General features: G+C 43.4%; 1 protein-coding gene across 3 annotated transcripts; it reads right to left on the reverse strand.

Annotated features, from left to right (window-relative positions):
* Positions 1 to 27,964: 27,964 nt before the first annotated feature.
* Positions 27,965 to 57,214, reverse strand: gtf2h5 (general transcription factor IIH, polypeptide 5). Of its 3 annotated transcripts, none has more exons than XM_067989155.1 (3): positions 57,156 to 57,214; positions 51,873 to 52,013; positions 27,965 to 28,356 (listed from the first exon to the last, which is right to left on the reverse strand). In XM_067989155.1, exons 2-3 carry the CDS (start codon positions 51,905 to 51,907, stop codon positions 28,176 to 28,178), a joined length of 216 nt encoding a protein of 71 aa, XP_067845256.1. In that variant the 5' UTR covers positions 51,908 to 52,013; positions 57,156 to 57,214; the 3' UTR covers positions 27,965 to 28,175. The 3 variants fall into 3 exon arrangements, with proteins under 3 accessions (XP_067845256.1, XP_067845257.1, XP_067845254.1); XM_067989156.1 differs by lacking the exon at positions 57,156 to 57,214 and adding an exon at positions 57,014 to 57,149; XM_067989153.1 differs by lacking the exon at positions 57,156 to 57,214 and adding an exon at positions 55,806 to 57,005.
* Positions 57,215 to 60,948: the final 3,734 nt, after the last annotated feature.

A 60,948-nucleotide genomic window follows, 5' to 3' on the forward strand; every position in this document is an offset into this window, starting at 1 on the left:
TTTTTTACGCAGCGAGTAGTTATGATCTGGAATGCGCTGTCAGAAAGGGTGATGGAAGCAGATTCAATCGTGGCTTTCAAAAAGGAATTAGATAAATACATGAAGGGAAAAAAATTGCAGGGCTATGGGTAAAAAGCGGAGGAGTGGGACTAACTGGACTGCTGTTACAAAGAGTCAGCAGGGACTCGATGGGCTGAATGGCCTCCTTCTGTCCTGTAATCATTCTGTGATTCTATGATGAATAAGTAAAATAAGTATTAGAAAGGGCAAGAAAACTAGAGATAGACAGATTATAGATTGCAGCAAGAGATGGCGGTGGTTTTAAAGGGACAATTTCCCTATAGCCTGGCGTTGGCAGGGACCCTCGACTACCTATCTTTTTCATGTTTGCTATGTTATAAATGTTGCTTTATAGATGTAGAATCTCACTGGATGAAGGGAAATGGCCATAAACAGCATTAGGAAGTTATTTGATCAATTTGATTGGTTTGTTCTGTGTTGATTGTTGGTTCAAATTGATGTTTGACAAAAAAATGAGTAATGTGAATGGTTTTGTGGTGCTTGCTCATTGCTGATAGAAGCTTTCCTATCTGTCTAGTGAATGGAAGTAGCTTTTGGTAGGGAGGTACCGGAGTCTGGCAGTATTGGTGGTACTTCTGGGATCTCACCACGGGCAAGGACTCAGAAAAAAACCCTTAAATATCAACAAGACAAACTGTAGGTTAGTCCAACTGTGAGGTAAAAACTGAGCAGTTCATAGTAGACGAGCAGCCGTTAATATTTTAAATGTGAAATTTGCCTGAAATTAACTTTTGGAAATTCAGTCTCCAGTTTATTCTGATGTCTTTCAGAAAAAGAAAAGAAACTCATAAATACTAACAGGAAGATAGGAGGCACCCTTCTACATCTACATCTACATTTTCCCTTCGTTGAGGGTTCTATAACAAGGGGACATAGATTCAAGGTAAAAGGCGGGAGGTTTAGAGGGGATTTGAGAAAGAACTTTTTCACCCAGAGGGTGGTTGGAGTCTGGAACTCACTGCCTGAAAGGGTTGTGGAGGCAGGAACCCTCACAACATTCAAGAAGCATTTGGATGAGCACTTGAAATGCCATAGCATACAAGGCTACGGACCAAATGCTGGAATATGGGATTAGAGTAGACAGGGCTTGATGGCCGGCGCGGACACGATGGGCCGAAGGGCCTCTATCCGTGCTGTATGACTCTATGACTCTATGATCTACTCAGAGAAAGCTACTGATGAATGCTGGGAAATTCCACAAACTGCACAAGCTCAGTACAGTTGCCAACTCTGGTTGGAAGCATTCCTGGAGGTCTGATCATGTGATGTTCCAATCACGTGATGCCTGACCACATGACATCTACAAATGTTATTGCATTCACTGTATGAAGATTGTGTCCCCTGCTGTTGAATATCTTTGCTAGTGGTTTTGTGCCAGCAGCTGTTGTGCGAGAAGTTCAGGAGGTCACCCATGAGCAGGCAAAGAAGGGAAACCAAATGTGGGAGAGCGATTCACAGAGGGGAAACCAGAGGTGGGAGGAACTTTGATTCTACCAATAACTAATAGTAACTCACTGAAATTGCACTGATAACTAATAGTAATACTGGTAACAGATTCTACTCATAACCAACAGTAATACAATAACTCACTGACAGTTTATATATGTAACTGGTAGTAATAGGTGTAATGCCCCGATATCCTACCTGTAATTAGTAGTAATCCTATAACCCGCTGATATTCACCCTGAAACCGTAGCCAGAAATCCCTTACACTGCACAAGGTGTGGTCAGGCTCCCCAGTCTATGCCACTTTTAATCGGCCCAATCGCTCTCCCTATCCGCGGCAAGAAATTTAAAGCAGAAAGATCTCCCGGGCTACTCATAGCGGTGCCCAGGAGACCTATGCCCCATTCCAGGAGACTCCCAAACAATCCGGGAGGGTTGACAACCCAAATACTCAGAATGCACTAATGTGGTTGGTCACTCTCTTTCAGCTGAACTGGAATAAACTATCAAGTTAAAGCCTATGCTTTTGAGATAGGCTGAGACCTTGAAGTAAAAGCTTCAATGAAGATATTAACAGATACCTAGCACAAAGGAAGGTGGGAGTGGTTGTTGGAGGCCAATCATCTCGGCCCCAGGACATCGCTGCAGGAGTTCCTCAGGGCAATGTCCTAGGCCCAACCATCTTCAGCTGCTTCATCAATGACCTTCCCTCCCTCAGAAGGTCAGAAATGGGGAAGTTCTCTGATGATTGCAGTGTTCAGTTCCATTTGCAACCCCTCAGATAATGAAGCAGTCCATGCCCGCATGCAGCAAGACCTGGCCAACATCCTGGCTTGGGCTGATAAGTGGCAAGTAACATTCGCGCCAGACAAGTGCCAGGCAACGGCCATTTCCAACAAGAGAGATTCTAACCACCTCCCCTTGACGTTCAACGGCATTACCATCGCCGAATCCCCCACCATCAACATCCTGGGGGTCACCATTGACCAGAAACTTAACTGGACCAGCCACATAAATACTGTGGCTACAAAAGCAGGTCAGAGGCTGGGTATTCTGCGGTGAGTGACTCATCTCCTGGCTCCCCAAAGCCTTTCCACCAACTACAAGGTACAAGTCAGGAATGTGATGGAATACTCTCCACTTGCCTGGATGAGTGCAGCTCCAACAACACTCAAGAAGCTTGACACCATCCAGGACAAAGCAGCCCGCTTGATTGGCACCCTATCCACCACCATAAACATTCACTCCCTTCACCACCGGCGCACAGTGGCTGCAGTGTGTACCATCCACAGGATGCACTGCAGCAACTCGCCAAGGCTTCTTCGACAACACCTCCCAAACCCGCGACCTCTACCACCTAGAAGGACAAGGGCAGCATGGGAACAACACCACCTGCACGTTCCTCTCCATGTCACTCACCATCCCGACTTGGAAATATATCACCATTCCCTCATCGTCGCTGGATCAAAATCCTGGAACTCCCTACCTAACAGCTCTATGGGAGAACCTTCACCACACGGACTGCAGCAGTTCAAGAAGGCAGCTCACCACGACCTTCTCAAGGGCAATTAGGGATGGACAATAAATGCTGGCCTCGCCAGCGACATCTTATAGGAAGTAGCGTTTATTTTTTAGTGAATCAAGGTCCCTAGTGTAGTTAACATTCTCTAAATTGAGAACAATTTAAAGGAGTAAACTCCTTAAAGGGAGTGGTACGTAGTTTTTCTTTCCTTTTTTTTCTCTTGACATTGCAGTTGTTGTTAAGCTAACTTAAGGGTTAAGTCATGGCAGGAGATCCCAGAGCCGTGTCATGTTCCTCTTGTGAGATGTGGGAATTCAGGGCTCCTTCCTGTATCCCTGATTCCTTCACCTGCGGGAAGTGTGTCCAGCTGCAGCTATTGTTTGACCGCTTGACGGCTCTGGAGCTGCGGATGGACTCACTTTGGAGCATCCGCGATGCTGAGAAAGTCGTGGATCGCACGTTCAGTGAGTTGGTCACACCGCAGATAAAAATTACTGAGGGAGATAGTGAATGGGTGACCAACAGACAGAGGAAGAGTAGGAAGGCAGTGCAGGGGTCCCCTGCGGTCATCTCCCTCCAAAACAGGTATACCGTTTTGGATACTGTTGGGGGAGATGGCTCACCAGGGGAAGGTGGCAGTGGCCAGGTTCATGGCATCGTGGCTGGCTCTGCTGCACAGGAGGGCAGGAAAAAGAGTGGCCGAGCTATAGTGATAGGGGACTCGATTGTAAGGGGAATAGACAGGCGTTTCTGCGGACGCAACCGAGACTCCAGGATGGTATGTTGCCTCCCTGGTGCAAGGGTCAAGGATGTCTCGGAGCGGCTGCAGGACATTCTGGAGGGGGAGGGTGAACAGCCAGTTGTCGTGGTGCATATAGGCACCAACGATATAGGTAAAAAACAGGATGAGGTCCTACAAGCTGAATTTAGGGAGTTAGGAGTTAAACTAAAGAGTAGGACCTCAAAGGTAGTAATCTCAGGATTGCTACCAGTGCCACGGGCAAGTCAGAGTAGGAATGACAGAATAGCTAAGATGAATACGTGGCTTGAGAGATGGTGCAAGAGGGAGGGATTCAAATTCCTGGGCCATTGGAACCGGTTCTGGGGGAGGTGGGACCAGTACAAATTGGACGGTCTGCATCTGGGCAGGACTGGAACCAATGTCCTAGGGGGAGTGTTTGCCAGTGCTGTTGGGGAGGGTTTAAACTAATGTGGCAGGGGGATGGGAACCGATGCAGGAAGTCAGTGGGAAATAAAATGGTGACAGAAACAAAAGGCAGTAAGGGAGAGTGTACAGAACATGACCGGACAGATGGTCTGAGAAAGCAGGGCAAAGACCAAGGGAAGTCTAGATTAAACTGCATTTATTTCAATGCAAGAAGTCTGATGGGCAAGGCAGATGAACTCAGGGCATGGATGGGTACATGGGACTGGGATGTTATAGCTATTACTGAAACATGGATAAGGGAGGGGCAGGACTGGCAGCTCAATGTTCCAGGGTACAGATGCTATAGGAAAGATAGAGCAGGAGGTAAGAGAGGAGGGGGAGTTGCGTTCTTGATTAGGGAGAACATCACGGCAGTAGTGAGAGGGGATATATCCGAGGGTTCGCCCACGGAGTCTATATGGGTAGAACTGAAAAATAAGAAGGGAGTGATCACTTTGATAGGATTGTACTACAGACCCCCAAATAGTCAACGGGAAATTGAGGAGCAAATATGTAAGGAGATTACAGACAGCTGCAAGAAAAATAGGTAATAGTAGGGGACTTTAACTTTCCCAACATTGACTGGGACAGCCATAGCATTAGGGGCTTGGATGGAGAGAAATTTGTTGAGTGTATTCAGGAGGAATTTCTCATTCAGTATGTGGATGGCCCGACTAGAGAGGGGGCAAAACTTGACCTCCTCTTGGGAAATAAGGAAGGACAGGTGACAGAAGTGTTAGTGAGGGATCACTTTGGGACAAGTGATCATAATTCCATTAGTTTTAAGATAGCTATGGAGAAGGATAGGTCTGGCCCAAAAGTTAAAATTCTAAATTGAGGAAAGGCCAATTTTGATGCTATTAGACAGGAACATTCAGAAGTTGATTGGGAGAGTCTGTTGGCAGGCAAAGGGACGTCTGGTAAGTGGGAGGCTTTCAAAAGTGTGTTAACCAGGGTTCAGGGTAAGCACATTCCTTATAAAGTGAAGGGCAAGGCTGGTAGAAGTAGGGAACCTTGGATGACTCGGGAGATTGAGGCACTAGTCAAAAAGAAGAAGGAGGCATATGACATGCATAGGCAGCTGGGATCAAGTGGATCCCTTGAAGAGTATAGAGATTGCCGGAGTAGAGTTAAGAGAGAAATCAGGAGGGCAAAAAGGGGATATGAGATTGCTTTGGCAGATCAGGCAAAGGTGAATCCAAAGAGCTTCTACAAATACATAAAGGGCAAAAGGGTAACTAGGGAGAGAGTAGGGCCTCTTAAGGATCAACAAGGTCATCTATGTGCGGAACCACAAGAAATGGGTGAGATCCTGAATGAATATTTCACATCGGTATTTACGGTTGAGAAAGGCATGGATGTTAGGGAACTTGGGGAAATAAATAGTGATGTCTTGAGGAGTGTATATATTACAGAGAGGGAGGTGCTGGAAGTCTTAACGCGCATCAAGGTAGATAAATCTCCGGGACCTGATGAAATGTATCCCAGGACGTTATGGGAGGTTAGGGAGGAAATTGCGGGTCCCCTAGCAGAGATATTTGAATCATCCACCGCTACAGGTGAGGTGCCTGAAGATTGGAGGGTAACAAATGTTGTGCCTTTGTTTAAGAATGGCGGCAGGGGAAAGCCTGGGAACTACAGACCAGTGAGCCTGACATCTGTAGTGGGTAAGTTGTTAGAGGGTATTCTGAGGGACAGGATCTACAGGCATTTGGAGAGGCAGGGACTGATTAGGAACAGTCAGCATGGTTTTGTGAGAGGAAAATCATGTCTCATGAATTTGATTGAGTTTTTTGAAGGGGTAACCAAGAAGATAGATGAGGGCTGTGCAGTAGACGTGGTCTACATGGACTTCAGCAAAGCATTTGACAAGGTACCGCATGGTAGGTTATTACATAAGGTTAAATCTCATGGGATCCAAGGTGAGGTAGCCAATTGGATACAAAATTGGCTTGACGATAGAAGACAGAGGGTGGTTGTAGAGGGTTGTTTTTCAAACTGGATGCCTGTGTCCAGCGGTGTGCCTCAGGGATCGGTGCTGGGTCCGCTGTTATTTGTTATTTATATTAATGATTTGGATGAGAATTTAGGAGGCATGGTTAGTAAGTTTGCAGATGACACCAAGATTGGTGGCATTGTGGACAGTGAAGAAGGTTATCTGGGATTGCAACGGGATCTTGATCAATTGGGCCAGTGGGCCGATGAATGGCAGATGGAGTTTAATTTAGATAAATGTGAGGTGATGCATTTTGGTAGATCGAATCGGGCCAGGACCTACTCCGTTAATGGTAGGGCGTTGGGGAGAGTTATAGAACAAAGAGATCTAGGAGTACAGATTCACAGCTCCTTGAAAGTGGAGTCACAGGTGGATAGGGTGGTGAAGAAGGCATTCGGCATGCTTGGTTTCATTGGTCAGAACATTGAATGCAGGAGTTGGGATGTCTTGTTGAAGTTGTACAGGGCATTGGTGAGGCCACACTTGGAGTACTGTGTACAGTTCTGGTCACCCTATTATAGAAAGGATATTATTAAACTAGAAAGAGTGCAGAAAAGATTTACTAGGATGCTACCGGGACTTGATGGTTTGACTTACAGGGAGAGGTTAGACAGACTGGGACTTTTTTCCCTGGAGAGTAGGAGGTTAAGGGGCATAGATAAGGTCGATAGTCAAAATCTTTTCCCAAAGGTAGGGGAGTCTATAACGAGGGGGCATAGATTTAAGGTGAGAGGGGAGAGATACAAAAGGGTCCAGAGGGGCAATTTTTTCACTCAAAGGGTGGTGAGTGTCTGGAACGAGCTGCCAGAGGCAGTAGTAGAGGCGGGTACAATTTTGTCTTTTAAAAAGCATTTGGACAGTTACATGGGTAAGATGGGTATAGAGGGATATGGGCCAAGTGCAGGCAATTGGGACTAGCTTAGTGGTATAAACTGGGCGACATGGACATGTTGGGCCGAAGGGCCTGTTTCCATGTTGTAACTTCTATGATTCTATGATTCTATGATCCACATCCCATGAATGAATTTTAAAAATGCAAAAGGTAATTCAATGGGTAAATTTAGCTATGTTATTGTGAAATATGCAATTTTAAAAAAAAATGTTTAAAACCTTATTTTGGACATTCAAGATTTCATTTCGTGAGAAAAAATGGTGGATGGATTAAAAAAAAATTTTTGAGTAATTTAATGAAATAAACCAGCTGAAAGCAAAATCCAGGGAAAGCAGATGGGAAAATGTGAATGATTTTGTTTTAAATATAACATTATGGAGAGTGCCTGCTCTTTGCAATGATTTTTCACAATATAAATTTCCTGGCACAGCCTTTGAAGAGACAGCAAGCTAATCAAATATTAGTTTTATGTCGCAATAAGAGTTAGTTAAGTAATTAGCCGCTCAGTGGTAGCACCCTTGCCTCTGAGTCAGAAGGTTGTGGGTTCAATTCCCACTCCAGACACTTAAGCACAAAATTTAGACTAACATTTCATTGCAGTACTGAAGGAGTGCTGCACTGTTGGAGGTGTTGTCTTTTGGATGAGATGTGAAACCGAGGTCCCATCAGCCCTCTCAGGTGGACTTAAAAGATCCCATGCCACTACTTTGAAGAAGAGTAGGGGAGTTTTCCTCGGTGTCTTGTCCAATATTTATCCCTCAACCAACATCACTGAAACAGATTATGTGGTCATTATCACATTGCTGTTTGTGGGACTTTGCTGTGTGAAAATTGGTGGCCACCTTTCCCACGTTACAACAGTAACTATGCTTCAAAAGTACTTAATTTACTGTAAAGCACTTTGGGACGTCTTGAAGTTGTGAAAGGTGCTATATAAATGCAAGTCCTTTTAAAAAATGAAATAAGGAAAGAACTTGTCTTTATATAACTTTCACACGCTCAGGATGTCTCGATGTACTTTTGAAGTTTAGCTACTTCAATGTAATGTAGGGAAGCGCAGCAGCCGATTTGCACTCAGTAAGGTCCCATAAACACCAATCTGTTTTTGTGATGGTGGTTGAGGGATAAATGTTGTCCAGGGTACCAGGTGAATTCTCCTGCTCTTCTTTGAATAGTACCATGGGATCTTTTAGATGCAAGCAGATAGATGGAGCCTTGGTTTAACATCTCATCTAAGAGACAGCACCTCACTACTACACTAATGTGTCAGCTGGATTATATGCTGATGTCTCTGGAGTGGGGCTTGTATCGACAACTTTCTGACTCAGAGGCAATAGTGCTACCACTGAGCCAAGGCTGGCACTAGATGTGACAACACAATGAGACAGGACACAGGAGCTGTCAATTGGAACATACAGCACAAACCAGCATTAGAACTGTCAAATTAGGGGCATGAAGCACAGGAACCACCAAGACGGGTGCACAATACAAGAAGATGCAAGAACTGTCAAGTTCAAGATGTAGTGTGGAAATGGCACATGAACCATTGAGTTAGGGTGCACAGTGTGAAAGATAAGCCATCGGTCAGAAACAAAGGATATGTGACTTAAATTAATTTTTATTTTCCGAGATTGTCTTGGCCTGTACTCCATTTGGAGGTACAGTTGAAAACTGAGGCAGGCAAAATAGATGGACAGGCACCTTATGTTCTGTTAAGTTGCTGACAGTTCAGCAGCTTGTGATTTTGAGCCATGTTTTTATAACAATTGAAAGAATTTGCAGATTTGTTTTATCTCTCTATTTCCAAAGACTATATAGGAAAGATTGAAATTGTCACAACTCTAAAACATCAGTGATCTATCCTGACTCATTTTGCTTCAGGAGCCAACGATACTAAGCAAGCCTTTGTTGAATTGAGTGCATAGCAGTTAGGATGGTTAAGTCATGCAGCTATGTCCCTTGTGTCAATCACACCATGTCCTTTATTCATTCTGTTTCATCATGAGAAATAAAATCAATAAAATGGTTCATTTTTAATTGTTTCTCGAAATGCATAGAGCTTGAAACAAACCCAGTCTTTAAGCAGAGTAAACGGCCTGAAGCTGCTACTGCTGCTAGTCCAACCCCACCTCCCCACCCACCAACTGTACTTCCTTCCAAATGAAACTAGCAATAACAGCCCTATGATAAGCAGAAAAGGCTTACTGATGGTGATAAGTGTTAAAGAAGTGATCTGGAAGTTGGAAACTCTCCTGGGAAGCTAGACAGCAAAGAGGTCCGATGATCTAATGAGCTGCAGCTCATTGTCCCTTTGAATACAGCTTCAGAGCCTTTGAGAGACGAATCCCGCCAATTTTTATTGGCGGGTCTGGCACTAGGCAGGAATTCCTCGATTTTGAATTAAAATAGTGTCATAGGACCCCGATTTAAATATATTTATGAGGCCCTCACCTGCCTGTGGCAGGCACCTGTCCCGAATGTAAAGACTCCAGTTAAAATGGTGGCGGGTGAGAACGGTTTGGGAACAGAGTGGTAAGTACCCATATGCGATTTTAAGCCCCCACACGCTCCGTTCCCATCGGGTGGACAGGATCAAAAATCAGGCCTTTAGTGTTTGCAATGCTGAGAAAGGGATGATGGAAAATTAGACACATAGAAAGCAATATCCTATAGAAATGAATAGGTTGTCAGTTTTGCAAATATAAACTTAATTTTATTCAATACAGTAAAAAGGATTACACTTTCTCAGATCATGGTACATAATAGAGTTTGTTATTTGCAGATACATATAATGAAATTTTTGCAAATGTCTGTACACTTGAATGACAATACCCGTTCGCAGAGTCAGGTTTCGATCTTAGTGGAGGGCTTGACTAAGGTAAGAAGGCTGATTGGGCATGGGTGGTACATGGTGCCGATAAATGCTTTGGACTAAAAGATGCTGGAGCCTCCCTAGTTGTTGGTTGGATTTGAGCTCCCTATGACTTAGGGAAAAGTATACAGAGGAAAGGGTCTCCCATCTCCTGGTGCATTTTCATTTTCAGGTACTGTTTGTAGATCATTCATTCAGATTTGCCAATAATGCAAATTTGCCTATAAGTTTCCTGATGGGGGAAATGGTGGATTCACCATCTTGCTGCTAGGAGTGCCACCTACAGAAGCCCGTGGGTGGAAGGAATATCATCTTCTGGCAGCAGGCCAAGTAGACAGGGGGTTGGGTTGGGGTGGTAAGGTGTGTCATGGCACCAGTGGTCATTAGGAACATTGTCCGGAGAGACTGGGGAAGGGGGTAGGGGGATAACCAGAACGGGTGTAGTTGCATAACTATTTTTTTTATTTATTCATGGGATGTGGGCATCGCTGGGAAGGCCAGCGTTTATTGCCCATCCCTAATTGCCCTTGAGAAGGTGGTGGTGAGCCCCCTTCTTGAACCGCTGCAATCCCACAGTGCTGTTAGATAGGTAGTTCCAGGATTTCGACCCAGGGACAATGAAGGAATGGCGATATATTTCCAAATCAGGATGGTGTGTGACTTGGAGGAGAACGTGCAGGTGGTGTTGCTCTCAAGTGCATGCTGTCCTTGTCCTTCTAGGTGGTAGATGTCACGGGTTTGGAAGGTGCTGTCGAAGATGCCTTGGTGAGTTGCTGCAGTGCGTCCAGTGGATGGTACACACTGCAGCCACAGTGCGCCGGTGGTGAAGAGAGTGAATGTTTATGGTGGTGAATGGGGTGCAAATCAAGCGGGCTGCTTTGTCCTGGATGGTGTCAAGCTTCTTGAGTGTTGTTGGAGCTGCGCTCATCCAGGCAAGTGGAGGGTATTCTATCACACTCCTGACTTGTGCCCTGTAGATGGTGGAAAGGCTTTGGGAAGTCAGGTGGTGAGTAACTTGCCACAGAATACCCAGCCTCTGACCTGCTCTTATAGCCACAGTATTTATATGGCTGGTCCAGTTAAGTTTCTGGTCAGTGGTGACTCCCAGGATGTTGATGGTAAGGGATTCAGCAATGGTAATGCCGTTGAATGTCAAAGGGAGGTGGTTAGACTCTTGTTGGAGATGGCCATTGCATGGCACCTGTCTGGCGCAAATGTTACTTGCCACTCATCAGCCCAAGCCTGGATATTGTCCAGGTCTTGCTGCATGCGGGCACGGACTGCTTCATTATCTGAGGGGTTGCGAATGGAACTGAACACTGTGCAATCATCAGCGAACATCCCCATTTCTGATCTTATGATGGAGGGAAGGTCATTGATGAAGCAGCTGAAGATGGTTGGGCCAAGGACACTGCCCTGAGGAACTCCTGCAGCAATGTCCTGGGGCTGAGATGATTGGCCTCCAACAACCACTACCATCTTCCTTTGTGTTAAGTGTGACTCCAGCCACTGGAGAGTTTTCCCCGATTCCCATTGATTTCAATTTTATTTGGACTCCTTGGTGTCAAACTCGGTCAAATGCTGCCTTGATGTCAAGAGCAGTCACTCTCACCTCACCTCTGGAATTCAGCTCTGTTGTCCATATTTGCACCAAGGCTGTAATGAGGTCTGGAGCCAAGTGGTCCTGGCGGAACCCAAACTGAGCTTCGGTGAGCAGGTTATTGGTGAGTAAGTGCCGCTTGATAGCACTGTTGACGACACCTTCCATCACTTTGCTGATGATTGAGAGTAGACTGATGGGGCGGTAATTGGCCGGATTGGATTTGTCCTGCTGTTTGTAGACAGGACGTACCTAGGCAATTTTCCACATTGTCGGGTAGATGCCAGTGTTGTAGCTGTACGGGAGCAGTTTGGCCAGAGGCGTGGCTAGTTGTGGAGCACAAGTCTTCAACACTACAGCCAGGATGTTGTCGGGGCCCATAGCCTTTCTTGTATCCAGTGCACTCAGCCGTTTCTTGGTGTCACATGGAGTGAATCGAATTGGCTGAAGACTGGCTTCTGTGAGCTTTCTCGGGAGGAGGCCGAGATGGCCACACTTCCCCCAGCACTCACCTGTCAGGTGGTTTTCATGCAATTCAGAGCTTGTGTGGGGTAAGGAATTTGAGCAGGCCCTCTTTTATTATGGGGCAGGGGGATGTTGAGGGGTTGAGCTTAGGTGCCTCCCTCCAGTTAGTGGATGGGCCAGGTCTCACTCCCAGGTGTTACAAAGGGTTGCTGCAAGAAATAGATGTGCTTGGTGGAGAGCTCCATGCTGTGGAGGTTTGCCTGGAAATCTAGGAATAATAGCAAGGCTCTGGAGGTAGTGCCAGATCTGGACAGTGGATGAAATTGGATGTTGCCCGTTATAAGGTCTAAGTGCTTAGTTTAGATTGCATTCATTCAGATCTCCTAGAGCTTGATTGGCTTACACAGTGAGAGGAACTTCCCAGTTTTTTTCCAAATTGGCTTAAAGACTTTTTTTCTTTTCTTTACCTCTCCCAAGAGACAGCATTACTAGAGTGCATCTGTGTGATCTTAGACCATCTACTGATGAGGCGAAGTTGATGGGCCTGATTGTTTCTTCTTACCGTTCTTTTTGTATGTTCATATGTTGTAAATTGTACTGTGTAATGTGGAACTTGTCAACTAGTTAGTGGAAGAACATAATCTAACTCTTGTGTAACACCTTACCCATCTCAATAAAGCATATGTTTTGCCATACTCAAATCACTTGCAGCAAACTCCTCTGCAAGATTGCTATTCCACCATTTTTGGGACAAGGTTAATAGAGGCCCAGTGGCACTTTCAACTGGATGTAAGCCTCACACCATATTGCAAACATTAGCGATTCTGTAGGGTCTTTGAGCTCCCGTTGGTCTTCTATGAGAAGAGCAGTGTTCAGGGGGCTGTTAGTATTGTCCTCGCTGCCATGTCCAGCGAGATGTGGGTGGAGGCCTTCTTCCAGACTAAGATTCTGTGGAGTTGCACCACCTAGGAATAATGTTCGAAGCTCAACAGGGATGCTATTCTGATCCCACTGTCTCCCTTTGGGTGTTGAAGTCACTATAGGCATATCTTTGGCTGCTTGCTTGACAGAGCAGCCTGGGGATGTGTTTATAAGATCAAATTGGGGTGAGGGGCTAAGGATGGACATCATCTGGAAGAGATAGAGGATTACATTCATCAGTGTACTGCACCTGTCTAGGTCAGCATATACTGACAGGGAAAGAGCATTTAGTAAACAGCTAAGAGTTTGGCCATTACTATCAGTTCTTGATATCTGAAGTTTTCTATTTATCCACGTGAAGATAAAGGCTTCCCCTATTTATTTTGGCAAGTTCTTGGCAGTGGCCATGCACCCTGTTTCATAATTGTTAAGCTTGTAGCCTGGAACCAGCCAAAATTCTTCACTGATCTGGAAAATGCTGGAGAGGCAGTTGGTGGATCTGTGACATTTACAGAATATCATTTGCATAGAGGGACATTCTGTGCTCCACTGTGGATTAGTGGGTTCATCCTTATGGCTGCAACAAAAGGTTCTATAGATAGGGCAAATAGAAAGGGAAACTGTGTAGTCCCATAGTAGAGGGGGAAATCCCAGGGAGATAGAGCTCACTGAGGAGAGCTGAAAGCAAAGAATTTTGATCCATCATCTGAATGTCTCCCAAAGGGCCAAAGCTTTCTTCCAACAACAATTTATATTTATAGAAAAAAGTGTCCCAAGGTGCTTCAGAGGTGCAAGGGCAAAAATGGACGCTGATCCATCCACAGGAAGAGACATTAGGAGGAGTGACGTTAGGTCGAAGAGGTGGTTTTGAGGAGGATCTTAAAGAAGGTGGAGAGGAGGGGATTAGGGAGAGAATTCTAAAGCATGGATACTAGACCACTGAAGCCACGTGACCAATGGTGGGGCGAAGGGGTAGAGATCATTAAAGGCCAGTGTCAGAGAAGTGGAGAAGGCTGTTGGAGTTAGAGAGATAGGGAAGGGCGAGGCTATGAAGGGATTTAAGCACAAGGATGGGAATTTTAAATTCAGATCAGCAAGGACAGGGGTGATGGGTGAGCAGGATTTGACACAGGATAGGATACTGGCAGCAGAGTTTTGGATGAGCTGAAGTTTATAGAGGGTGAAGGATGGGAGACCAGCCAGGAAAATGGGGATAGTCAAGACTGGAGGTGACAAAGGCATGGATGATGGTTTCAGTAGCAGTCGGCCTGAGAAGGGCGATGTTACGGAGGTGGAAGTGAACAGTCTTTGTGATGGAGAGGATAAGGGGTTGGAAACTCAGCTCAGTCAAATTAGACACTGCGGTTGTGAACAGTCCGGTTCAGAAACGGTGGCGAGGGAGGGAGATGGGATTGGTGTCTTTTTTAATTTAATAGTGTGATGGCCGATTTGAGGGAGTCAGATAAGTGCCTACCTCAAACACATGATGGGACAGCTTATTAATAGGTGGTCAGTTCAGGAGGTAAGGTTTATAGAACTTGGCAGGGAACTCATTCAAGCCCAAGGACTGCAATTTATTGCAGGTCCTTGACAGTTTTTTTTACACTTCACTGAATAAGATCAGGATATCAAGTGTCGGCAAGTTCTTCTCAGTGAGGCAGAAATGTAGGTCAGCTAGAAATGGTTTTGTTTTATATTTGTCTTGGTCATGTTTCAGCATTTCTGACTATGCTGCCATGGGAGTGGAACCTAAATGTTAAAAATGCTATTATTTAGTTGAACTGAGCTCTCAAGGAGTTAGATTCACATGACAGGAGGGCTAGGCGATGCAAACTCAGATCAGACAGGGTGTTTGAACTAGTGTGCTTCAGCCAATGAAAATTAGTTTGGATATTTCAGTGATCGTTCACTCCTATTCTTGTTGAGATGACTCGATTCATTTGAGGTCAGTAGGGGTGTTTATTAGGGTTAGCCTGGTAAAATTCTGTTTCCTGACCTCAGCACAAACTAAAAGAAAAACCCAGGTTCAGGGTCAGATCCAACAAAAGCTGCAAGAAGGCAGATCTTCACCTGAGCTGGGAATATATAACAGATCAGTTTTCCCAGTTAGAAGCTAACCTGAAACAAAATATAAATAGAAAAGTGAATATTGTGCCTGCTATTCAGGTTGACATAGGGTGCTTTTGTTCTTTTGTGATCCCCTTCCCACCCCACTAAAACCCGACTTCCTTCTGTGTCCGCCCCTGGAAATAAACGCTTCCCCCAAGTCACTTACAACTGCACTTTCTAGCCGTTGGCCACAACATTTCTGCAGCCACCGATCTGCTCAATCACACCCTCACCTCCACCTTTGATGCCCTTGTCCCCATTAAAACCATTACTCTCGCTCACCCTGGTCATTCTCCCTGGTACGGCCCTCATCTCTGCTCCCTTAAGTCCAAGGGTCGCAGACTTGAACGTTCATGGTGCACAACTGGTTTAGCCATTCATCGCCAGATCAGGCTGAACCACATAAAGCACTATCAGGTCCTGCTCTCCTTTGCTAAAACTGCTCACTATTCCAGGATCATCCATTACAAACCGTCTTCTTAAAACCCTCTCCCATACCCCTCCACTCTCACCTCAAACAAGTGCGAGGAGCTCATGGACTTCTTTGTCACTAATATTGAGACCATCCCTCCATTCCCCTTGACCACCAAACCAAACTTCCCCTAAGGTTTCCCCTGCCCTAGCCCTGAACTCGCATCTTTCTCTAGTTTCCCTCCTATCTCCCCTCATGCCCTCTCCGAGCTGATCTTGTCCATGAGACACCCCTCCTGCAAACTACTGCCCATTGCCCACCTACCTTTCCTCTCAAGTCCTTGAACATGTTGTCGCCTCCCAAATCTGTGCTCATTTTTCCCGCAACTCCATGTTTTAACCTCTCCAATCAGGTTTCTGTCCCTGCCACAGCACTAAAGCAGCCTTTATCAAAGTCACAAATGACATCCTATTTGACTGTGGTAAACTACCTCTCATCCTTCTAAACCTGTCTGCAGCCTTTAACACAGTTAACCACACCATCCTCCTCTAACACCTCTCCTCCATTGTCCAGCTGGGTGGGACTGCGCTCACCTGGTTCCATTCCTATCTATCCAGTCGTAGCCAGAGAATCACCTGCAATGGATTCTCTTCCCGCTCCCACACCTACCTCCGGAGTTCCCAAGGATCTATCCTTGGCCCTCTCCTATTTCACATCCACATGCTACCCCTCAGCGACATCATCCGAAAACACGTCAAGTTCCACACGTGTGCTGATGACTCCAAGCTCTACCTCACCACCACCACTTTCGACCCCTCCACTGCCTCTGATTGGGCATCTGCTTGTCTGATATCTAGTATTGGATGAGCACAAATTTCCTCCAACTAAATATTGGGAAGCCCACTGCCTTCGGTCCCCGCCATAAACTCCGTTCCCTAGCCATCAACTCTATCCCTTCCCTGGCCACTGTCTGAGGCTGAACCAGACCATTCGCAACCTCGGTGTCCTATTTGGCCCTGAGATGAGTTTCCAACCCAATAACCATTCCATCGCCTGTCTCTGCCCCTGCCTCAGCTCATCTGCTGCTGAAATCCTCATCCATGCCTTTGTTACCTCTAGACTGGACTATTCCAATGCTTTTCAGGCTGTCCTCCCATCTTCCACCCTCCATAAACTTAAGCTCATCAAAATCTCTGCTGCCTGTTTCCTAACTCGCACCAAGTCAGATTCACCCATCACCCAAGCTCACTGACCTACATTGAATCCCAGTACAGCCATGCCTCGATTTGAAAATTCTCATCCTTGTTTTTAAATCCCTCCATGGCCTCATCCCTCCCTATCTCTGTAATCTCCTCCAGCTTTACAACCCTTCGAGATCTCTGCACTCCAATTCTGGCCTCATGTGCATACCCGATTTTCTTCAGTCCACCACTGGCGGCCATCTCTGGAATTCCCTCCCTAATCCTCACTGCCTCTCTCTCCTTTTAGATAATATCTTAGTATGGTAAAGGACTGGAGGAGGAGGCCATTCAGCCCATCCTGCCTGTGCCAGCTCTTTGAAAGAGCTATCCAATTAGGCCCCCTCCCCTGCTCTTTCCCCGTAGCCCTGTAAATTTTTTTCTTTCATGTATTTATCCAATTCCCTTTTGAAAGTTACTATTGAATCTACTTCCAACACCCTTTCAGGCAGTGCATTCCAGACTAAAACAACTCACTGCATAAAAAAAATGTTTCATGATGTCCTCTGGGGGTTCTGTGTCCTCTGATTACCAACCCTTCCACCACTGGAAACAGTTTCTCCTTATTTACTCTGTCAAAACTGTTCATTATTTTGAACACCTCTATCAAATCTCCCCTTAACCTTCTCTCCTGCACCCTCTAAGGCCTTGACATCCTTTCTAAAATGTGAAGCTCAGAATTAAACACAATGCTCCAGCTGAGGCCTAACCTGTGTTTTATAATGGTTCAGCATTAATTCTTCGTACTCTATCCCTCTATTTGTAAAGCCCATATGCTTTTTTAACAGCTTTCTCAACTTGTCCTGCCATCTTCAAAGATTTGTGTACATACACCTCCAGGTCTCTCTGTTCCTGTACCATATTTATGGAGGATTGTAGCCAGAGCCTCTGCAATTTCCACCCTTCCTTCCCTCAATAACCTAGGATGCATCTTATCTGGCTTTTCTACTTTGAGTACTGCCTATCTTTTATGTACCGCCTCTTTAATCTATTTTTATACTATCCAATATCCTACTACCCTCCTCCTTTACTGCTACATTGGCATCCTCTTCTCTAGTGAAGACCGACGCAAAGTATTTAATTACTACCTCAGCCATGGCCTCTGCCTCCACAAGATCTCCTTTCTTGTCCCTAATCGGCCCCACCCTTCCTTTGACTACCCTTTTACTATTTATGTTTATAAAAGACTCTTGGGTTCCCTTTTGTGTTAGCTGCTAATCTATTCTCATACTCTCTCTTTGCCCCTTTTATTTCATTTTTTAGATCTCCTCTGTACTTCCTGTATTCAGCTTGGTTCTCTACTGTATTATGAACCTCACATTTGTCATAAGCTTCCTTTTTCTGTTTCATTTTAATCTCTATATCTTTAGTCCTCCAGGAAGCTCTAGCTTTGGATGCCCTTCCTTTCCCCCTTTTGTCTACTCTGTACCCAAACCAACTCCTCCTTGATCAATTACTGTTTTGGGTACCAATTTTTGATTCCAATCCACCTGGGCAAGATCCCTTTTCAACTCACTGAAATTTGCCCTCCTCCAGTTGAGTGTTTTTACACTTGATTGTTCCTGGTCCTTTTCCACAACTATTCTAAACCTGATGATGATATGATCACTGTTCCCCAAATGCTCCCCCACTAAAACATGCTCCATTTGACCCACTTTATTCCCCAGAACTAGATCCAGCACTGCTTCCTTCCTTGTTGGGCTGGAAACACACTGATCAAGGAAGTTCTCTTGTACACATTTCAGGAATTCCTTCCCCTCTTTGCCTTTCACACTGTTACTGTCCGAGTATAATTGAAGCCCCCCCCCCCCCATTATCACTACTCTATAGTTCTTCAATCTTTCTGTAATTTGCCTGCCTCCTCTATCTCCTTCCCACTATTTGGTAGCCTATAGTATACACCCAGTATTGTTCCTTAATTCTAACTAAATAGATTCTGTCTTTGACCCCCCTCAACTACATCATCCCTTTCCAGTGCTATAATACTTTCTTTGATCAATACTGCCACCCCCACCCACCTTCATTTCTTTCCTTCCCTATCTTTCCTGAATACCTGTAGCCAGGAATATTAAGTCCCCAATCCTCCCCTTCTTTGAGCCAGGTCTCTGTTATTGCCACTATATTGTAGTCCCATGTGGCGATTTGTGCCTTCAGCTCACGAACCTTATTTACCATGCTACGTACATTTATGCATATGCACTCCAAACTCATCTTGGACTGCCTCGCATTTGCCCTGTCTGAACCTTCTTATTTCTGAACTATTCTTTACTTTAGTGCTATTTGTCTCTCCCAGTCATCTGTGCACCTTGTTTCTCCTCTCTAATGTTTCATCCTGGTGCCCACGCCCCTGCCAAATTAGTTTAAACCCTCCCCCACTGCACTAGTTAACCTCCCCATGAGGATATTGGTCCCAACTCGAGGTTGAACCCGTCCATCTTGAACAGATCCCTCCTGCCCCAGAACTGGTCCCAATGCCCCAAGAATCTAAGCCCTCCTCCTGCACCATTTCTCCAGCCACGTTGTTTTATCCTGCTATTACTATATTCACTTGCGTGTAGGGCTGGGAGTAATCCAGAGATTTCTACATTTAAGGTCCTGCTTTTTAACTTCCTCCCTAGCTCCTGAAACTCTGACTGCAGGACCTCATCGCTTTTCCTTCTGTCATTCATTTCCACATGGACCGTGACTTCCGACTGTTCCCCTCCCCCCCTCAACTTGCTCCTGAAAACCCACCTCTTTAACCAAGCTTTTGGTCACCTGCCCTAATATCTCCTTAAGTGGCTCAGTGTCAAATTTTGTTTGATAATTGCTCCTGTGAAGCACCTTGGTTACTACGTTAAAGGTGTTATATAAATGCAAGTTGTTGTTGTTAGGGGAAGCACTGTAGAAGTTTAATAGAGTCTAGAATGGCTACTTTTGTTAAGTCACATATATTCTACAAAATAATCCAGTTTCTTGATTTAAGACATCACTTTACTTGAGCGTTCATCTGTTCCACCTATCGAAAGATTGGAGAAACATACGTGAGCACACATGCAAGTTTACGGTCTCAACTTCACATGACAGATTACATCGTATAGGCAGATAATAGGTAGTGCGAGTTAACATACTTACAGGAGTAATCGTTACCGCTGAACTCATGAAAATATGGCAGACCCAAAATTTGTAATAGTGCTTTATCTCAGATATAGAGGGCAGTAATGACAAACTTTTAATTGATTCAAAAAAGATTACTGGTGATTTTGCTGTCTGTTGCAAAGATTAATGTGATGGCTTTATTTACTTTGCAGTAGAGGACCTGGCTCTGGTTCAGTCTATACTTACAAATCAGGGCCTCGCATGCTGGGATTCTAGTTCTCCCAATCTTTTGCTCTCTGTCTCTAAGAATGAAACACATTGTGGTTTTTGGCCAGGATGTAGGACTATTACATGATTTGTAACGATCACATTTCCCATAAAAATATTAGAGAGGCATAGAATCATAGAAAGGTTACAGCATGGAAAGAAGCCATTTGGCCCATCAAATGGGCCTGCAAATTTTTTTACTTTCAAGTATTTATCCAGTTCCCTTTTGAAGGCCATGATTGAATCTGCCGCCATCACCTCCTCGGGCAGTGTATTCCAGATCCTAACCACTCGCTATGTAAAAAAGTTTCCTCACGTCACCTTTGGTTCTTCTGCCAATCACCTTAAATCTATGTCCTCTAGTTTTTGACCCTTCCGCCAATGGGAACAGTTTCCCTCTATCTACTTTGTCTAGAACCATCATGATTTTGAATACTTCTTTCAAATCTTCTCATAACCGTCTCAGCTCCAAGGAGAGCAACCCCAGCTTCTCCAGTCTATCCATGTAACTAAAGCCCCTCATCCCTGGAATCATTCTAGTAAATCTCTTCTGCACCCTCTCTAAGGCCTTCACATCTTTCCTAAAGTGCGGTGCCCAGAACTGGACACAATACTCCAGTTGTGGCTGAACCAGTGTTTTATAAAGGTTCATCATGACTTCCATACTTTTGTACTCTATGCCTCTATTTATAAAGCCCAGGATCCCGTATGCTTTTTTAAATGCTTTCTCAAACTGCCCTGCCACCTTCAACAATTTGTGCACATATACCCCCAGATCTCTCTGTTCCTGTACCCCTTTTAGAGTTGTGCCTTCTAGTTTATATTGCCTCTCCTCATTCTTCCTATCAAAATGTATCACTTCGCATTTTTCTGAGATAAATTTCCACGTCCATGCCACCAGCCTGTCTATATCCTCGAAGTCCAATTTATCTCAGAAAAATGCGAAGTGATACATTTTGATAGGAAGAATGAGGAGAGGCAATATAAACTACTTCCAATATAAACACTTCCAAGTTTTATGACATCTAAAAATTTTGAAATTGAGCCCTGTACACCCAAGTCCAAGTCATTAATATATATCAAGAAAAGCAGTGGTCCCAGCACTGATCCCTGGGGAACAACACTGTACACCTCTCTCCATTCCAAAAAAACAATCGTTCACCACTACTCTGTTTCCTGTTCCTTAGCCAATTCTGTATCCATGTTGCTACTGCCCCCTTTATTCCATGGGCCGCAATTTTGATGATAACTCTACCATGCGGCACTTTATCAAACGCCTTTTGAAAGTCCATATAGACCACATCAACTGCATTGCTCTCATCTACCCTCTCTGTTACCTCATCAAAAAACTCTATCAGGTTAGCTAAACACGATTTGCCTTTAACAAATCCGGGCTGGCTTTCCCTAATCAATCCACACTCGTCGAAGTGACTGTTAACTCTGTCCCGGATTATTGTTTCTAAAAGCTTCCCCACCACGAGGTTAAACTGACTGGCCTATAGTTGCTGGGTTTATCCTTACACCCATTTTTGAATAAGGGTGTAACATTTGCAATTCTCCAGTCCTCTGGCACCACCCCCGTATCTAAGGATGATTGGAAGATTGTGGCCAGTACCTCAACAATTTCCACCCTTACTTTTCTCAGCAACTGAGGATGCATCCCATCTGGACCTGGTGACTTAACTACTTTAAGTGCAGCTAGCCTTTCTAGTACCTCTTCTTTAACAATTTTTAGCTCATCCAGTATCTCAACTGTATCTTCCTTTATTGAGACTCTGGAGCAGCTTCTTTCTTGGTAAAACAGATGCAAAGTACTCATTTAGTACCTGGGCTATGCCCTCTGCCTCCATAAGTAGATCTCCTTTATGGTCCCTAATCGGCCCCACCCCTCCTCTTACTACCTGTATACATGCCTGTAGAAGACTTTTGGATTCCCTTTTATGTTGGCCGCCAGTCTATTCTCGTATTCTCTCTTTGCCCTTCTTATTTCCTTTTTCACTTCCCCTCTGAACTTTCTATATTCTACCTGGTTCTCACTTGTGCTATCAACCTGACATGTCATACGCCCCTTTTTTCCATTTCATCTTACTATCTCTTTTGTCATCCAGGGAGCTCTGGCTTTAATTGCCCTACCTTTCTGCCTCGTGGGAATGTGCCTAGACTGTACCTGAACCATCTCCTCTTTAAAGGCCGCCCAATGTTCAATTACAGTTTTGCCTGCCAATCTTTGATTCCAATTTATCCGGGCCAGATCTGTTGTCATCCCATTGAAACTGGTATGTTCTCAGAGATGAACTAAGATAACTAGCAGAATGTGATGATTAGGAACAAAGGGTTGCTTGGGAAGAATGTGCCAGGTAGGTTGGCCAGGCATGGCTGCCAGCTAGAACTATCCCTTTGTTCTGAATGGTGGGCATTTGTTTACCCTGCTAAGGTGCAAATACATGTTTATCCGTCTAAGGATAGTCCATTCGTCCCCATTATCATCTACCCTCTGAGTCACAAAGCCACAGGTTGGGGGGAAATTCTCTATTGAAATAACATGCCAGAAATAATTGTGAATCAAGAGGTGAAAGGGAGGAACTTAATAAGGTTGATTGTAAATGTTTTATGTACAAAATTATGAGGGGCACAGATAGGATGGATACTAAGGAGCTTTTTCCCTTCGTTGAGGGTTCTATAACAAGGGGACATAGATTCAAGGTAAAAGGCGGGAGGTTTAGAGGGGATTTGAGAAAGAACTTTTTCACCCAGAGGGTGGTTGGAGTCTGGAACTCACTGCCTGAAAGGGTTGTGGAGGCAGGAACCCTCACAACATTCAAGAAGCATTTGGATGAGCACTTGAAATGCCATAGCATACAAGGCTACGGACCAAATGCTGGAATATGGGATTAGAGTAGACAGGGCTTGATGGCCGGCACGGACACGATGGGCCGAAGGGCCTCTATCCGTGCTGTATAACTCTATGAATCAGCAGGGAAAGGGTTCTGAAAAAAAATATTAGAACTGAAAGCTGACAAGTCCCCAGGTCCTGACGGACTTCATCCTAGGGTCTTAAAAGAAGCAGCTGCAGAGATAGTAGATGCATTGGTATTAATTTTTCAAAATTCCCTAGATTCTGGAAGGGTCCCATCAGATTGGAAAATAGCGAATGTAACTCCTCTATTCAAGAAAGGAGGGAGACAGAAAGCAGGAAACTACAGGCCAGTTAGCTTAACATCTGTCATAGGGAAAATGCTAGAATCTATTATTAAGGAGGTTATAGCAGGGCACTTTGAAAATCTCAATGCAATCAGGCAGAGTCAACACGGCTTTGTGAAAGGGAAATCGCATTTGACTAATTTAATTATAATTCTTTGAAGAAGTAACAAGCAACGTGGATAAAGGGGATCCTGTGGATGTGATGTACTTGGATTTCCAGAAGGCTTTTGACAAGGTGCCACATCAAAGGCTACTGCACAAAATAAGAGCTCATGGTGTAGGGGGTAACATATTAGCATGGATAAAGGATTGGTTAGCTAACAGGAAATAGAGAGTAGGCATAAATGGGTCATTTTCAGGTTGGCAAGATGTAACAAGTGAAGTGCCACAAGGATCAGTGCTTGGGCCTCAACTATTTACAATCTATATCAATGACTTGGATGAAAGGACTGAATGTATGGTTGCTAAATTTGCTGATGACTCAAAGGTAGGTAGGAAAGTAAGTTGTGAAGAGGACATGAGGAGTCTGCAAAGGGATATAGATAGGTTAAGTGAGTGGGCAAAAATTTGGCAGATGGAGTATAATGTGGGAAAATAGTGAACTTGTCCACTTTGGCAGGAGGAATAGAAAAGCAGTATGTTATTTAAATGGAGAGAGACTGCAGAACTCTGCGATACAGAGAGATCTGAGTGTCCTAGTACATGAATCACAAAAAGTTAGTATGCAGGTACAGCAAGTGATTAGGAAGGCAAATGAAATGTTGTCATTTATTGCAAGGGGAATGGAATATAAAAGTAGAGATGTTTTGCTGCAGTTGTACCAGGCATTGGTGAGACCACATCTAGAATACCGTGTGCAGTTTTGGTCTCCTTATTAAAGAAAGGACATAATTGCTTGGAGGCGGTTCAGAAAAGGTTCACTCGACTGATTCCTGGGCTAAGCGAGTTATCTTATGAGGAAAGGTTGGACAAGTTGGGCCTGTATACACTGGAGTTTAGAAGAATGAGATGATCTTATTGAAACATAAGATCCTGAGGGGACTAGAAGGGGTAGTTGCTGAGAGGATGTTCCCCCTTGTGGGAGAGACTAGAACTAGGGGCCAGAATTTAAAAATAAGGGGTCTCCCATTTAAGACGGAGATGAGGAGAATTTTTTTCTGAGGGTCGTGAGTCTGTGGAACTCCCTTCCCTAGAGAGCAGTGGAGGCAGGGTCATTGAATATTTTTTAAGGCTGAGTTAGATAGATTCCTGATTAACAAGGGAGTCAAAGGTTTTAGTCGGTAGACAGGAAAGTAGGGTTGAGGTCGCAATCAGATCAACCATGATCTTATCAAATGGCAGAGCAGGCTCGAGGGGCCGAATGGCCTACTCCTGCTCTTAATTTGTATGTGCGTATGAGTTGCCAGGTAGTGGGATCACATTGACTTTTGTCCTGTCCCGATCTGATTTGGCTGGTGAGCCGTAGCATATGCAAGGTCCTTGTGTTGGGCAGTGGGCGGGCTGCTGGATTTTACATCTAGTTACCTTTAACTAGCATACACGTGTTACCATAGAGATGCATTACATTCTTACCAGAGCATGGGGCATCACCTGAAGCAGCACCCGACATTGGTGTCTGGACAAATACACGAGAAAAAAGTAGCATTTTAAATAAGTCTTATTTATATTATGCATAACAGCCCCAATTTAGGGCATGCTTTGAACAATGTTGAGGTACCACGACATGCAGTGAAAATAAGGACAATTCTGGAATTAATCCTTCTTACATGGGAAAATTTTAAGCTCACATAGAAAGTATCACTCATGGTTAACTATTTTGTATTCAAGAGAAGCTATGTGTCACAAATGTAGTTTGTTTAAGGTCATTCTAACAGAAAGGACCCTGGAATGCTTACATTCTGCATTCCTACCACAGTGTCGATTTTTTGGCAACTTAATAAATCATGGATTTTTAATTTTTTTTTAAAAAAGGTTGCAGTAGAGCAATACTGAATAGCTGAACCTAGAGGTTTCAAGATCTCTTTCAAAATGACAGGATCTAGCAATATTAAGGAGAAATCAGTTTTTTTTTTAAAAAGGGCTTCATCTTTGCTAAATAGTGGCAATTTTTTTTTGTATGCCACACATTGTGATGTGTTGCAGCTTGGTGTAACATGCATCACACAAAAAAAAATCATGGAGTTACTTGTACGTGATGTGATGACGGTGACACGCTATTGTTCTCTCGTCCTGCAATAAAAACACCTCTTTTAAAGAATGTGTGTATATATACATACATACATAAACACACACACTATATATTTTAAATCGATCATTCATTAGGGCCTGCAGATTAAAAACTGAAGTTTTAATTATATTTATTATATATCCTCTGAATTCTGAACTACATATTTTTGTGTTGCCAATTAAATCTTGGCTGCTCAGAATACATTTTTAAAATTTATTTCAATCTTACAATTCCTTCCTCTCCTCAACTATTCGGTGAAACATTCTCAGAGTGAAGAAGCAGGCTGTACCTTGTCCTCTGCCAAAAGCAGTACAGCTTGAAATAAGATCTAATTTTTCCTTCCTCCCTGTGAGGAGGCATATCTTCATGTTCCACGTGAATGCTCCTCTGACAGCCCAGCTGTGTTTGCATGCACAAACCTGTCCTACCACTCGCACAACAAATCCAGCCCCAGAATTTCTCATTCTGGAACACATTGCTTCTAGCAATTCAGCAAGTCACCATTTAGCACTATTGAAAGATGGGCTTCACAATCTCATGCATTTTATACCATCTCAGCACTACCATGCCAGTTATTTTATCTGTACCACTTGTGGTAGTATGAAGTTAGGAACTGTTGAAAACATGGAGAATTTGTGTTAAAGATGAATCTCCATTTGGAGTACAAGTACTGTGCTGTATAATCAATGATATGTTAGTCTCTGTACGTGTACACAAGGTTGGAGGTTCTTGCACTCCAGTGAAAGTGCAAAGAAGACATTCCCTTTCCAAATACTGCATTTTACCAGCAAAAAAACTGAGAAGCTCATAGGTTATGTAGCAGCTATCAAGGTAAAATTCAAGTTAATTTTTCCCATTATATTAAGATAAAACTAGAAAGATTTTGATACACTCCTCTCAGATCACTAGTTGATTACTTCCTTCAGCCAGTAGAAGCTGCAAATCTCGACATAAAAATTAGGTATACACAGTAGTTTTTAAATATTGTCCCAGTCGCTGTGGAATCCACCCTGCAGTATAAACTACAACATATATTCTACATCACCTGAAAATATGAATTCTACAATGTAAATGCAACAATGAATACTATAGTGCCAAACGTTTGAGATGAAAATGCCACGGAAAATACAAGAGCTATGACCAAATCAGCCATCAATTCCTACAAGCAGGAGAGACTTCAGAACGTTTCCTATTGCAAGATGAACACTAACATTGCTATCGGTGGAAGAAAAAGCAGTGAAGGATGGTCTGGGTCTGTGACCTTTATGCAGTGTAGGAGAGGGAGTAACATGCGGCAATAATTAAATTGTATGCACCGGTTAAGCAGGAACCACTCTTGGCATTAGCTCTGGAATGGAACAAGTCAGCTGCCCACCTTCTGAACAGGGAAAAAATAGAGGTAATTGAATTACAACACTAGAATTAAAGGGTGCAAGGAAAGAAAACCAAATGTTCCAACACTACAGCTCTAGCATGTTGTAAGAACCTTTCATAAAGTACATATGTGAATGCATAAATATCATTAAGAGAATGCTAAATTAAAGTGATAGCAGCAATAAATGTTCCACAAGGGTCCAAATGTGTTCTTTAATATAGATGAAGTACTTTGAATACTTCCTTGGGTATTGCTGTGAATGGTCTGATCCCTGTAATGTGCTTACAGAGCTTTAAGATCTTTGGATATACAGAATTTTCTTACTCTATGCAATGCAAAGATTTGGGGAAAAAAACACATTCTTGCAACTGGGATGTTCCCTTAAATATGTTTCACTGGTTACTAATAGGCACTTTTTAAAAAAGACTCATGAATTAATAGTAAATTAGACAGATGATCAAAAAGTGACCTAGCAATAGGAAGCAGGTAATGATAAATGGTAAAATCTCTGTCAGTGGAGTTTTGGAGGAGTCTGTTCTGGGTTCCCAGCTATTTGTAGTGCTCATAAATGACTTGTTACAAAAGGTGCTCTTGCCTATGAAATTTGATGAAGATACCATGTAGCCATATAAGGGATATGAACAGCATTCAAAAATGGGCTGAGGCGCAGATTGATTTTTTAATATAAATGTAATCCGTATTGAAAAAGATGTACATGATGAGAGGGTGTCCTCAGCAAAGGTAAAGAGCAAAAAGGAATGGGTGTGATTAGCGATCATCAATTGAAAGTATCCAGTGGTGGTGGGATAGAGCTGAACAAATATTTTAGTTTTGTTTGATTCCTTTGGGAATTCAGTAACACAAATGGGTGGAGTGGAGTCTATGATAAGGTTGAGTGTACATGGTCTGTAGGAGTGACTTAGTGGGCCAAATGGCCTTTTCAGGTTCTATGCTTTTGTATATTCATATGTAAGCACCTCTGGATTCAATCTGGAGCAACTTTACATTTATATTTTACTTTTCTGCCAATATCCTGCAATAAAAAAAAATTCATAGCCAGTAAAAACACAAGTGCACATGGATATGCACTCGTGTATCAAAAGTATTTTTATTGTAACATAAAATTCTTACATCAATTGCTCTGCTAAACTGTTGTACATTTCTTTCCAGGCTCCTTGTACCAGAAGGTCATTGAAGCATTAATTCATCTCCGTGAAATATCTCAAGATACGAGTCTGCCATTTAAGTCACTCATGGCTTTTTTTTTTACTTCTGCGTTATTGGAAATGAGTTTTGGTCCATTAAGTCCCCAACTTTTTCTTGCAAGATATGAACGACCTCAGCCAGGACAAATAGATGAGTTTCATCCAGGTCCTGAATTATAAATTTTTTCCCCAAAGCATTTGTATCATCCAAGTACAGCAAGAATTGCTTCATGGCTGGGTCACTAAAAAGACAAAAATTTGAAGAGAAAGTACACTAATATTAATGTCAAAGTCCACTCACAGTGTACCACTCCATTCGAGTGAAACCACCCACCTTTATTAATGCAGAAACGAACATACCGCAACCTTGGAACAAATATCATGGTACTTCCCTGTAAAGTTAATTATGCAAATTCACATGAATGATGTGAACAAATGTTGCATAAACTGGATTCCTGTCAGAGCAGAGGACAGTAATTCTCATTAGGTTATGAGCCATGATTCAGAGCTCTCCAACCAGGAAATACCATGGCTCCTACAGCAGGGAGTCCCACCATTCTCCTAACTACACAGAGTGAAAGCCAATGTCAATTTAAAGATCAATAATAAGTTATTAGCTTCAAAATCTTTCTCCACCACCACCCCCCCCCCCCCCCAACTCAATCTTTCTGTTTAAACAGTGAATGCCTGTGACTTCTGTGGAAACTGGTTTGCTCAAGGTGAGGGAATGGAGTTAACATCAGAAGAGATACAGTTAGAATATTTCAGTGGCTATGCCATTAAGGCTGTTCCCCTAAGGTTACCCCTGCCCCAACCCTGAATTCATATCTTTCTCTAGTTTCTCTCCCATCTCTCATGTTCCTCTCCGAGCTCATCTTGATCACAAGATCCACCTCCTGCTCCCTCGACCCTATTCCCACCAAACTGGCCACCACCCAACTTTCCTTCCTGGCCCTCATGTTAGCTGATAACATCAGTTCCCTCTCCTCAGGTACTTCTGCCTCCCCTTCAACTCTGTCATCACCCCCCCTCTTCAAAAAACCCACCCTTGACACCTCTGTCCCTGCAAACTACTGCCTCATCTCCAACCTCCCTTTTCTCTCTAAAGTCCTTGAGCGTGTTGTTGCCTTCCAAATCCGTGCCCATCTTTCCCACAACTCCATGTTCGAATCCTTCCAATCAGGTTTCTGCCCCAGTCACAGTACTGAAACGGCCCTTACCAAAGTCACAAATGACATCCTCTATGACTGTGATCGTGGTAAACTATCCCTCCTCATCCTTCATGACCTGTCTGCAGCCTTTGAAACAGTTAAGCACACCATCCTCCTCCAATGCCTCTCCGCCGTCATCCAACTGGGTGGGACTGCACCCGCCTGGTTCCATTCTTATCTATCCAGTCGCAGCCAGAGAATCAGCTGCAATGGCTTCTCTTCCCGCTCTTGCACCGTTACCTCTGGAGCACTGCTCCCTTTAAGCTGTGTGCAGTGCGCGGCTGCGCAGCAGTTTGTTATGTGCCGCGCACATCATCATTCCGTCCGCACAGTGCTCTCTGGTGGAGATGCTGCTGAGGTGACGTCACTTTGCAGCAAGGGCTGGAGTTAAAGTTAGGTTGGATGGGAGCATAGTACTGCGGATGTCGGCGTCTAGTGTGAGTCAGTGGTACAGCTGCTCAGAGACTGATCTCCACAAATAGTATACTGTCCGATGGATGGATATATATATTTTTTCATTGGACAAAGTGTGTGTGTGTGTGAGAAAATGTAAAAGACCCACACACACAAAAAAAACTGATTTGAGTTTCCAATCAGAAAACTTCAGCACGCGAGGATTCAGTGAGGCGATGCATTTAATTAAATGAAAGCTTTTCACCTCTAGTGCAAATTGTGGAGAACTGAAGACAAACATATTTAAGGCACTGGTAGCAAATAACACTGGAGGGAGTCTACAATTAGTGCAATTAACAGTTTTTGTCACCATCCTATTCAACATTCGCTTCTGAAGTAAACTACAAATGAACCCAAATTACCTGGCATATTGTAATAATCATTCATCAATTTCCATATTTCATGTTTACAAATTAAGTAATTCAGACACAGATCATGTGTAATATTGTTATTAAAGATCCTTCTACAATTGTACTAAAATATACTTTCCAATCACATTGGTACATTGCAATCAAAACAATGAAGTTGATTTAAATTGTTTTATACAACTGCTATCCAAAAGCCCTCAGCTGCCCCAAGGATTGTCTCTTTTTAATCTTTGTCCTTTGCCTCCCTCAGTTCAGGTTCATGACCAAACTGCTCCCTGCCTTACATAGAGGCAGCCAAAACTAATAAGACCTACAAGATGTACAATTGTAATGCAATATTTTTTTAAACCCTGCTGAGGATTCAATAGGTGGGGGGGAGGAGCTTTAATTAAACTGTTCCCTATCCCCAAATTCACACACTGACTGATTTGACAGCTGTTTTATATTTGACTCAATTTAAAAATTCTGATTGCACACGATTTATTTCTGTTTGAGTCAGTCAGAGTCATTAAGCTGATTCAACAAAAAGCTGATTGGAATCATTCCCATCAGATAATTTTTAATAAAATATAAGACGACTGGTCTGCTCAATCCTAGCGCAACTTAAGAAAGCCATTTCACAAATTTATCAGCCAATATAACATTACATTTTTTACAATTATCCATTATTTTGTACGTTTGTTCTGTTTGTTATTTACCCTGAATAATGTTTTCTAAAAAGATGTTCTATTCAAAAAGTTGTGACTTTTTTTAATGGTGGCGCACACAGCCTTTATATTGGTCCGCAAACCCAAATTCATTCCACAGATGGCCGAAAAAAATTAGAGGGAACATTGCTCTGGAGTCCCCCAAGTATCTATCCTTCACCCCTCCTATTTCTCATGTACATGCTGTCCCTCAGCGACATCATCCAAAAGCACAACGTCAGATTCCACATGTACACTGATGACACCCAGCTGCACCTCACCACCACCTCTCTCATTTGTCCGACATACAGTACTGGATGAGCAAATAATTTCCTCCAACTAAATATTGGGGAGACCAAAGCCATTGTCTTTGGTCCCCACCGCAAACTCCGTTCCCTAGCCACCGACTCCATCCCTATCCCTCTCCATGGCCACTGTGAGGCTGAACTAGACCGTTCGCAACCTTGGCGTCCTATTTGACCCTAATATGAGCTTCCGACCACACAGCCACTCAATCACCAAGACCGCCTACTTCCACTTCCGTAACATCGCCCGTTTCTGCTCCTGCCATTGCTCATCTGCAGCTGAAATCCTCATCCATGCCTATTGTTACCTCCAGACTTGACTATTCCAATGCACTCATGGTCATCCTCCCATCTTCCACCCTCCATAAACTTGAGCTCATCCAAAACTCTGCTGCCCGTATCCTGAATCGTACGAAGTCCCATTCTCCCATCACCCCTGTGCTCACTGACCTACATTGGCTCCCAATCTGGGAACGCATTGATTTTAAAATTCTCATCCTTATTTTCAAATTCCTCCATGGCCTCGCCATTCCCTATTTCTGTAACCTCCTCCAGCCCTACGCGATCTCTGCACTCTTCCAATTCTTGCCTCTTGCACATCCTTCGTAATCGCTGCACTACAGGAGGACTCACCAAATTCATCTGGAATCTTATTTTAGTCACTCCACCATTGCAGGCCGTGCCTTCAGCTGCCTAGGCCCTAAGATCTGGAATTCCCCCCCCACACCCTCCTTTAAGACGCTCCTTATAACCTACCACTTTGGCCAAGCTTTTGGTCACCTGTCCCATTACAAATTTTGTTTTGTTTGATAACGCTCCTGTGAAGCACCTTGGGGTTAAAGGCGCTATATAAATGCAAGTTGTTGTGTATATTAATTAACTCCATCATACTGTTGGACTCAATATTTTTAGCTGAACAAATTCACATGACGTGTATGTCAAATGCAAAGTCTGACTATATTCACAAAGGAAACTGCACTTAAAACGTGTCACTGTAGTAGAGATTTCAAAAGTACAATTCTTAAGCTAAGAAATTAAACAAATTTTAATATCTCAAGCAATCAAAGCAGAGGGCTGGGTGGCACAATGGACTACGGTTAGTACGTTGCTCGTCCACCTCTAGGACCCATGTTTGAATCCAATCAGACTGATGGAATGAATTTGTGCAGCCTTTACTCACTTCCTAATGTATGCAGCTAAACATCACAAACAGCCCACATTTCAGCACCAATTTTAAAATCTCATATTCGCTACACATAGCAAATTGGAAGTTTCCTGCCTGCATGCAGATCGTGTTTCCACTGTTTAGAAATCTGCATTTCAGCTTTGGAACCTTCAGCTGCTGATGTTTCATTTTTAAGATCACAGTGTAAGGGGGAAGTCAGATCATTCCTCTGATTCCATGTTTACACAAACTGGAAGGCAAATGGTATGTTGGCCGTCCTTGCAAGGGGATTGGAGTACAAGAGTAAGGAAGTCTTGCTGCAATTGTACAGGGCTTTGGTGAGACCACACCTGGAGTAGTGTGTATAGTTTTGGTCTCCTTACTTAAGGATGAATATACTTGCCTTGGAGGCTGTGCAATGGAGGTTCACTAGATTAATTCCTGGGATGAGGGGGAAGTCAGATCATTCCTCTGATTCCAGTTTGTGTAAACATGGAATCAGAGGAATGATCTGACTTCCCCCTTACACTGTGATCTTAAAAATTTTACAACACCAAGTTGCTGGACTATAACTTGGTGTTGTAAAATTGTTTACAATACACAAACTTTAGCATTGCAATAAAACAGAATCTGCTTTTCAGTGATGCTGAAGTTGGTGTGTAGATGCACTAAGAAATAGGAGCAGGAATAGGACATACAGCCCCTCGAGCCTGCTCCACCATTCAATATGATCATAGCTGACCTCAACTCTACTTTCCCGCCTGATCCCCATATCCCTTAATTCCCTTACAGTCCAAAAATCTCTCTCATCCCTGAACATACTCAACAACTGAATATTCTCCACAGCCCTCTGAGGTAAAGAATTCCAAAGATTCACAACCCTGTGTGAAGAAATTCCTCCTCATCTCAGTCTTAAATGGCTAACCCCTTATTCCTGAGACTATGCCCCATAGTTCTAGACTCTCTAGCCAGGGGAAACAACCGCTCAGCATCTACCCTGTCAAGCCCCCTCAAAATCTTCTATGCTTCAATGAGGTCACCTCTTATTCTTTTAAACTCCAAAAAGAGTATAGGCCCATTCTACTCAATCTCTCCTCATAGGACAACCCTCTCATCCCAGGAATTAATCTAGTGAACCTCCATTGCACAGCCTCCAAGGCAAGTATATTCATCCTTAAGTAAGGAGACCAAAACTATACACACTACTCCAGGTGTGGTCTCACCAAAGCCCTGTACAATTGCAGCAAGACTTCCTTACTCTTGTACTCCAATCCCCTTGCAAGGAAGGCCAACATACCATTTGCCTTCCTAATTGCTTGCTGTACCTGCATGTTAACTTTCTGCATTTCGTGTACAAGGACACCCAAATCCCTCTGAACATCAACATTTAATAGTTTCTCACTACTTAAAAAATATTCTGTTTTTCTATTCTTCCTGCCAAAGTGAATAACCTCACATTTCTCCACAGTATACTCCATCTGCCACTCTCTTGCCCACTCACTTAACCTATCTATATCCCTTTGCAGACTCGTGTCCTCCTCACAGCTTACTTTCCCACCTAGCTTTGTATCGTCAGCAAACTTGGATACTTTACACTCGGTCCCTTCATCCAAGTCATTAATATAGATTGTAAATAGCTGAGGCCCAAGCACTGATCCTTGCAGCACCTCACTAATCACAGCCTGCCAACCCGAAAACGACCCATTTATCCCTACTGTTTTCTGTTTGTTAACCAATCCAATGACACCTCAGAAAAGCTGGAAGGATGACTAATGCAGGAACTGGAAAATAAAATGTATTTGGTGATAGAGATTGCTCGAGGTGAAAATTATTGGAGCACAGTAGAACATGATCTGCCCTGCCCTATACTGAATCTGGGAGTGCTCAATGCTGGTACTGTTAAGCAGAAATGGGAAAGTGTTCATTCCTCATTAGTGACATCCATCACCCTCATTAATACAAAAAAAAAATCACCAAAAAGAAATCGTACTTCCTGCACCTCCTAAATAAGATCCTGCGTTGTGTTTAGAACCAAACCATAGAAGTTTACAGAAAAGGTGGCAGCGATCGTGTGTGTGTGTTGACTCTTAATTAGAGCACTCCAAATCTATTGCCACTGCCCCGCACTCTCCCCATAGCCCAGGTTACTGTCCGTTTCAAAGTATAGCAATCAGTACTTAAATCAAAATTTAAAATACAGGCCACATTGTGTAAATTAAGAAAACCTGTCTGAAGTTCAAATATCACACTTTAGTTTTTCACAACAATTACATTTGAGACGTTGCTTCAGGTGCCACCTTTCATGGTCCTGCAGATCAGGTGCAGGAGTCTTCACAAGATAAGTACCAGTGAAAGAAGCTATTCCATCTATCTTATTCACTCAGGAAAAAAAACTGAAGTCTGAAGTATATTAATGACCTGGACTTGGGTATAGAGGGTATAATTTCAGGGCTTGCAAATGACACAAAACTCGGAAATGTAATAAACAAGGTGGAGGATAATAACAGACTTCAGGAGGACGAAGACAGACCGGTGAAATGGGCAGACACATGGCAGATGAAATTTAATGCAGAGAAGTGTGACGTGATACATTTTGGTAGGAAGAATAAGGAGAGGCAATATAAACTAAATGGTACAATTTTAAAGGGGGTGCAGGAACAGAGAGACCTGGGGGTGCACACACAAATCTTTGAAGGTGGCAGGACAAGTTGAGAAGCTGTTAAAAAAAAAAGCATATGGGATCCTCAGCTTTATTAATAAAGGCGTAGAGTACAAAAGCAAGAAGTTATGCTAAAGTTTTATAAAACACTGGTTGGGCCTCAGCTGGAGTATTGTGTTCAATTCTGAGTACCACACTCTAAGAAGGATATCAAGGTCTTAGAGAGGGTGCAGAAGAGATTTACTAGAATAATACCAGGGATGAGGGGCTTCAGTTATGGGGAAAGACTGGAGTTGTTCTCCTTAGAACAGAGAAGGGTAAGGGGAGATGTAATAGAGGTATTAAAAATCATCAAGGGTTTGATAAGAGTAAATAAGGAAAAACTGTCACCAGTGGCCGAGGGGTCGGTAACCAGAGAACACTGATTTAAGGTGACCGGCAAAAAAGCCAGAGGCGACGTGACGAAACTTTTTTTTAAAAAAAACCAGCGAGTTGTAATTACCTGGAATGCACTGCCTGAAAGGGTGATGAAAGCAGATTCAATAGTAACTTTCAAAAGAGAATTAGATAAATACTTGAAGGGTAAAGATTTACAGGGCTATGTGGAAAGAGCAGGGGAAATGGGACTAAATGGATAGCTCTTTCAAAGAGCCGGCTTAGGCACGATGGGCCGATTGTCGTCCTACTGTGCTGTACCTATCATGATACTGTGAAGTCACTCCATCGTATTACATAACTGTGTTTTATGAATCCAAAGGTTTTTGCTCCTACGAACCTACCAGGAAGATCATTACAAGTGAAGATTGCTCTGTGTGTGAAGAGGTTCTTTCAGGCACGTCCTGAACTTTCCTTTATCCATCTTTAGCATGTGCCCCCTTGTTCTAACATCTTGACTTACCGCAAAATTATCCTCAGGGTTTTCTTTATTTAGACCGTTTAATATTGTGTATAATTCCATACCTCTCAGTCACTCACTTAGAGTCATAGAATCTCACAGCACAGAAGTGGGTCATTAAGACCGTTGTGCCTGTGCTGGTTCTTTGAAAGAGCTGTGCAATTCAGTCCCAGGCCCCAGTTTTTTCCCCATAACTCTGCAAATTAGTCCTCTAAGTACATATCCAATTGCCTTTTGAAAGTTCCTATTGAATTTGCTTCCACCACCCTTTCAGGTAGTGCATTCCAGATCTTTACATTCCTCTATGCGAAAACATTTCGTTTTTAGTTCTTTTACCAATGATATTAAATCTATGACCGCTGGTTATCGACCCACTTGCCAGAGGAAACCGTTTCTCCATATTCACTCTTATCAAAATCTCCCATTATTTTGAATACTTCTATCATGCCTCCCCTTAACCTTCTCTCCTTTAAGGAGGAGAACAATCCCAGCTTCTCCAATCTCTCCACATAACTGAAGTCGCTTATCCCTGGTATCATCCTGGTAAACCTCCTCTGTACCCGCTCCAAGGCCATGACATTCTTCCTAAAAAAAAGTGCGGTGCCCAAAATTGTACACAATATTCCAGCTGAGGCCTATCCAGTGATTTGTAAAGGTTTAATGTGACTTCCGTGTTCAAATGCCCCTATTTACAATGCCAAGTATCCCATGTGCTTTTTTTTAAAAAAAAAGCCATCTTAACTTGTCCTGCCACTTTCAAAGATTTGTGTACATATACCCCCAGGTGTCTCTGTTCCTGCACCCCCTTTAAAATGGTACCATTTAGTTTATATTGCCTCTCCTCATTCTTCCTACCAAAATGTATCACTTCATACTTAGTGTTAAATTGCATTTGCCATGTGTCTGCCCATTTCACCAGTCTGTCTATGTCCTCCTAAAGTCTGCTACTGTCCTCCTCACTTTACTACGTGGCAAGATTTGTATCATCTGCAAATTTCAAAATTGTACTCCCTGTACCCAAGTCCAGGTCATTTATATATAAGAAAAGCAATGGTGCTATCATCAATCCCTGGCAGACCCCACTGCTTACTTCTCTCCAGTTAGAAAAATATCCGTTCACCAATACTCTCTGCCTCCTATCCCTTAGCAAATTACGTACCCAAGTTGCCACTTTCCCTTTAATCCCATGTGTTTCTATTTTCCGAGTAAGTCTGTTATGTGGTACTTTACCAAAAGCCTTTTGAAAGTCTACTGCACTACCTTCATCCACCCTCTGATACTTCAAAGAACTCAATCAGGTTAGTCACACAAGATTCGCCTTTAACAAATCCTTGCTGGCTGTCCTTTATTAACTCATGCTTCTCCAAATGAGAATTAATTTTGTCCTTGACAATGGTCTCTAGTAGTTTTCCCACCACTGATTGGCCTGTAGTTACCAATTTATCCCTCTCCCCTTTTTTGAATAGGAGTGTAACATTTGCAATCCTCCAGTCCTCTGGCATCACTCCCATATCCAAGGAAAATTGATAGATTGTGGTCAGAGCTTCTGCTATCTCCATCCTTGTTTCTCTCAGCAACCGAGGATGCATCCTATCTGGACCAGGTCACTTGTTAACTTTAAGTGATGGCAACTCATTCAGCACCCCCTTTCTATTTAAAAAAAAATCCTAACCAATATCTCTACTTACTCCCTCCTCTACTGCGACATTAACTTCATCCTCTTCTTTTGTGAAGACAGATGTAAAGTACTCATTCAGTACCTCAGTCTTGCCCTCTGCCTCCATAAGATGATTTTCTTCAGTCCCTAATTGGCCCCACCATTCCTTTAACTATCCTTTTACTGTTAAACTAAAGAACCCCAGTTTCTCCAATCTTTCTTCACAACTCAATCCTTCGACATCGTGGATGGTGAATCTTCTCTAACACCTCTGTAGCTCAAATGTTTCCATTCTGTCTTGGTAACAAAAACTAAACACAGTATTCAACGTGTGGTCTGACCAGGGCACCTATAGCTTTAGCATGACATGTTCTGAACTCATCTGGCAATATAGTTCAGCATTTGGTTTGCTTTATGTTGCTCCACAATGACCTTTGTTAAGTGCCGAGTTTATTGTGATGCCCAGATCCTTTTCAGCTTTAGTTAACGATTCCTATACCATCCATTATATATGTACAAAACCCACTTATCCTTACAACGTGCAGTATCTTGCATTTGTCTGTACTGAAATGTATTACTACTCTTCTGCCCTATTGTATCCAACTACTTTTGTAGGTCCTTGACTGCTTCCTCCAATTTTACTGCTTCCCCAGTTTAGTATATCTGCAAATTTGACTAATTTGTCAAGTGTTTGAAGTCAAGTTGTTAATATAGACTAGGAACACTGATCCCTAGGCAATACACTTAGTATTTCCCCTTCCCAAAAACACACCCTAGCAAGCTCCTTTCCTTCATCCAATGTCTTATCCACATCTAGGTGTTACCCTGAATTCCCACTGCTTTCAATTTAAACAGCAGTATTTCATGAGAAACCTGATTCGAAGACTCCCTACAATTCTAAGTACATCGCTGCAAATGGTTTTCCACTATCCACCTGATGCTGCTGCCTTAAAAACGCCATGGCTGAGACTTAGCTGGACTGAAATAGTAATTATTGGTCTTATAATCAATAGATAAATGGCTATTAAGCTTAAGACAAAAATGCTGCAAGTAGTAGTTTTGATAAAATTGAGATATAGTACAGACTGACAAAGAGAAAACAAGACCGGAAGGTAGAGATGAAAGAGAGATTTTCTACCCAACCATTATGTTTTTTCTTGCATCCTGCCCATGAATGCAAAACACAGAGGGCACAATTTTTAAGTCTTGGAAGGACTTGTGTACATAGAAAATGGCTAAATTAAGATAACTTGATAGGAGTAGAAAGCAAAAATGTTAGGCTGACTAAAGTAAATCTAAGGTCAGCCTAGTAGTCACAGAAGTGTTGCCCAGAATTTGCTGTAGCTGGTCAATGAACAGCACGCGTCCTTGCCAGTCAATGGGAATCAGGGGGAAAACTCTCCAGTGGCTGGAGTCATACCTAGCACAAAGGAAGATGGTAGTGGTTGTTGGAGGCCAATCATCTCAGCCCCAGGACATTGCTGCAGGAGTTCCTCAGGGCAGCGTCCTAGGCCCAACCAATTTCAGCTGCTTCATCAATGACCTTCCCTCCATCACAAGGTCAGAAATGGGGATGTTCGCTGATGATTGCACAGTGTTCAGTTCCATTCGCAACCCCTCAGATAATGAAGCAGTCCGAGCCCGCATGCAGCAAGACCTGGACAACATCCAGGCTTGGGCTGATAAGCGGCAAGTAACATTCGCACCAAACAAGTGCCAGGCAATGACCATCTCCAACAAGAGACAGTCTAAACACCTTCCCCTTGTCATTCAACGGCATCCCCCACCATCAACATCCTGGGGGTGACCACTGACCAGAAACTTAACTGGACCAGCCATATAAATACTGTGGCTACAAGAGCAGGTCAGAGGCTGGGTATTCTGCATCAAGTGACTCACTTCCTGACTCCCCAAAGCCTTTCCACCATCTACAAGGCACAAGTCAGGAGTGCGATAGAATACTCTCCACTTGTCTGGATGAGTGCAGCTCCAACAACATCCAAGATAAAGCAGCCCACTTGATTGGCACACCATCCACCACCCTAAACATTCACTCCCTTCACCACCAGCACACTGTGGCTGCAGTGTGTACCATCCACAGGATGCACTGCAGCAACTCGCCAAGGCTTCTTCGACAGCACCTCCCAAACCTGCGACCTCTACTACCTAGAAGGACATGAGCAGCAGGCACATGGGAACAACACCACCTGCATGTTCCCCTCCAAGTCACACACCATCCCGACTTGGAAATATATTGTCATTCCTTCATCGTCGCTGGGTCAAAATCCTGGAACTCCCTTCCTAGCAGCACTGTGGGAGAACCTTCACCACACGGACTGCAACGGTTCAAGAAGGCGGCTCACCACCACCTTCTCAAGGGCAATTAGGGATGGACAATAAATGCTGGCCTCGCCAGCAACGCCCACATCCCATGAACAAATAATAATAATAAAAAAACTGTCATGATATTTTGTGGCGCAAGTTGCTGGAAGTGAGAGATGGAAACGGTGCGCCACCCTTTACAGGGCATCTGGGATCTGAGTGAACAGGGCAAACAACTGTGCATCTCCTTAATAGGACTGAGAAGGAAGTGTAAGTTAGAATGGTGAGTTCTAATAATTCATTTTCAGTGCCAGAGAGGTTGACTGGCAGTAATTAGTGTCAATAAAAGGGTACTTAGATTTGAAATGACTTGCCTTATCTTTCTGTGAAGAGTTTGATTCGTATCTACTGCGAAAATACAGGAACTTCACGCCGTTCAGTGCATTTGAATGGTGAGGCAGACAGTGAGATCCCCTTTTCGTGATGCTAACAGCGGAGCTGCACATCTCTGACAGCAACTTTTGGATTTCCATGTTTAACATCTGCCATCACCTGAAGTTGCAGTGCAATTTGCACATAAATAACGGTGAGTGCCATTAGCCTCATCATTATTTTGACTGTAAATCTGGGCCATTATGACAAAATGCAGTTGACAATTTTTTTTAAGATAAAGAAGAAAGTTAATTTAAGTTCTGCTTGTTCCAAGCAAGATATTTCACAGCCTCCAGTAACATTCTGTGTTTGTTTTTTTAGTTTAGTGCTACAGTTCAATTTATTCAAGATATGGAAAGGCTGGCTTAGTGCCAACAGTAACAGAAGTATTTGAGCTGTGATCTAACTTTGTTATCACTTCATGTGCACAGGCTGGTGGGAGTGTAGCATTTCAGGTATAGTTTACTCAGAGATTTTGCTTGCATTTAAGCAACAAGTGGCACTGTTCAGTTCCGTATAGCCTGAATACATGAAAATTCCTAGACTTTTGTTAATTGAGAAACCAAGGCAAGGAAACAAGGCTGATAATGAAGGTTGAAAAGAGTAAAAGAGAAGGCAAATTAAAATCAGAAAGTAGTAATTCGGTAACAATAAGCGTGGGTTTCAAATACCTTATGTTTGTAGGAGGAACGAAGAATGAAGAAATTAAGGAATTCCACAGTTTTGAGATCTGAGAATGAGCTCAGAGTAGGTGTCTGCGGGATATATCTTGATTTCAACACAATTGGAATGTAGGAAGAAGAAAAAGGGTGTATGCCAGAGTATTCGCAGCTTGAGAGGAACAAGGGAAGCCTTGACCATAGTAGTTTTGATTAAACTGAGGTACAGTAAAGACAGAAAGAAAATTAGCTTCAAAAGGTAGAGGTGAAAGAGGGATTTTCCCCACCCAAACATCATGTTTTTTCTTGCATCCTGTCCAAGAATGCAAGACAAATAAGGGCGCAATATTCAAGTCTTTGATAGACTTGGGCATGATAGAACACTAAGTGTTAATGGAAAATGCATTTGGCATGAAGGAAAAACTGATCTTCTTGGAGACCATTTTAGCAATGGTGGAAATGTGGATGTTCAGAGATAAGGGGAGATAGTGAGGCCAAGAATCTTGATACATGAAAGAAATAGGATGGAATCATCAAAGGCTTAAAAAAAGGGAAACTGGTTAGATTTTCCAATGATGTGAATAAATTGTAGTTGAAGAATTGAGAGAAATAAGATTGCCGAAGGGCATGGAAAAGATCAATGCCGTAGTCATAAGGGATTCGATAGTCAGAGGGGACGGCCAGGCATTTCTGTGAATGCTGACGTGACTCCCGCATGGTGTGTTGCCTCCCTGGTGCCAGGGTAAAGGATATCACAGAGAGGGTGCAGAACATTCTGTGTGGGGGGGGGGGGGGAGGGGAATAGCCAGAAGTCATGGTCCATGTGGGTACCAACAACATAGGAAAGAAAAGGGCTGAGGTCCTGCGGTCAGAGTTTCAGGAGCTAGGAAGGAAGTTAAAAAGCTAGAACTCAAAAGTAGTAATCCCTGGATTACTCCCAGTGCCATACGATGGTGAGTACAGAAATAGAAAGATAAGGCAGCTTAATGCATGGTTAGAGACATGGTGCACGAGGAAGGGCTTCAGATTTTTGGAGCATTGGGACCAGTTCTGGGGCAGGAGGGACCTGTTCAAGATGGATGTGTTGTTCTTCAACAGAGCTGGGACCAATGTCCTCACGGGGAGGTTCACTCGTGCTTTGGGGGAGGGTTTAACCTAATTTGGCAGGGGGATGGGTCCCAGAATGTAGCATTAGAAAGGAGAAACAAAGTGCACAGTGGATTGGGAGAGACAGACAGCACTAGAGTAAGAAACAACACAGTATTAGGTGGGATCAGACTAAGAGAATACGAGAAGGTCAAAGATAGGTTTAGAGCGCATGTGTGTAAACGTACAAAGCGTGGTAAAATAAGGTTGAGCTGCAGGCTTAAATAGCCACATGGGAATATGATGGAGTGGCAATAATGGAGACCTGGCTCAAAAAAGGGCAGGATTGGGTACTAAATATTCCTGGATACAAGGTGTGCACGAAAGATAGAGTAGGAAAAAAAGAGGCGGGTGGCAGTATTGATTATGGTGAATATTGCAGTGCTGGAGAGAGAGGATGACTTTGAGGGATAAAAGACAGAATCTATTTGGTTCGAGTCAAGGAACAATAGAGGCGCCATTACATTACTGGCCACCAACTAGTGGGAAGGATACAGAGGAGCAAATATGCAGGGAAATTACAAAGAGGTGTAAGAACTATAGAGTAGCGATAATGGGGCATTTCAACTATCCTAGGATAGACTGGGATAGTAATAAAGGGCAAAAAGGGGGAGGAATTTCTGAAGTTGTGATCAGGAGAACTTGCTTGATCAGTATGTTTCTGGCCCAACAAGGAATGAGGCATTTCTGGATCTAGTTCTCTAGTTCTGGGGAATGAAGTGGGTCAAGTGTCAGCGGGAAAACATTAAGGGAACAGTGATCATAGTATCATAAGGTTTAGATTAGTTATGAAAAAGAACAAGGAGCAATCTAGAGTAAAAATACTTAAGCTACAGGTGAGGTGCCTGAAGATTGGAGGGTAGCAAATGTTGTGCCTTTGTTTAAGAAGGGTGGCAGGGAAAAGCCTGGGGACTACAGACCGGTGAGCCTGACATCTGTAGTGGGTAAGTTGTTAGAGGGTATTCTGAGAGACAGGATCTACAGGCATTTGGAGAGGCAGGGTCTGATTAGGAACAGTCAGCATGGTTTTGTGAGAGGAAAATCATGTCTCACGAATTTGATTGAGTTTTTTGAAGGGGTAACCAAGAAGATAGATGAGGGCTGTGCAGTAGACGTGGTCTACATGGACTTCAGCAAAGCCTTTGACAAGGTACCGCATGGTAGGTTGTTACATAAGGTTAGCTCTCACGGGATCCAAGGTGAGGTAGCCAATTGGATACAAAATTGGATTGACAGAGGGTGGTTGTAGAGGGTTGTTTTTCAAACTGGAGGCCTGTGACCAGTGGTGTGCCTCAGGGATCGGTGCTGGGTCCGCTGTTATTTGTTATTTATATTAATGATTTGGATGAGAATTTAGGAGGCATGGTTAGTAAGTTTGCAGATGACACCAAGATTGGTGGCATTGTGGACAGTGAAGAAGGTTATCTAGGATTGCAACGGGATCTTGATAAATTGGGCCAGTGGGCCGATGAATGGCAGATGGAGTTTAATTTAGATAAATGTGAGGTGATGCATTTTGGTAGATCGAATCGGGCCAGGACCTACTCCATTAATGGTAGGGCGTTGGGGAGAGTTATAGAACAAAGAGATCTAGGAGTACAGGTTCATAGCTCCTTGAAAGTGGAGTCACAGGTGGATAGGGTGGTGAAGAAGGCATTCAGCATGCTTGGTTTCATTGGTCAGAACATTGAATACAGGAGTTGGGATGTCTTGTTGAAGTTGTACAGGGCATTGGTGAGGCCACACTTGGAATACTGTGTACAGTTCTGGTCACCCTATTATAGAAAGGATATTATTAAACTAGAAAGAGTGCAGAAAAGATTTACTAGGATGCTACCGGGACTTGATGGTTTGACTTACAGGGAGAGGTTGGATAGACTGAGACTTTTTTCCCTGGAGAGTAGGAGGTTTAGGGATGATCTTATAGAAGTCTATAAAATAATGAGGGGCATAGATAAGGTATGGGAATCTATAACGAGGGTCATGGATTTAAGGTGAGAGGGGAGAGATACAAAAGGGTCCAGAGGGGCAATTTTTTCACTCAAAGGGTGGTGAGTGTCTGGAACGAGCTGCCAGAGGCAGTAGTAGAGGCGGGTACAATTTTGTCTTTTAAAAAACATTTGGACAGTTACATGGGTAAGATGGGTATAGAGGGATATGGGCCAAGTGCAGGCAACTGGGACTAGCTTAGTGGTATAAACTGGGCGACATGGACATGTTGGGCCGAAGGGCCTGTTTCCATGTTGTAAACTTCTATGATTCTATTAATTGGAGGGGGGCCAATTTCAGTGGGTTGAGAACGGATCTGGCCAGGGTAAATTGGAATCAAAGACTGGCAGGCAAAACTGTAATCAAACAATGGGCAGCCTTTAAAGAGGAGATAGTTCAGGTACAGTCTAGGTAGATTCCCACAAGGGGGAAAAGGTAGACAACCAAAGCCAGAGCTCCCTGAATGACTAAAAGAGAGAGAGAGAGAGAGAGAGAGAGAGAGAGAGAGAGAGAGAGAGAGAGTGAGTAAGATGAAGCAGAAAAAGGGGGTATGACAGATGTCAGGTTGATAATACAAGTGAGATCCAGGCTGAATATAGAAAGTATAGAGAAGTGAAAACGGAAATAAGAAGGGCAAAGATCGAGTATGAGAATAGACTGGCAGCTAATATAAAAGGGAATCCAAAAGTCTTGTATCGGCATATAAATAGCCAACGAGTTGTAAGAGGAGGGGTGGGGCCAATTAAGGACCAAAAAGGAGATCTACGCATGGAGGCAGAGGGCATGGCTGAAGTACTAAACGAGTACTTTGCATCTGTCTTTACCAAATAAGATGCTGCCAAAGCCACAGTAAGAGGAAACATAGAAAATAGTAGCAGGAGTAGACCATTCGGCCCTTCGAGCCTGGTCCGCCATTCAATATGATCATGGCTGATCCTCTACCTCAATACCATATTCCCGCTCTTTCCCCATACTCTTTGATGCCTTCTGTGTCTAGATATCTATCTAGCTCCTTTTCAAATATATTCAGTGACTTGGCCTCCACAACCTTCTGTGGTAGAGAATTCCACAGATTCACCACCCTCGGAGTGAAGAAATTTCTCCTCATCTCAGTCCTCCTTCCTACCCCATATCCTGAGACTGTGACCCCTCATTCTAGACCCCCAGCCAGGGGAAACATCCTCCCTGTATCCAGATTGTCTAGCCCTGTCAGAATTTTATACGTTTCAATGAGATCCCCTCTCATTCTTCTAAACTTGAGTGTATACAGGCCTAGTCGACCCAATCTCTCCTCATACGACAGTCTTGCCATTCCAGGAATCAGTCTGGTGAACCTTCGCTGCACTCTCTCCATGGCAAGTATAATCTTCCTTAGGTAAGGAGACCAAAACTGCACACAATACTCCAGGTGTGGTCTCACCAAGGCCCTGTATAACTGCAGTAAGACATCCTTGTTCCTGTACTCAAATCCTCTTGCAATGAAGGCCAACATACCACTTGCCTTCCTAATTGCTTGCTGCAACTGCATGTTTGCTTTCAGTGACTGGTGTACAAGGACACCCAGGTCCCTTTGTACATCAACATTTCCCAATCTATCGCCATTTAAATAATACTGTCTTTCTGTTTTTCGTTCTGAAGTGGATAATTTCACATTTATCCACATTATACTGCATCTGCCATGTATTTGCCCATTCACTCAACTTGTCTAAATCACCTTGAAGCCTCTTTGCATCCTCCTCACAACTCACAATCCCACCTAGTTTTGTGTCATCAGCAAATTTGGAAATATTACATTTGGTTCCCTCATCCAAGTCATTGATATAGATTGTGAATAGCCGGGGCCCAAGCATCGATCCCTGCGGTACCCTACTAGTCACCGCCTGCCACCCCGAAAAGGACCCATTTATTCCTACTCTCTGTTTCCTGTGTGTTAACCAATTTTCAATCCATGTCAGTATATTACCATCAGTCCCATGAGCTTTAAGTTTGCACACGAATGTGGGACTTTATGAAAGGCCTTCTGAAAATCCAAATACACCACATCTACTGGTTCTCCCTTATCTACTACATCCTCAAAAAACTCCAGTAGTTATGTCAAACATGATTTCCCTTTCATAAATCCATGTTGACTTTGTCTAATCCCGTTGATATTTTCTAAGTTATCACATCCTTTATAATAGACTCTAGCATTTTCCCTACTACTGATGTTAGGCTAACCAGTCTGTAGCTCCCTGTTTTCTCTCTCCCTCCTTTTTTAAATAGTGGGGTTACATTTGCCACCCTCCAATCTGCAGGATTTTGGAAGATGACAACCAATGCATCCGTTATTTCCATGGCTACCTCTTTTAGTACTCTGGGATGCAGATTATCAGGCCCTGGGGATTTATCTGCTTTCAGTCCCATTAATTTCTCCAGCACTATTTTTTCTTACTAATACTAATTTCCTTTAATTCCTCCTTCTCACTAGTCCCTTGGTTCCCTAGCATTTCTGGGAAGTTATTTGTGTCCTCTTCCGTGAAGACAGAACCAAAGTATTTGTTTAATTGCTCTGCCATTTCCTCATTCCCCATTATAAATTCTTCCGTTTCTGACTGTAAGGGACCTACATTTGTCTTCACTTATCTTTTTACATACTTTGAGAAGCTTTTACAGTCTGCTTTTATGTTCCTTGCAAGTTTACTCTCATACTCTATTATTCCCCACTCAATCAATCTCTTGGTCCTTTTTTGCTGAATTCTAAACTGCTCCCAATCCTCAGGATTGCTACTTTTTCTAGGAACTTTATAGGACTCCTCTTTGGATCTAATACTATCCTTAATTTCTTTTGTTAGCCATGGTTGGGCCGCTTTTCCTTTTGTGTTTTGCACCAGAAAGGAACGTATAACTGTTGCAATTCATGCATTCGTTCCTTAAATGTTAGCCATTGCCTATCCATAGTCATGCCTTTTAATGAATATCCCAATCTATCATAGCCAACACACTCCTCATACCTTCGTAGTTTCCTTTGTTTAGATTTAGGACCCCAGTTTCAGATTGGACTACTTCACTTTCCATCTTAAATGAAGAATTCGATCATGTTACGGTCACTCTTCCCTAAAGGACCCTGCACAACAAGATTATTAATTAACCCCTTCTCATTGCACAATACCCAATCTAGGATAGCCTGTTCCCTGGTTGGCTCCTCAATGTAATGGTCTAAAAAAAAAACATCTCGTACACATTCCAGGAACTCATCCTCCACAGTATTATTGCTAATTTGGTTTGGCCAGTCTATATGCAGATTGAAGTCACCCGTGATTACTGTAGTACCCTTGTTACATGCATCTCTAATTTCCTGTATGATGCCGCCCCCTACTTTACCACTACTGTTTGGAAGCCTATAGACAACTCCCACCAGTATTTTCTGCCCCTTGGTGCTTCTTAACTCCACCCAGACTGATTCTACAGTAGTAAAATCTGTAATTGAGATACTGGATGGGGCTAAAAATTGATAAAGAGGTGGTATTGGAATGGCTGGCTGAACTTTAGATAAGTCACCTGGTCCAGATGGGATGCATCCTAGGTTGCTGAGAGAAGTAAGGGTGGAAATTGCAGAGGTGCTGGCCATAATCTTCCAATCCTCCTTAGATGGTGCCTGAGGACTGGAGAATTGCAAATGTTACACCCTTGTTCCAAAAAAGGGTGCAAGGATAAATCCAGCAACAACAGGCCAGTCAGTTTAACCTCAGTGGTGGGGAAGCTTTTAGAAACAATAAAGCAGGGACAAAACTAATAGTCACTTGAACAAGTATGAATTAATCGTCAAACATGGGCAAGGAAACTGCCTAATTACCACCTACCGCCCTCCCTCAGCTGATGAATCAGTCCTCCTCCATATTGAGCACCACCTGGAGGAAGCATTGAGGGTAGCAAGGGCACAGAATGTGCTCTGGGTGGGGGACTTCAATGTCCATCACCAAGAGTGGCTCGGTAGCACCACTATTGACCAAGCTGGCCAAGTCCTGAAGGACATAGTTGCCAGACTGGGCTTGCAGCAGCTGGGGAGCGAACCAACACGAGGGAAAAACTTACTTGACCTCGTCCTCACCAAGCTATCTGCCGCAGATGCATCTGTCCATGACAGTATTGGTAGGAGTGACCACCGCACAGTCCTTGTGGAGACGAAGTCCCGTCTTCACACTGAGGACACCATCCAACATGTTGTGTGGCACTGCCACCGTGCTAAATGGGATAGATTCAGAACAGATCTAGCAGCTCAAATATGGGCATCCATGAGGCACTGTGGGCCATCAGCAGCAGCAGAATTGTATTCCGGCACAATCTGTAACCTCATGGCCTGGCATATTCCTCACTCTACCATTATCAACAAGCCAGGGGACCAACCTTGGTTCAATGAGGAGTGTAGACGAGCATGCCAGGAGCAGCACCAGGCAAACCTCAAAATGAGGTGCCAACCTGGTGGAGCTACAACACAGGATTACATGCATGCTAAACAGCAGAAGCAACATGCTACAGACAGAGCTAAGCAATTCCACAACCAATGGATCAGATCAAAGCTCTGCATTCCTGCCACATCCAGTCCTGACTGGTGGTGGACAATTAAACAACTAACAGGAGGAGGAGGCTCCATGAACATCCCCATCTTCAATGATGGTAAAGCCCAGCACATAAGTGCAGAAGACAAGGCTGAAGTGTTTGCAAGCATCAAGTGGATGATCTATCTTGGCCTCCTCCCGATATCCCCACCATCACAGAAGCCAGTCTTCAGCCAATTCAATTCACTCCATGTGATATCAAGAAACGGCTGTGTGCACTGGATACAGCAAAGGCTAAGTGTCCCAACAACATCCCAGCTGTAGGGCTTGTGCTCCAGAACTAGCTGCGCCTCTCGCCAAGCTGTTCCAGTACAGCTGCAACACTGGCATCGATCTGACAATGTGGAAAATTACCCAGTTATGTCCTGTCCAGCCAATTACCGCCCCATCAGTCTACTGTCAATCATCAGCAAAGTGATGGAAGGTGTCGTCGACAGTGCTATCAAGCGGCACTTACTCACCAATAACCTGCTCACCGATGCTCAGTTTGGGTTCCGCCAGGGCCTCTACAGCCTAGAAGGATAAGGGCAGCAGGCGCTTGGGAACACCACCACCTGCACGTTCCCCTCCAAGTCACAGACCATCCCGACTTGGAAATATATCGCCGTACCTTCATCGTCGCTGGGTCAAAATCCTAGAACTCCCTACCTAACAGCACTGTGGGAAAACCTTCACCACATGGACCGCAGCGGTTCAAGAAGGCAGCTCATCACTACCTTCTCAAGGGCAATTAGGGATGGGCAATAAATGCTGGCCTTGCCAGCGACGCCCACATCCCAGGAACGAATAAAAAAGCCAGTACTGATTTGTTAAAGGCAAATCGTGTTTAACTAACCTGATTGATGAGGGCAATACAGTTGAGGTTATGTATATGGACTTTCAAAAGGCGTTTAATGAAGTGCCACATAATAGGCTTGTCAGCAGAATTGAAGCCCATGGAACAAAAGGGGTAGTGGCAGCATGGATATGAAATTGGCTAAGTGACAGGAAACAGAGTAGTGGTAAATGGTTGTTTTTCAAACTGGAGGAAGGTGGTGTTCTCCAGGGGTTGGTACTAGGACCACTGCTTTTCTTGATATATATGTTAATGACTTGGACTTGGGTGTACAGGGCACAATTTCAAAATTTGCAGATGACATAAAACTTGGATGTGTAATAAAGGAGGATAGTAATAGATTTCAAGAGGATACAGACAGGCTGGTAGAATGGGCGGACACATGACAGATGAAATTTAACGCAGAGAAGTGCAAAGTGATACATTCTGGCAGGAAGAACGAGGAGAGGCCATATCAACTGAATGGTATAATTCTGAAGGGGGTGCAGGAACTCAGAGGCCTAGTGGTATATGATACACAAATCTTTTAAGATGGTAGGAAGGTTTGCGATTAAAAAATCACACGGGATTGCAGGGCTACGGGGAAAGAGCGGGGGAATGGGACTAACTGGATTGTTCTTACAAAGAGTCGGCAAGGGCTTTTTGGGCCGGATGGCCTCCTTCTGCGCTGTAATCATTCTATGATTCCATGATATGTCGTGATTGAGTGGCACTGCAAGAGAATGGAGGTTGTGTGCAGTGAGGGCATTTAAACTGAAGGAAGTTGATGAATGCAGAGTGGAATCATAAGCAAAAGAACAAACAGATTTGGATCATGAGTGGAAGTGGTCATTCATATGAAGAATAAGGTGGGAGAGGGGACAAAGCTCTGGGGAGTCAAAGGTGAACTACTAATTACAGTACAAACAGAGCTAATGTGAGAGCAAACTAGATGGCCATGACCAGGGGTATTGATTTATGGAACCGAATAAGTTAAATTTCATGGGGTTCCAGAATTTTTACCTTGTCTTTAGGGATTACATTCCACAGTTCCATCTGTTTACAGTGAATCAGCCTTTCAAATTCTATTTTTATTTCATGGGATCCTGTGATTTTTACCAGGGTTAGAATAGATTACCAGTAAAATGTCCATGCTGAAAACCACAGTGGTAACCATGAATCAGGAGAGAACTTTTAATTTGGGAATTAACATTGGTCTTCAGGAAAGTACAAATATAAAGGTAAGTGAATGAACAACAAGAATACCCTTTCTTAGGTGATCTGTTGAGTGAAAGAGATTGAAGAGATAGCACAGAACAGGAGTTAACTTCAGAGACATACATCTCAAAGATGATGCGAGGAGAGGATGTGACAGATCTGGACAGGACAAGACTTAACGTTGGTCATAATGGTAGAACAGAATGGAGCAATGGCGGGAGGTTCTTCAACGTCAAGATTTGATCAGAAGCTGTTGATGACATCAACCAGCAGAGATAGCAGTATCAGATAGCAGTGATAGAGTCAGCATAGTCCTAAACAACCTACAAACTTGAAATAATCCATAAGCACTGATTAAATGACAAATTGAAGGGTCCATTAACATTTACCAGTATCCCAGGCTGTTGAGTAGTTGACTAGGAGAGATGAAAGCAGCATGGAAGACAGCCATATGGCTGGGTAACAATGAAAGAAGCATACATGCAAGACAAATGTGTACCATAGATTTCTCAAAGTACTTAGATCTCCTTTCCTATTGGTGAGTTTGCTATCACTGTTTAGCAGCTATGAAGCAGGAATCAAACTCCTCACCATCTGGAATTGCACATCAGCTTCAAGTGTTGGTGGATTGTCATTTAAGTGATAGTATTATGGTTAGCTATGTCCACAATTACATGATCTCCTTTGCAATGAGGCTGAGCAGGCAGTGCAGAATTCCAGTTATACTGCTGCCCATCAATATCTGACAGAAGGGAATTTGAGCGTTTCCACCAGTTTCCATATATAAAACCAGGTTGTTGTGACACCACTGTGAAGACTGTCTGAATATCTAGCAGCCACCATCTTTGCTGAAACTTTACTATAGTTCTAAAGTGTGATGCATCACAATAATTGTCAATTCCTGGTAACACCTTGCTCAGGGTGTGTTAGAGACTAAGAAAAGGAACACAAGAAATTAACTTAAAAAACATGGGAAACTTTAGGAGCAGGAAAAAGTCGTTAACCAAAAAATCCACCCCTTTTGGGGCAAGGACTAAAACTGGACTATCATTACTTTGCACTTTGTCAGGTGGAACCTTACCTGGTGGTTATTCAACCATATTATCTCACAAGGTTATGGCTACCTGTTTATTCTTGTCTACTGTGCAGCTTCTTTAGGAAATCCAGAAAAAGCATTTACTTACCATTCAATGAGAACTCCTTTTAGGACATTAACCATCTTTAACAGAGCTCCAAGAGGTCTATCCAAGCAGAGGTTATCCACAAGATGATTGTCAAAAGCCACTTGATAGTCAAACTGCACATGAACCTGCAAGGCTCCAGAACTGAAGATCAGAAAAAAAGTTTACAGACTTTGTAAAAGACACATTTAATTCCTAACAGAGAACTCAAAAGACACAGCTGTAAGATTTCTAATCACAATATACACATACGAAAAGAATAGAAAAAAGACCACAGGCTCATCAAGCCCTCTCCATCCAGACTCGGTGCAACCACATACATCATTTACCCATCCCTTAAATACGGAATCTCCCTGGAAGCAAGACATATATTTAGTGTATATGCTATACAAAAGATTGCACACAAGCTGATTGCACAATATACTTCTCGTATAATACTGTCAACTCATCACTTCAAACTGCCCTCAGCATTACACAGTTCAGACCTGTAACTACCAAAACTCCAGCCTGGTGTTATAGTGCAAAATACTCAACATACGGTACAAAGTTTAAGAGATCAACTGTACCGATAGGTGTTTTTCATAGCTCAAGTGGACATGGTATGAAAATTTCACACATCCACTTCACTAAAATTCCTGTTTGAAATTTTACATTGGTTTTCTTTAATCCTACTGAAAACACTCAACGTAATACAAGAGACATCTCACATGCAGATATGTTTCAGCACTAATCTGTTAGAATCTTATTCATTTTATTTGCAATGAGTACAACAGTAGTCAATGACAAATACATAATTAAACATCTTAAATTCCTTCTCCCATTAAAGTGACTAATAAATTATGAACATGTATTTTGTTTAACCTTCTATGCAGCAAATTAGACCTGCACAACAAAGATAAAAGTCCCAATATTAACGGTACCGGGGAGGCCAAAATCAGCCGAAGAACCTAGCAAGGCAGGGCCTCATTAGCATGTTGTAGGGCCGCCACCCACCAGTAGCCAGCCAAATGGACCGCCTGGCCAGTGGACTGGAAGGAACACGAGCAGCAGGAGGCTGCAGCTGAGGAGCCATGGGAACATTCCCTGGCACTGGGAAGGGACCATCAACTCCAAGCGGGAGGGTGCTGGGCAGAGGCTGAAGGCTTCCTCGAGGTGTTAAAAGGAGTGCTAAAAGAACCTTGGGAAGCCAGCAGCTCCCACCTCGCATCTGCGGTCAGGAATCTTACAGGTCAGGCCTCCCCCTCACTTACTATCAAATTTAAATCATGGCTCCGATGATGTCATTTGGTATGTTAATTAGACCTAGCAAACCACTCAGTGTATCAAACCTTTTCAGGGCAACTAGAAATCAACATACGAATGGACAATAAATGCTGGCCTTGCCAGCAACACCCACATCCCAAGAATAAATATAACATAAGCACAATTTTTTCAGCCAACTACTGGCACTGGAACACAGACATAAATCTGGATGATTCGAACACCACATAAAAGTAACATGGCACAAATTACTTATATTAAAGATTTAGCATCGAACTCTGCAGCTGACAATCTGTAAAACATACCTTGTATTTTCATAAAGGATATATAAACATACTGTGTATCAATATAAATTTGCCTTCCTTTCTATGTGAGCCTTGCAGCAATTTCAGTTCAATTTTTCCCCCTACTTCTGCACCCAAAACAAATATGGCCTAAGAGCTCATTAAGAGCCTTTATTGAGCAGATTGAAGCAGACAAGAGATACCACACTCCATTCCAGACTGCCAAGGTTCACCCTACAGCATCCAGTTACAATCAATGAATTGCAATTACTAGTAAACCATACTACTCTTATTTAAATATGAATCATTTTAAAACTAATTTGTGTCATTTATACTAATTAGCTACAGATAGATCCTTGTTCAAAAGTTGGGAGTCTTACAACACCAGGTTATAGTCCTGATGTGGAGATGCCGGTGATGGACTGGGGTTGACAATTGTAAACAATTTTACAACACCAAGTTATAGTCCAGCAATTTTATTTTAAATTCACAAGCTTTCGGAGGCTTCCTCCTTCGTCAGGTGAACGATGTGAAAATTTAAAATAAAATTGCTGGACTATAACTTGGTGTTGTAAAATTGTTTACAAAGGTTATAGTCCAACAGCTTTATTTGAAATCACAAGCTTTCGGAGCTTTCCTCCTTCGTCAGGTGACTCACCTGACGAAGGAGGAAAGCTCAAAGCTTGTAATTTCAAATAAAGCTGTTGGACTATAACCTGGTGTTGTAAGACTCCTTACATTTTGTCCACCCCAGTCCATCACCGGCATCTCCACATCATGGTTAAAAAGTTGGAGTAAGCATTCGTTTTTTCCAGTTTATTAGCTGGATCACATTTATTTCAATATAAGCACTAGTTCAATCTGCAGTAAGTCTAAAGATGGATGCAAACCACAACATCACCACTTTACCACTGGACACTATACATCCTCTTCTGAAGTTACAAAGATTTAAGCTTGTGGCCTAGCAGATTTAAATGAACTTGGCAATTTTAACTTCCTACAATTACAAAGAGCGAGACCATCCATTCAGCTGCCTCTGCCGGATCCTTCCTTTCCCCTAGTCCACCAAGCCAAACTTCTCCCCTAGCCCTGAACTTGCATCTTTCTCTAGTTGCTCTCCTATCTCCCCATATGTTCTCTCCAAGCTCATCTGGTCCACGAGACCCACCTCCTCGCTCAACCCTACTTCCATTAAACTGCTGACCACCCAACTTCCCTTCCTGCCGCCCCATGCTAGCCGATATCGTAAACAATTCCCTCTCCTCTGGTACTGTCCCCCTCCCTTTCAAATCTGTCATCATCACACCCTTCCTCAAAAAATCCACCCTTGACCCCTCTATCCTTGCAATCCACCACCCATCTCCAACCTCCCTTTCCTCTCAAGTCCTTGAACATGTTGTTGCCTCCCAAATTCATGCCCATCTTTCCCGCAACACCATGTTTGAACCTCTCCAAATCAGGTTTCCCTAATCAAAATCACAAACAACATCCTATGTGACTGACAGTGGTGCACGATCCCTCCTCATCCTTCTCGACCTGTCCGCAAATTTTGACATGGTTAATCACACCATCCTCTTCCAACGACTCTCTGATATTATCCAGCTGAGTGGGACTGCCCTTGCCTGGTTCCATGCTGATTTACCAAGCCAGAGTCAAAGAATCTCCTGCAATGGCTTCTCTTCCTACTCCATGGAATTCCTCAAGGATCTATCCTTGGCCCCCTTCTAACTCTCATCAACACGATACCCCACAGCAACATCATCCAAAAACACGTCAGGTTCCACACGTACACTATCGACACCCAACTCTACCTCACCACCACCTCTCGACCCCTCCACTACCTGCGTTGTCAGGCTGCTTGACCGACATCCAGTACCAGATCAGCAGAAATTTCCACCAATTAAATATTGAGAAAACCGAAGCTATTGTCCTCAGCGCCCGCCTCAAACTCTGTTCCCTAGCCACTGATTCCATCCCCTCCCTGGCCACTGTCTCAAGCCGAACCAGACTGTTCGCAACCTCGGTATCCTATCTAACCCTGAGCTGAGCTTCCGACCCCACATCCTCTCCATCACTAAGACCGCCCACTTCCACCTCTGTAATATCACCCGTCTCCGTCCCTACTTCAGCCCATCTGCTGCTGAAACCCTCAACCATGCTTACCTCCATACTCGACTATTCCAATGTTCTCCTGACCAGCCTCCCATCTTCCACCCTCCGTAAACTTGGGCGCATCCAAACCTCTGCAGACTGTATTCTAACTCGTATCAAGTCCCGTTAACCCAATACCCCTGTGCTCACTGACCTACATCAGCTCACAGCCCCCAAAAGATTTGATTTTAAAATTCTCATCCGAGTGTACAAATCCCTAAATGGCCTCAGCCCTCCCTACCTCTGTAACATCCTCCAGCGATACGACCCTCCGAGAACTCTGGGTTCCTCCAATTCTGGCCTCCTGTGCATCTCCGACTTCCTTCGTCTCACCATCGGCGGTTGTGCCTTTAGCCGTCTAGGCCCTAGGTTCTGGAATTCCCTCCCTAAAACTCTCCACCTCACTCTCCTCCTTTGACACTTCTAAAAACCTACCTCACCTGTCCTAGTCTGTCTTTCTTTGGCTCGGTGTCAATTTTATTGTCGATTACACTCCTGTGAAGCACCTTGGATGTTACACTACATTAAAAGGTGCTATATAAACGCAAGTTGTTGTTATAGTCCCTTTTTGAATTCATAATTTATTGTTCCAGCACCTTTGCTAGTGGCCTGTTCCACAGGTTTGGTATCCTTTTACAAAAGGCATAAATTTATCATTTTCTTTTGTTATCCTTAATTTTAAAACTGCCTGTCTTTAGATTAATTTATTTTGCAAGATTTCTCATTATGGAGTTCAGTGTGAACCAGAAACGTTGGGGATAATATCAGCCAAGAACGTTTCTTTCAGTCTGTCTGCTCCACAGAATCGGAGATCCCACTTTACATTAAGTGGGTAATCATTATCTATATAATCTAAGCTGACACTAAAGTACAGTACCGAGGGAGTGCTGCATTGACAGAGTGTCTGCAGTACCATCTTTCAGATGATACATTAAACTTGGACTTAGTCTCTCTGTTCAGGTGGACGTGTTCTCTATCTCCTGGCCAACATTCTTCCCTCAACCAAAATCAGCAAAACAGATTAACTGGTCAGTCATCCATCTGCTGTTTGGGGGGACCTTGCTGTGCACAAAACAACAGTGGCTACACTTCAAAACTGATTCACAATGAAGCACTTTGGGTTACCCTGAAGATTTGAGAATATACTGTACAAGTGCAAGTTCTTTATCTACCAGCAATAACTTCCACACAAACTCCTGGAGTCACAGTCCCCAGGAAGCAAACTGTACCACATTAGTAGCACCATTGGAGGATGACTAGGTGATGTTACATCAGCCACTAAGCAGCACTTTTCTAGTGTTGTCGAGAACTCTTGACATCCTCGAGAGGAGTCTCCACCAGGCCAAGCGGAGGTAAGCCTCGGACCAGGTCGGTCCCATCATGGACTTCCTCCTCCTCCTCCTCCTCCTCCATCCTCCATAAAGATTCAATCCCCACCACAAAACTCACACGAAGCTGAATGGAGGCAGGAGAAGTATCCAGACACAGCACAAAGACCTGCCATATTAAGTAAGGATTACTCCATTACACAGCATCACCAGGAAACGCGCACGCAACTTTAACCGTTTACAAAGACCGTCTGTGTTCAAACCTGTTCAAAACAAACCAGCCGTTACACCCGGCGCTGAGCAACCTGGGAGCGGCTGCGCGGAGCAACCAATCAGGAACCAGAAACCAGAGGCCCCGGAGGCAGGTTCGTCCTCGATTGGTCAGATAGCGCGAACTGCCGACACCAGGAGCCAATCAGTTTTCCGGCGGATCGCGGGTGATTAAAATTAGGGAGTTCGCCCCCTGGTGTCAGGAGGACTCCACTGCATCAGAACAACTGTGGGATGAGAGTGAGTGGAGACAAGTGTGTCAAACAATTATATAACACATAAGCAGTTAGGTAGTTCTCATCAGCAACAGATGAGTTAAATGTGTTAGCAATTACGAATTAAAGGAAGCATGGAATGAGAAAAAAAAATTGGCCTGCCGCTCTGGCCAAACAAATATGAATTATCAATTGCATCAGTCCATTCAATCACCCGAGGTAAACATACAAAATTTTTCCCTGACCAACTCACCTCCACCCCCAAAAGAAGTAATCATGCAAAATTCATAGTGATGATGACGACGATGGTTTGTCCATTGTTGTCGATTATGAAAATCTATGATTTATCTTCAACAGGTTGTGGGTTCTCATATAACGAAAGTCCAATTTTGTGAGGAATGTTTTCCCATACTTCAGATGTCAGATTGACCTGAAGGTTGAGCTTTCTTTGATTTCCTTTGGGCGCCCTTCAGCTAGCTGGATATGACTTGCCTCAAGCTTTGTTGTGCCATCGTGAATCATTTTTTTCCACTTTTCTCTGACACCGAGCATGTTCCCATGTGTCAGTTCAGATGCCATTTTCTTTAGATTGGTCTTCAGTCAATCCTTACATCTTTTCTTCTGACCACCACCAGAGCATTTGCTAAGCTTCAGCACACTGTAGAATACCTTCTTGTATAGTCTGGTATCAGGCTTTTCGAACTAGGTGACCAGCCCACTTCAGCTGCGCGTTTACTATTATTGCCTGGCATATTAGCTCTTCGGAGGACCTCAAGTGTCCGGAGTCACCATCGAATTTTCATGATCTTTCTGAGGCTACCTAGGTGGAAATGATTGCATTTTCTGATGTGGTGACTGTAAGTGGTCCAACTATTACACACACACACACACACACACACACATTACGGATATTATAACTATTGATTTGTAGGTCTTAAGTTCTGTTGCCAGTTTAATGGCACTTTTATCCTGTAACCTCAAACAGAGCCTTCCATAAGGCTTTAAACAATCTGTGGTTCACATCATCATCTAGGAACACGTCACATGACCTGACGCTTCCTAAGTATGTGAACCTATCCACTGCAGACTGTGTGTGCTCTTCGATGGTAATATTGGGTGGCACATAAGGTTTTTCCAGGGCAGGCTAGTACGTAGTTTCCGTCTTTTTCAGGCTGATAGTGAGGCCAAATTTGTTACAAGCATCCGAGAAATGATCCATGATGACAAGAGCTCCCGAACAAGTTCTTCAGCGGTCCTAGTTTTGGACTACAGGTGGCTGAGATTGTACAATTTGCCATCTGTCCTGAAGAGAAAATACACTCTTATCTAAGTTTCTGAAGGCATAAGTAAGCATAGATTCATCAGGCAGATTCCAGGGATGGTTATGAGCAGAGATTTCAGATATTGGGACTGTTTCACTTCGGCAGAGAAGATGTAAAGGAGATTTATTAGCAGCTTTAAAATTATGAAGGTTTTTGATAGAGTGAATAGGGAAAGACTACTTTCTCTGGTTGGGGAGTCAGTGATGAAAGGTAACCAATTTAAAATTGTCACTGAAAGAGTGACAGAGAGAGGTTAGGAGAATATTTATGCAGAGGTGCAGAGGTTTATTGCAGCATGATAGAAAAGGAAGAAATGAACTTCCCATTGGAAGACGTTACAACATTGTCAGAACAGGATATAGAGGTTTATGCCTTGGTATATGATGCAACAATTTTTACCTATGAATTTACTTCAAGGTTCCCCGAAATTATCCTGTGTAACAATGTTCTGCTTCAGGGTGGCTATTCACTTCTTGACATGGTCCCTTCAATCTTAAGGTGAAAATGAAGCAGAAACTGCATCTTACCACATTGAATAGTTGCCAAGGAAGAAGTCCCATGAGCATTTAATACAGTGCTTCACCTCAGGAGACTTTTTTTAACATTAAAAAATGAAGTTGAAGAAACTTTTTTTTTAAAAGTATAAAAAAAAAGTTGAGTTAATTCAAACAGGTGACTTCATGCTGAGAGGATAGCTGCAGCAGCGTGGTCTGAGCTGACTATAGGAGAAGAACTGGTGTGACCCAAAAGGGTCTTCTTTCACACAGCAATAAAGGGTGAATTATTGGAACTACTGGTTGATCTCCCATGGCTTTGCACACAGGAAGTCAAGACTAAATGCAGTATTCAGGTATTCAGGTCAAACAGGGTTGTAGTGGACGAGGGAAAGGGGGGGGGGGGGGGGAGAGGAGGAGGAGGTGAAGAAAGCAGGAGGGAGGAAAGGAGAGCAGAATACAGCAGGAAAGGGAGAAATTGGGAGGGGGAGAAAGGGGGAAAGTGGACAGGGGAAAAGAACAGAGAGGGGAGAGTGAGAACAAAGTGAGAGGGAGAAGAGGAAAGGGTGGAGCAGAGGAGGGTATGGAGATGGGGAAGGCCTGTAAAGCCTCTTAATGGCAGAAGGGAAACTCCCCTTCCCTCCTGTAGGGCCACACTTTCTCGCTGCCTCTTTCACTTCCTTTCCACAGACACTGATTTTCCTCACTGCAGGAGGGAGTGGGGGGGGGCTGCAAAATCCCAGGGTCAGTCTTGCAGGTGGCCCAGAGGAGTTATGGCTGCTCAGTGTGCTGGGGGAAGCCTCCGAGTCAAAGCATCAAAAGATATAATCATTCTGCTATTGAACTGAGAGAAATAGAGGTTGTGTCCATTGAGGTCCTGCGGTGTGAAGCAAATTGATGAATTTAGAGTAGAGTCATCAGCAAAAGAGTTAATACGGCTGGATGAGGAGTAATGGAAATATTAACATAGTGAAGGAACACAGTGGGCGAGCAAACAGAACCTTGGCGAACCTGAGTTGATGAAAAAAAAAGTGGATAAGCCATCAACCAAACCATAGGCTGATCAATTTTACTGGAAACTGGTTATCCATGAATATAATGTGTAGGAAGACAATGTGATGGAAACTTGTTTAGAAGTACTTTGTGCCAGACCCTGGTCAAAGGCTTTGGAGAAATTCAACACCATGAGAAATGCAGCACCAAAGTTCCAGAAATGCATTAACATGGACAACAAGATCACCAGTGGAACAGCTAAGCTGAAACACATACTGAAAACTTCCAAGTTGATGGGTAATTTGAGAAATGAGAGCAGCTTTCAATACTTCAGAAATGTTGGGAATAGGGATGAATATGAACAAGTTACCAAGAAGCAAAGGTGGGTTGGGAGCAAGAGACTGCAGAGAGAACGCAGAATTGTCCATCACTAACTAGTGTAGAATTAGAGGAAGCTTGGTATTGCAGGGCTTGAGCTGAGACTGGCCAAACTAATTTTGTGGCAGAGAAAGGAGACACCTCCCCTCCCCCACATCAGTTTGAAGTGGATTCTATCCAGGTCTCAAAGGTTCAGGTACACCACCTAATTCTCCAAACTTTGTCATAAACAGGAATCACATCAAAGGTCAGGAGGAGGGTAAATGTTAAATTCCTCTTCAAAAATAAGAAAAGGATAAACTAGATAACTATAGACCAGTCAGCCTTACATTGGTAGCAAGAAAACTGCTAGGGACCAAGGTATTTTAATGCAAATTATTGTTG

The sequence above is a fragment of the Heptranchias perlo genome, chromosome 8, assembly GCF_035084215.1.
Source record: "Heptranchias perlo isolate sHepPer1 chromosome 8, sHepPer1.hap1, whole genome shotgun sequence".
In the NCBI taxonomy this organism is placed as follows: domain Eukaryota; kingdom Metazoa; phylum Chordata; class Chondrichthyes; order Hexanchiformes; family Hexanchidae; genus Heptranchias; species Heptranchias perlo.

Excerpts from the sequence above, each read along its gene's own strand:
- gtf2h5 (XM_067989153.1), bottom strand. The coding sequence starts at position 55,900 with ATGGTGAGACGAAGGAAGTCGGAGATGCACAGGAGGCCAGAATTGGAG. Across the intron at positions 52,014-55,805 it reads CGCTGGAGGATGTTACAGAG|TTCTGGAGCCTTGCAGGTTC; the intron begins GTAGGGAGGGCT and ends TCTGATCTTCAG. Across the intron at positions 28,357-51,872 it reads AAAGGAGTTCTCATTGAATG|TGACCCAGCCATGAAGCAAT; the intron begins GTAAGTAAATGC and ends TTGTCTTTTTAG.